The 72089-nt window shown below is 42.1% G+C and overlaps 1 protein-coding gene across 1 annotated transcript; it reads right to left on the bottom strand.

Annotated features, from left to right (window-relative positions):
* Positions 1 to 22781: 22781 nt before the first annotated feature.
* Positions 22782 to 30201, bottom strand: LOC101107436 (proton-coupled zinc antiporter SLC30A9, mitochondrial-like). The gene is given in 3 exon segments (XM_042248659.2): positions 22782 to 24705; positions 24708 to 25241; positions 30114 to 30201. Coding segments are annotated over 3 exon segments (1686 nt in total). The 3' UTR covers positions 22782 to 23641.
* Positions 30202 to 72089: the final 41888 nt, after the last annotated feature.

A 72089-nucleotide genomic window follows, 5' to 3' on the forward strand; every position in this document is an offset into this window, starting at 1 on the left:
TCGGTTGGGAAGATCCCATGGAGAAGGGAATGGCTACTCACTCCTGTATTCTTGCCTGGAGAGGTCCATGGACAGAGGTGCCTGGTGAGCTACAGTCCATGGGGTCGAAAAGAGTTAGTTGGACATGACTGAGCGCTTTTACACACACATGTATATCACTGAATCACTTTGCTGTCCACCTGAAACTAACACAATATTGTAAATCAATTATACTTCAGTTAAAAAAAAAAAGGCAAACAAAAAACTTTGGCATCAATCTGGACTCTTTCCTTTTGCTCACCTACCCCGCCCTACACCATCTAATCTGCTTGGAAAATCTGTGACTCCTTCTTCAAAAATCTATCCGCAATCCAACCATTTCTCCCACCTCCTCTGCTACCACTCGAGACTAGGTTACTTTTGTCTCTTAACTAGTTACTTCAGTTAGTGAAGATTCTGGGCCAAGTTCCAATGTGTGTGTGTCAGGGAGGGGGCGGTGTGTGGGAGGGGGCGGTGTGTGGGAGGGGTGATGAGTTTCTCCACAGATTCCACAGGAACTCTGCTTCATCAGTTATGTGTCCTACAATTCATTTCAATTCTGACACTATCTACCCAGAGATAGTATCAGATTCCACAGGTTAAGGGCTCAGTCCTGCAAGACGGTCCCCCTCCCCCTTCAGAGGCCAGCCTCAAGTCCTGGTTGTCACTCGTGCTTCTGATCAACCTAAAGATGGAACGTTCCAATGATGCTCTCCTTTGTTTGATTAACTTGTTAGAGCAGCCACATCACTCTCCAATATAATATATAGTTTCTTTATTCATTGTGGTCCTTGTTCATTGCCTGTTTCTCCCAATTAGGATCTAATCTCTGTCAGGACAGATATTTTTGATTATTTTGTTTAGTGATACATTTCAACTGCCTAGAAGTTTCTTTGTACAAATATTTGTACAAGGAAACACCTTCCTTCATCATATGTAAAAATGTACGAGGTACTATAGAAATAGGCAAAGGATTCGATTATTGAAAGGGAACGAGTATACAAATTAATGGTTTGGCTCAATTTCACTTTTTTCCTCTTCACCTATGATGTACAATAGAAGAGTCAAATCCATCAAATTTTAGGTTCATTAGGCTGGAAACTGCTTATGTAGGTAGGGATCAATCAACCCAGTTTGGCACTCTGTTCTAACCCTGACCCTGAGCTCTGTGCTTGGTAGGTACTCCACATTATGAGCTGAATGAACAACGAATGAATTTAGGGCTTGGACTTTCCATCCACACAAAGGTCTATGATGGACTGCTATTCTGGGTCATTGAAACAAACTATTTACCTATATTTTTAAACTAAGAAATAAATTCACTTAGGTGAGGTTTTTTTTTTTTTTTAATGAAGGATGGGGTAGGGTAGGGGGATGTTGTGGTGGAAGAAGTAGATTTGGGAGTTGGAAATCCTGGGTACAGTTTCTGGCCCCAACACACTGTGAACAATTTTACTTATTCAGGGTACTATATGACTTTGTACGTGGTATTTCATTTGTCCAAATATCTGTTTCCTTTTCTAAAAAGTGTGGGAAATGACTGCAAAATCTGGAGAGATTTTTCTAAACATTCTGAAAAAGAAGCAGCAGTAACTTTTGTTCAGTTTCCTTCCTTCTTTCATTCTTCCTATTCCCTTCCTCAGCAGCTAAAGAATGAGACTCTAAGGAAAAATAATTATTAATGCTAGCTCAGCTGGACCAGGTTTGAATCCAGGATCTGCTTCCTAACAGCTGTATGACTTGGGGGTAAATAATTTAACTCTGCTGAGCATCATTTCCTCATCTGAAAAATAGGATAAATACTTCCTGCCCTACAGGATTATATCATATGGATCATAGGAGATGATGTCCACTGCACTGGACACAATCTGGCACAAAGGAAGCATTAGGCAGATGGTAGCTATGGGAAAGGACCCATGGGAAGGAAAGCGGGCATGTGTGCCCTTTGAGAAGTGGAGTAACTCAGAGGTGGGGGCCTCCCCGTGAATAGTGTTTGAGGGATTTGCACACTGACCTGCACTGCAGGGTTTCTCAGACTCATTTTATGACATACATAGAAGATGGCAAAAGTGTTCTATAACCACATTTTTGTAAAAAACAAACCAAAAAAAAAAAAAAAAACACGAAAACATGCCACTGCTTTTCGGTTCTTAATAGTTATGGAGAAGAATGTGGTCTCTCTGTGATGGGTGGATATATTTGACAGAAGGCTCTCTTTCCTGCTCTAGAGAACAAAATGCCCATCTGTATTGGAAAGATTCTGACTTGGGCTCAGTAATATGAGGATATAACTTCTTTTTTTAAAACATTAGTTTAAAATTTTAAAATTGTATTTATTTATTTATATTTGGCTATGCGGGGTGTTTGTTGCTGTGAGAGCTATTCTCTAGTTGCAAAGAGTGGGGGTTACTTTCTAGTTGCTCTGAAACATATGGGATCTTCTGGGATCAGGGATTGAATGCGTGTCTCCTGCATTGGCAGGTGGATTCTTTACCATTGAGCCACCAGGGAGGTCCTCTTTTTTTTTTAAGTTCATTTTTTTAAAAAAAGTATATTTATTTATTTATCTGGGCTTCCCTGATGGCTCAGTGGTAAAGACTCCACCTGCCAAGCAGGAGATGAGGTTCAATCCCTGGGTTGGGAAGATCTCCTGGAGAAGAAAATGGCAACTGACTCCAGTATTCTTGCCTGGGAAATCCCATGGACAGAGGAGTCTGGAGGGCTGCAAATCCATGGGGTCACAAAAGAATTGGATATGACTGGGTGACTAAACAATAACAACAATTTATTTAATTTATTTTTGATTGCACCGGTTCTTTACTGCTACACTCGAGCTTTCTCTACTTGTGGTGAGCTGGGGCTACTTCCTAGTTTCGGTGAATGGGCTTTTCACTGAAATGGCTTCTTATGGAGTACAGGCTCTAGGGTGTGTAGGCTTTATAGGTTGCAGCACACAGGCTTAGATGCATGAGACATACGGAATCCTCTGGGACCAGGGATCAACCCCATGTCCCCTGGGCTGGCAGGTGGATTCTTAGCCACTGTACCACCAGGGAAGTCCTGATTTTCTTTTTTTTTTTTTTTTTTTTTGAGTATTTTTCAAATATATATCTTAGTATCTTAATTTATTTTCATATATTTATTTCGCTGCACTAGTCTGAGTTGTCGCATGTGGGATCTAGTTTCCCAACCAGGAATCAAATAGGGCTCCCTGCACTGGGACCTCAGAGTCTTAGTCACTGGACCACCAGGGAAGTCCCAAAGCTATGGTTTTCTAAGCAAATTAGTTTTTAAAAAGAAAGAAAGATAAAAGGGGGAAAAAGCCCAACTGAGTGTTTTTTCTCCAAAGCAGAATTCACAAGCAAAACTGATGGCCTGAAGGCTATATCATTCATATCCTTTCTCTTTGTGTAGGCGTTCATTAGCCTCTATTGGATCCAAATCCTGATGTGTTTAATTAGATTTAATTTTTGGAAATGGAGAAGAAATAATTAAATTATCTGGGCTCCAGAAAAACAAAAGATCCTTATTTTAGCCATCTATCAGGACTTGACATCTAGTATATTACAAGCTATAATTCAAATGAAAATATTTCACCTAAAAGTATAGTGCCCCTGTCCATGATATCATTAAAGGAAATCATTAAGCATTTATGCAGCACTTTGTGCCGGAAAAGTGCTTTACAGTTATTTTTATTGCTCACCAAAACCCTCTGAGGAAGGTCCTTCTCTACTTAAACCAAAGCAGAGAGAAGAGATTAAATTACTTAGGGTTTGAGAGAGAAAAAATGACTAAATGGCTGTATCAGAATGAGACCTCTGAGTGCCAAAGTCAGCTGTTTTATTGAATCCACTGAACCATTCCCTTAGAGGTTTATTCATGTATAAAGCATTATCTGATTTGGGGTTGACTGTTTTTTCTTTGATACCTAGATCATTGAGGCTGTAGCCCTAGTGCAAGAATTACTCCATGTACAATCACTTCCTTTCATCAGGAGCATCTCTGAAGAGCACTAATGCTATGTTCCTAAAGAAATTTAATTAAAAAGAAAAAAAAACCAGTGTATTTTAAAAGATAGGCTTTATTATGCTCTGGCATTAAGTGAACCCTGGACTGTCTGTGACTTAGCCCTCATACTAACATTTGCCTTCCAGGTTGGAAGGTATACCTCCATCGAGTGACTCAGGGATCCAGGCTCCTTCCATCTTAGTGCCTGGTTTCCAGGGTTACTGAAGCAGGAAGAAGGCAAATGTGCAGGACTCTTGAGTACTTTTGACTGTTCCTAAGTACTCTGGACCAAAGCAATACACAGTCCAGCAGCCCTCATAGTCTTTTGGTCAGAGATAGTCACATGGCCCCTGGACTAACAGCAGCAGAGGCTGGAAATGTCAGGGACCACAGGGACCGTTTGCGCACTAGTGCTTCTTTGGCAGACTGGTTTTGGTTGGATTTTAATTCTTTCTTTTGAACCTGCATTCAAAATGTTTGTGATACAATTAATTCAATGTTTGCCCAAAATCAGTGACATGACACTCCTTGTGATACTTCTTTTATGGCATCACATTGTCTAATGCTTTATCCTTTTCAAAGTCCTTTTCCATGTTTCATTTCATTTCATTGCAGTAGAATTTCTGACAGTTAAGGGAACTGCTGGACTTCCTTTTCATTTTCTTGGGTTCAATAGCTTTGGTACCCAGGAAGCAAGATCTATAAACGGAAGGAGGATATAATCTGTCAGCTCACCTTCTGGAACTGGTCTAGCACACAGGATTATCAGCAAAAGCAGTCTTACATAACTGGAACTAAATCTTGGTAGACTGTTACTGTGTCTTTTGTTTCCTGTTAGAGATGTGAGTGACATCTGGCCTGTGTTTGTGGAAGCTGTTTGGAGGAATGGGAGGTGGGATGGGATGGAGTGACTGAGCCTGGGAGCCAGAGTAAAGCTATACTGTTCCCCAGGCAGACCAAGCCAGGGGTTGGAAGTTATTCACAGTCTTACCTAATATCTTCGTTTCAGTAGTTATGAAAAAAAACTTCTGAGGTGATTCTGAATTTAAAAGATCATGAAAATGAAAATGAAGTGTGAAATGGCATGAACACAGTTACACAAGTAATTGAAAGTTCTGAATTGTGGAATATTTCCTTTGGTAGTGGTGAGGGCAAATACGGAGAAGGAAATGGTAACCCAGTGTGCTTGCCTGGAGAATTCCGTGGACAGAGGAGCTTGGCGAGCTACAGTCCATGGGGTCGTGGGCAAACTTAGATTTCAACTTTTGCTCCTAATATATTTTCTTAAAACATTATTGCCAGTAGAGTGGATAGAGTCCATGGACTAGTTTATGAAGAAAGCCAATAATGAATATGTTTATAGACTGACTGGTCTGACTTTAACATCTAGGTCCTTCAACTAACGCTGACAACTTTGACCTGATTTGAGGAGTCAATTATATTTGGCTGGGTTGCTGAGCTCTTTCTCAGAACCTCTTCTCCAGGCAGTTGCCAACTGCTCTTTTTGTAACTGTGTTGTAAAATCTGAGGAAAGTTGTCTTGGGTCATTGCCCAGGACCTAATGCCCCAATTGTAGACGTACATGGTTGCAAATCTTTATATTCCATTAGAGCTGAAACCAGACATCACCCACATCCTCCCAAAGCTCTCAATAACTAGAAAGATTATTTGATGTCCTCGTTACCTAATGGAATGCAAGGAATCTTATCTCTCTGTTAAGGTAACAATTCCCAAGTCCAGCATAGTCCTTCTGGATGCTTTTAAAACCAGTATTGTCTTTTATAACTTACACAAGATTTCAAGCTTGATGTGCTGAAAAGATTAGTATTGCTCCCTTACCTCTGTTCTGTCCACTGACTTGAATAATTTGGGTAGCTTTCTATTTCGTACAATCACACGTTGCTTAACTAAGCCTCTGAAAACTGAAACGGTGTCTAGAAGTGTCACTAAAACATCATCAAGTTTCACCTCTCCAAAATGTGAGCAGGTTATTATTGTCCTCAGAACATTAATATTTCTTTGGGACTCATAATGATTATACCAAAAGGTAGCCTCTTCTTTAGATTTATTTAGAAGAAAACAGTAATGTTTAATCAGAAAAGAGATATATATTTAGAAGGAGTGTGGGGTCGGGGTGACTCTGGAAGAGTCCAGTGAGGAAAAAAATGAAGAAAGAGCAAAATTGTCTACATAGCCTTTGCTGCTGGGCTTTGAGCTATTCTCATCCTGTCAGCACAATTAATGAAGGAAAAATAGTCCCCAGAAGAAATGTGGCTGGAGGCACTGACCTGCCCTCCATTCCCCTCATGCCAAGAGGGAAAAAGTCTACAGAAAGTTTCCCCAGTTGAGTTACTGGGGAAGAGACTCCTTGGCCCTGGGTAAAACCTCCTTTCTTTATCAACCTCAGGGACAAGTAAATTCAGGGCTGAGAATATATACAGAGCTGCCAGTGCAGAGGAAGAATCTCTTTTCTCAAATAGTTTCCGGCATATCTGGGGAGGAAATATTTACACCCTAGAAATGATGAATGGACCTCACAAAGCAGGGGGTATCCCAGAGCTGGCTTTTGGGGTTTGCAGGTAAGAATAAGGGTAAGGTAAGGGTAAGCTTTCCCTCTGGGGCACCTGGGAAAGCCTTCAGGAGAAAGGTGATCCTGGGTAAACCTAAAAGGAAATACAGCTACAGCTGGATGGGGAGATGGAAAGAATATAGATGAAGGGTTGTGTGTTGGATTAATGGAAACAGCCTGATCAGAGGGAAGGCTTTCAACTGGGTTGCTGCAGTTAACACTGAAAAATTTCTTGAGTTTCTGCCACTTCCCTCTAAATGCCAATTACACCTGAATCCACTTTCCATAAAAGTGTTGACTGTTGGTTTAGTCTGCATAATCCAAGTCAGTCTTCAACTTTATTTCATGCATTTTACAGTAGGCTCATCTGAGATTTCAGACATCTCATAATTTTTGTGTGTATATGTGACTTCAGAAAGAGATGTGAGAAATTATGCTAACAAGAAAGTCATCTCTTATTTTCTTAAATGTCTTTTTAAAAAAAATATTGTTTTGATGCGGACCATTTTTAAAGTCTTTGTGGAATTTGTTACAGTATTGCTTCTGTTTCATGTTTCCATTTTTAGGCTGCCAGGCATGTGGCAGACCAGGGATCAGACCAGCACCCTCTACACTGGAAGGAGAGTCTTTACCACTGGACTCCTAAGGAGTTCCCACCTTCTCTTATTTTGAAAAAGGAAAACTTAAATCAATATTTCGTCTTTTGTTCATAATGTACATACTCAAATCCTAATTTTTCTTAGGTACTAGTAGCAATGGGTAGGGCTTTTCTGGTGGTTTAGGTGGTAAACAGTATGCCTACAATGCAGGATACCAGGGTTTGATCCCTGGGTTGGGAAGACCCCCTAGGAGAAGGAAATGACAGCCCACTCCAGTATTCTTGCCTGAAGAATCCCATGGACAGAGGAGCCTCGCGGGCTACAGTCCATGGAGTTGAAAAGAGCTGGACATGACTAAGCGACTTTCGCTCACTCACTCGGCAATGGGTAAGCACCTGGCAGTAATAGGAAAACCTTGTGTCTGAGCATGCTAAGTTGCTTCAGTCGTGTCTGACTCTGAGTGACCGTATGGACTTAACCTGCCAGGCTTCTCTGTCCATGGGATTCTTCAGGCAAGAATATGGAGTGGGTTGCCATTTCCTCCTTTAGAAGGTCTTCCTAACCCAGGGATTGAACCCTTGTTCTTTATGTCTCCTGCATTGGTGGGCAAGTTCTTTAGCGGCAAAGAGAAACCCTTACATTTTACATTTACAAAACATTTTCATATTTATTATCTCATGTGGGCAGTCATTACTGTTTCAATTTTTCATTCTTCCTGCTGAGGGTTTTCCACAGAGTTGCAGAGCTGACTAATGGAAGAGCCTACATTCAAGCCCAGGCCTCCTGATTCCCAGATTACAGCCCTGCCTATCCCTGGGCCACACCACCTGTTTCGACAGCAGAGGTATCTCTTGTATTGACCAGGGTAGGAAAACAGCAGTTTTCCACGTGGATGAAAACACAGCTAACTAGAGCATCTCAGTCACTGCTGGTGGAAGCATAAATGGACAAGCATTGGAAAAAAGAGTTTGGTGAAATGTATTAACACTGCTCCTCTACATGTTTACCCAGTAATTTTACTTCTAGGAATCTATCCTAAGGAATTAATACTAAGGATATGTGACTAAAGATTTACATAGGAATGTGTTTACTGGAATGTTACTTATAATATCCACCAATAGGAGGTTAGTTAAGAGTATTATGATACATTCCAATGATGAAATGTTAGCAAAGTCATTAAAAACCTCATTTTAAAGATTATTGGCAGTAAATAAACATTGAGAAGATATTCATAATATAAGATGTAATGAAAAAAGTCAGCATCAAGATAGTGCAGCTACCAGAGGAAAAAAAAAGAATTTATGGAAATGTTAACAATGCTTAACTGTGGGTAATGAAATTATAAATAATATTTTTAAATTTTTAGTCATTTCTCATGTTCCATATAGAGCATGTAGCAATTTTATAGTGAGGAAAAATTCTATTTAACTTTTTAAATATAGTAAAAACAGAGTAAACACTGACAACAAATAATGGTTAGTATTTAAAACCATCATTTTACCTATGCTAGTCTGTAAACTAGCTCATATAAAGAGAAAACCAAACAAATGGAGGACTAATTTGTTACGTTACCAAGGAGAAGATGATACAAGATTTATGATATAAGATTTGCAATAGAGTGTGTGGTAAATACTTAAAGCTAGAAAGTTTTGGCTCCAAACAATTGACTCTCTTGCATGAGCTGAGCCAGTTCCACTAAATGTGCAGGAGCTGGGCTCTAGGAAGCCTTGCTACGAGAACTTCTTGAAAGTTCCTCTACCGAGTAGTCACGTGGTTTCTGCCTTCACTGTCTTTGGCCCTGGCTTGTCCTGTGGGATCAGGAGAAGCAGACTCAGCCCTGAACAACATCCCCAGCAAGCAAAAGCCCAGAGATAATTTGGGACTTTCTAGAGGGAAGAAAGAGAAGTACAGACCCAGAGGGAAAGCAGCCGAAGGACTCGGGGTTAACATTCCACTCTGGGAGGAGACTTTAGTCCTTGGAGGGCTTCCAGTCTGAACTTGGAGAATTCATCAACAGGAAAACAAATAGCTGGCGTGCTCTGTATTTACTTTGCCTTTCTCAAGGTTGCAACATAAATTTCCCAACTTTGCTAGCTGTTAAGGCTGAGGAGACATTTTGTGAGTTCAGGGACTTTCTTCCAGCCTGTGTGACCCACGTGTGGAGCCCGGTTTGGGGACGATCTAGACCCCCTCAGGGTGCAGGGGAAGATGGTGTAGACACTGTTGGACTCTCGCAGCACACACAGTGTTGGGGGTGTCAAGGAGCTGGAGAGCTTGAACTCTTCAAATGAGAACTCCAGGTGGGCTGCTTGGGGAAAAAAATCCACTTATGCCACAGGAGTGAAAGCCCTGAGACTTTCTCACTGGGTGAATTTATGGCAGACCGGCCACGCAAACTACTCAGTGGTGTTTTAGTGGAGTGGTGTCTGAGGTGTGGTACAGCTGGATCAATTCCTGAAGCAGCCTTCTTCCACACCACAGGCATATTTGTGCTCTCACTCCCAGAATTTCCAATTAGCAGAGCAGCTGATGTTGAAAACCACCACATATAATCCAGAAAAAAACTGTCAACGTAACATTATAAAAATTGAATATGTGTCAGAAGTGGATTTAGATTCTTTAGGTTAATATTATTTTTGCTATTAGGTAATGAAGTGACATTAATTTACTTGTGCTATGTGATTAGGTTAATTTACTCCAGAATAATCTTGCATTTTAAAAATTAAAAATGGTGGCTCTATCTTCTCATTATCAATCAAAGCAGCAGTAGCTCTATAGAAAGCTTCACCATTTTGAACTCAGTTGTGCGCTTATACGCAGTCAGATGAGCAGTAAAAATGACAAATGACTGCACTTGGATAGATCTTCATGTTTAAGTACCTACAAATAACTGTCCATTTATGAACAGTTAAACTTAATCAATTATTTTTCCTATAGGCAAGATAACCTCTTTCATAAGTAAAAATCTACTATTTACTAGAAATAATATCAGAGCAGCTTAAATCTTAAGTATAATAATGCCGCAGTGTGTGAAAACCAAAATAGGCTCGCACACAACACAAGAAAGCTGAAGAGTGCATCCTTTTTTTGACCTTCGAAAATATAAGTGCTCTCTCCATGGCTCTATAAATTGTTTAAATCCTTTAATGATTCAAACGTGCTGATAATGTTCCTGCACTCGCTGGAACTGTGGTGCTGTTAATATTTTGAAAATTACTTTAATTAACCTTATTTCATCTTGTAGTAGTTATAGAACACGTTTATATATTTTAAGTATGCATTAATTTGTTTCATCATTAACCTTGGATTTTACCCTTGGTAATTATGGTAATTCATAATTTGGGTTGCATCAGGTGCTAATGCATTAGAACAATACATATTATGGGTCCTGTCAATAGCTTGAATGGTCAGGATTCTTTCGTTTACAGCCTGGAAGAGTGGAAGCAGGGACAGGGGTCATGGTTCAGCAGATAATCCCAGGGATGGATTTATATGGCCAGTGATTTTGGCGGAGAAGGAGGGATTCTGAATGGCCAAGTCTGGGACAGACATCCCCCTGCTGTCCACGCCACCTCCTCCTGAGATCAGTGAAAGTGTAATAGACCAAGGGAAAGGAGGAAAATCAGGGGCCCGCCCCCAAACAGTGTTCATCATAATAGTTCATCAGATTTAGGTTAAAATGTAATGGTGTACTATTAAGTGACACTATTAAGGGACACTATTAATGGTGTCCCTGCTCAGCTGACAGGTTTCCCTCCTCTGTTCCTGTCTTTTCTGACACATCCAGAAATCTAGTACCACCGGCATAGGAGTCCTGGATTTTTATATCTGCCCCCTAATTTGTCACAACTTTCAAAAACCCAGGTTTCATCCCTCACCGGTTCTTTTAGATATCCCAGCAGTATCCGATTCAAAACACCCTGCTGTGGGCCCCGTGGGCACCATGAGCCACAGGGACGACAGGCTCCCTGCCCCCAGGTGCAGAGCTCAGGAAGCAGGTAGGCAGCAGCAGGAGCGATTTGCAGTGTTCACATCTCATTTCTGAAAGTGCCAAGCAAGGCCAGAAGAGGGCGAGATTCATCCCAGCATAGGGCCCCCAGCTGGAATCACAAATGCAGCAAACACCACACTCCTTCCTGACTGCTCTGGTAGTCTGTGTGATTAAAACCCTCCCTCTGCAGACTTTCTCCGTATTAACATTATCTTCATGTTGCACACATCGTATTCAGGGACAGAAAATGATGTCACAGGAACTATTGAAGATATTCTTACTATCTTAAGTATAATCTTTTATAGATGTCAAAGTGACACTATGTGACGAACCATTTCTTTCAAAGAGCAGAATTCCTTTCCATTTATTCTGATGCTTGACCACTTTTGAGGTCTTGGTCTATGGTCAACTCTACTCCTGTGGAAGGTATTTTGATTCCCATGCAGATCACAGAGGAGGCAGGAGTGGGACAGGGGAGGTTGTGACATCCAGGGGTGAGCTATTTGGAGACACTCCTTCCCTTGATGGCACATCTTACATCTCATGTTGTGGTTGAGAGGGGTACCCGGCAGGTGGAGGAAAGGTGTCGCGTGGGAAGGAAACTTGGGCAGATCAGAGTTTGAACTGAGTCTTTCCTGGTCCAGGCAGCTGTGATCCTGCATATAAGGATGGGTAGTGGGGGTGGGGGTGGGGGGTGGCAGGGACTGCAGTGGGTGAGGGAGGGCACCACAGAATTATAGGACTTTTTCTTCCCTGGGTTGGGAAGATCCTCTGGAGAAGGAAATGGCAACCTACTCGAGTATTCTTGCCTGGAAAATCTCATGGATGGAGGAGCCTGGCAGGCTACTGTCCATGAGGTGGCGAAGAGGTGGACATGACTGAGCAACTTCACTTCATCTCTCAGACCACAGAAAGACCCTAAAGATCATTTGGTTCAATGCTTATCTTTTAATGATGCCCAGGACGGTTGTGACAAGTTTATGATCTGAGAACTAGAATAAGGGCCTAAGGCCCCTGGGTGGGTGAATGGAAGCCTTCAAGATGCCATCGTCTTTCCTTGTCTTATTATTATGTATTGAAAGCAAACTAACCCACAACCCCAAATTATAGTGGTTTAACACAGCAGAAGTTACATCTTGCTTGTTGAACCATTTAAAGTCTGTCTGGTGGGTACCTTTCATGCAGTGATTCAGCAATGCAAACATCTTTTGTTCTGTGGCTTCCTTCATCCCCAGGGCATTGAAATTAGTTGTTAGATTGAGACAGGTAGAAAGAGGGAGTGAAGGATTGCATGTGAGATGGGCAGGCCTGGAAGTGGGGTATCTCACTTCTTTCTATTCATATTCTACTGGCTGGAAGCCTCTTACAAGGCTGCCTTTCTGCAAAGGAGGTTGGGAAATGTAGTCCACCTGCGTGCCCAGGAAGGAGATGGGGTGGGTCTCCTTCCGCAGCACTGTCATTTTCAGGCTTTGGGAGGTTTTTGTTGAGTGGCAGAGGGTGTGTGATCTTTATAGTTGGATGGACTTGGGTTTGGATATTGGTTGGATGACCTTGGGCAAAGAATCAATCTCTTTCAGCCTCAGTTTGTTTAGCTGGGAAATGGGGCCGGCTTGTGGGGTCACCATGAGAATTAAATGGTTGTAAAATGTCTATGTCACAGTATACTTTCACCTTGATTTTAAATACCACTGGGATGAGAAGGAGGGGAAAGGAGGAGAAAACAGACTGAGTTCCTGTGTCTTATTTCCATCAGCCCTGTGTGCCTGAACTGCCAAGCAGGGCCCAGCTGAGTCCAGAAAGCATGCTCCATCAGATGCCTAGAGTGGTGGCATGTTCTTCAGTCTCGTATTAAATTTCAACACAATTCATCCTAATCGACATAGGGTTTTGAAAGGAAAACAAAAACAATAACTCAGGAGCATCTATTTTATTTGATTAATAACAATTCAGTCATTTAGCATCTAGTTCCTGCTTGAGATTTTAAGCCCTCATGCTCAGGCTGAAACCGACACAGCTAGAGAGCAATGATTTAACTATTTTCTTTTGAAAAAAATAAATTTCTGGCTAGCAGTGGAAAGAGAAATGATCTAAACAGCAGTTGTCACCTTTCACTTAGGGATTTTGATGCTCTAAGACGAAATCTGGCTCTCAGTAGGAAACAGAACTGCTTTCTCACCTTGGATAAGACCCTGAGGGAAGGGACATGGCTCAAGTCTGACATACCCAGGGCCTGGCACATTAAGGGCTTAATAAATATTTGCTGATATTGAATTAATAAATGAATGAAGACAGAAGACAGGTACACAAGTGATAACAATGAAAACAACCCATTTGCCTGACACACCAAGATTGGGGGGGGGCGGGGCAGGGAACTCCCTCCATTGTAGTTTTGAACTCTGTGAATGGTTGCTTTAATTGTAAAGCTAATAATAAAATGTACAGACACACACCCACCCCACCCCCGCCACCATCACCCCCTACCCCACCCCCTCCCGCCGCCCCCAACACACACCCAGGGCAACATTCAACAGGGAAATAAAGCCAAGAAGCCTGACTGTGTTACTTTTCATGGCACTGTCCTTTAAAATAACCTTCCAAGCCCGGGTTAGTTAAGATGAGTGGCAATGGCATATTGAAAGTAATAAATAAAACGACGTCCGGGGCTTAGAAGGTTAACTTTTTTTTCAAGAAATTATTTTCCCAAGCCCAAGGGTAAAATGGCGCCTGGAATTACCAAATGTGGTCCTGTAGTGCCCCCTGGTGCCCGTTCTATGGAATTGCCAGAGCCTGTAAGTGTGCCCCGCTTTAGTCATTAGCATGATTCTTGATTTATTTATAAGCTTGGGGCTTACTTAGAGGCAGAGTGGAAGACGCAGGAGGAGGCTGGGAAAATCCTTTCTTTCAGTCCTTTTTCAAATGGGTTACCACCACAATGTCAAAATAATTAATACATTAACACTGGTATAATATTTAAAACTGAAGCCATGTGCTATCTTGAAAAAAAGCTCTTTCACCTCCAAAAAATTATTGGTTTTTAAATTTTATTTGTCAGAAGGCAGATTATTAAGCAGTTTCTTTTGCCCATTAAGAGGTTCTTTGTAAATCAGTTGGACAGAGGACAGTTTTTAATTTCAGAGATTAATTATCACATATAATAATTGAGCCATTTTTTATGTTTTTCTTGAGACCTATTCATTTAAATAAAAGACATACAGAGCTAGTCTATGAAACAAGAATGAAGATTTTGGATGAAATGTACAAGTACTTTGTCATTAAAAAGTGTGTTGAAATTTATTTCAATAAGGATATTCATATTCCCAGGAAAGGGAGACTAAATTATATGTATTTAGTAAGCAAAAATGGTGACAAGTAATTGTCAAGGATTTGAGGTTATTGGATATCTACGGGTGAATTTGGCTTAGCTCTAAATGTTGCAGCCAAGATTATGAAATATGATGAAAGAAGGGCCTTTTCTTCTTCTATCCCCTCCATGATGACAAAAGTCAGCTTAATTCAGTTTGCAGATATTTAACTCTCAGTTCTAGGTGCCAGGTGCTTTACTGCACTTGACTGAGGCATAGTGGGGTCCCTGCCCTTCAGGAGCTCCAGGCCCAAGAGGGAGACATGCCAGGAATTCCCACCATTTCCAATCCATAGGATGGATGCTGGGCTAGAGAGGAAGCAAGCAGGCTGAGCCTCGAAGGATTGAGCAATCAGGGGACACTTCCCTGGTGGACATGACCTTGGGAGACAGGAATTAACCGGGGGGCAAAAGAGGGTCAAGGGTGTTATAAGAAAGAGGCCCTGGCCCAGGCCAAGAAGCCAGAATTGCATTTCTGTCTAGTGAGGGTGTGTGAAGGGAAGAGGACCACGCCTTGAGAGCATCCCCAACTTGTGCACTAAACAGAGGCCTGGGCTGCTCCGGAGGGTTTGGCAGGAGAGGGACATGAGGGTGAGTTGGAGGGGGCTGGAGATGGATCAATGGAGGGAGACAAAAGATTTTCAGTGCAACGATGGGTGTTGCGTCTCCAACTCTCTCCTGGCTTTCTTACTGGGGCTTACAGGGATCATTGCAATATGAGGAGGGAGCTGGGGGTAAAGAAAAAACCAAGAGCCTTGGAACTTGGTCCTCATTCAAACCCTGGCTTGGCCCCTGCCAACCTCTGGCGGGTTTCCTAACCTCTCTCAGCTTCAGTTTTTCTCACCAGTGATTGGGCATAATCATGCCTACTTTACAGAACTGGGGTGTAAATAGGAGAGGGGCTGACACATTGCAGGTGTCCTTTGTAAATGGTACTTAACTTTGATTAAAGTGAAAATGATTCATGAGTAAATGTTCCAAAGGAGCCTGGCCCCTGTGTGCTCTCACAGCATCCTGAAACCATCCACAGTGCCTGGCTATGTAATTATACAATGATACCATTAATGCCTGCTCCTTCTAGCATGTAAGCCCCATGAGGTCAAGGGCTATATATATTTTGTCACCACGATTCAAGTGCACCGCAGGTGCTAAAAATTGCCATCAGCTGAAATCCAGAACACTGACAACACCAAAAGCTGGCGGGATGTGGAGCTGCAGAAATGCTCATTCATTGCTGGTGGGAATGCCACATGGTACAGACACTCTGGAAGACAGTTTGGTGACTTTTTATAAAGCCAAACATACTCTTACTACACAATCCAGCAATGCACTCCTTAGTGTTTACCCAAAGAAGCTGAAACTTACATCCACACAAAAACCCACACACAGATGTTTATAGCAGCTTTATTCAAAATTGCCCAAGCTTGGAAACAACAAAGATTCCGTTCAGTTAAGTGAATGGATAAATAAATCATCCAGACAATGGAATATTACTCAGTGCTGAAAGGAAATGAGATATCAGGCCATGAAAAGACATGGATAACCTTAAATGAGTATCACTGGGTGAAAGAAGCCAATCTGAAAAGAATACATACTGTATGATTCCACTTATATGATGCTCTGGAAAAGGCAAGACTGTGGCCGCGGTGAAAAGAACACTGGTTGCCGGGGGTTGGAGACTGGGGGATGTGAATATGTGGAGCACAGAGGAGTTTTAGGCAGTGAAACTTTTCTGTCTGATACTGCTATGGTGGAGACACGTCATTAGACATGTGTCCAAACCCACAGAACGTGCAATGCCAAGGGTGAGCCCTAACGTAAACTAAGGAGTTAGAGTGATAGTGATATGTCAGTGTTGGTTCATCAGTTGTAACTAAGGGACCATTCTGGTGCAGGATGTTGATAGTGGAGGAGGCTCTCTGGGGACAGGGATATATGTGAAATCTCTGTACCTCCTCTTTATTTTGCTGTGAACCTAAAACTACTCTAGAACAATGAAGGAAGGACGGAAGACAATACCCGAGGACGGCTCTGCCAACATCTCATCTTGCTAGGGTGACGACAGAAGTGAAAACAGTAAAGGAACCCTCCACTGGGGGCAATATTCCCCACAACCCTCTGATTCTGGGACTGAGAACTTGTTTTGGAAGGAGCAGTTGAATTAGAGGTATTAGCATCCTCATTGTAGCCAGGTGTGAGGATGGAGCAGTGGCAGAAAGGTCTGGCTTCCAAGGCAAGACCTAGCTTTGAGTTCCAATCTCATCACCAACTTCTCCCAGCCTCCATCTGCTCATTTGTAGAGTAGGAGTAAGATGCTTTACTAGCAGAACCCTTCTGAAGATTAAACAAGATAATCCATTACAGACCCTTAGCACACACTCACACCTGTTATTATTAATTATTGAATTTACTGACAAAAAATCTGTGGTTTTGGTTCACTCTCGTGTCATAGCAGTACCCACATTTATTCTCTGCAGTAGGGACAAGTTACGCTATATTCAGCTTTACATTTCAAAGAAATCTTAAAAACAATTAACTCCTCTTTCATCACTAAATTCACATCAAAATTTGTCACTCTACAGATGAAAGTTGTATATAGTTGCATTGACCAATATTTATCATGTGCCCTTTTCAAGTTTCACATACATTTTTTGAATATATGTGTGTTTATATCTATTTTCATGAAATAAAGAAATTGATGTGTTTTTCTGTCTATATAAAATATAAGTTCATTTCTATACAAACATGAAAACGACGAGAGACTGGATGAGTTGGACTCACCCTGGGAGCCTGGTGGGCTGTCTTCCCTGGGGTCGCGTGGAGTTGGACACGACTGAAGCAACTTAGCAGCAGCAGTCACGCCATGCACTAAGTGCTTGATAAATATACCATCGCTATTATTATACTACTTATATTTTTTTGCATGGGTCTCACCCTGCTCACACATTCTTCCCACAAGTAAGGGCCAAGTGCCCTATGCAGGACTCTTGGCTAGACTGGGAAGATCCAGAAAAGAACAATGTCGCTGACTTCATAAACTGAAGGCTCTAGAAGATGAGACAAAGGAGCAAGCAGCAGCCATCTAGGGTGTGAAGTCCTGCAGGAATGTGCCCAGCAGGTTGTGGAAACTCTGAGAACAGTTTTACAAGCTCCAAGCGCTTATGTCGGGGTGAGCCCTGGTGGGGGTGCAGATGACCAAAAGGAGCTGTTAGAGAGGGCTTCCTGGAATGTTCAGGGTTTTGTCTGGAGGACAAAGTGGAGCTGGCCAGGCAGAGATGATCCACCTGGTTCTCTGCCATGTAACTGGGGATAAGCTTCTTCCATATCTGCCATTGAGGCAGTCACAATGGGGATAGATTTTAAAAACTCATGCCTGCCTTAAAGATGGCATCCAATGCATCAGGAATGAAAAAACACGTCCTGTTTTGCTCAAAGGATACCAAACTCCCATCACTGAAAAGTGCCACCATCTCTTCCCTAAAGCCAGGGAGTATTCATATGGGGCCCATGGGGCATGCCCCCTGTGTGAGGTGCCAGCCAGGGAGGTGTGATGTGTCCGCTGCTTGCTCATCCCCCTGGGCCTGGCTCTCACCATCCAGAATCTAATTAGGATGGCATTTCCATCTACTTACAATTTGCTAACCAAACAGCCGAGACAAGCTCCCTCCCACCCGCCACCTACCCGGACATGAGATGAGATGGGAAGTGATGGGCCTTCCTCTTGCTGCCCACATGAACACTTGAGTTAATCTGTATCTGGACCTTATGACTCAACAAATTATTTTGTGCATTTGCTTTATTGCAGACTAGTGGTTGTAATAAAATTAGTTCTATTCCACATTATTGGTTCATAATTACAATTACATGAACAAAACAGATACAATCTCACCAAGTCTTCTATGGCTGAGCAATTGAACTGACTGCACAAATTCTTTTTCCTTACCTCCCTTGTTCCAGTTTCATTTCAGGTTGATTTCAGAGCCATTAAAATTTAAAAAAAAAAAGAGACTTAGACTTATTTCAGCTGGATTTCCCTACAGCTTTTAGGTAGATTGACTATATAATTTAGCGTCCAAACTGGGACAACTGTGAAAGTGAAAGAGAAGGTATTAATAGTTGAGTCGAGACAACAGCATCAGCCAGAACCGCCCCAGGCAGCTACCCAGTGTGGTTACCCTACTTTTGGGGGTGGACCACCCTCTCCAGCAGTCAGGGATTAGTCTTGTTGGTTGGCCTTGCTGCTTTTTCTGATTGTCTTTTTAAAAACGTTAATTTGGGGCAATTCTCTGTAGATTAAACAGTTCCCCTTGCTACGTGGATAGTTACAGTGCAACTTCAGAACAAATCTGAGAAATTAAGACGACAAGAAACAAAGTGATATTTGCATCCAGACAGGTGGATGCTGGGGACTTGCTTTGACATGACCACTTCAAAGGGTAAAGGGAAATCTGCGCTTGCTGTTATTTAAATTTTAAGTGTGTGACCTGGACCACAATATGAAAATACACTTACCTTCCCCTAAGGCATAGGGACCTTTGCACAAAGTAGCTTTATGATCTCTCTCCATCCCACAGAAATCAGACTGCATAAATGAAAAGCTCACCTTTTGGCTTGAAAATGGAATATGCATCAGTAAATATGAGAATGTGTTTTTCTGGGAAATAACCCACACTTAGTCATATCTAGGTGGCATCCAGTGATGCTGACCTTGACTCTGGGTTGATTCAAGTGAAACTGGCTGTTTAGCATCCTTGTCATTAAAGTTGCCATCAGCCACCCATTTTCCACTCTTGGGCAGCCAAGGAATCGTTTTGCTTATTGAAATATCAGACTTTCTACTTTTGGTTTCTCCAGTGATACTGAAACATGTGAACCCGAGGCAGAAAAATAAAGTACCTTTGGTCCTTGAAGCAGCAGTGATTTGTCTAAGCACAAGGACTGCATGGCAGATATGCCCTGCTCACCACCCTACCTGTCACTAAGGTCTGTGAGAAGACCAACCGTGGTAATAATACCTAGTATAAGTGAGTGAAGTCGCTCAGTCGTGTCCGACTCTTTGCGACCCCATGGACTGTAGCCTACCAGGCTTCTCCGTCCATGGGATTCTCCAGGCAAGAATACTGGAGTGGGTTGCCATTCCCTTCTCCAGGGGATCTTCCCGACCCAGGGACTGAACCTGGGTCTCCTGCATTGGAGGCAGATGCTTTAACCTCTGAGCCACCAGGGAAGCCCAAGTATAGGGACACATTTATTTTACTAATTAGCACACACACTGGTTATTTCCAGGCAATTCCTGAATGTCTCAGTGGTAAAGAATCCTCCTGGGAGCGTTGGATTCAATCCCTAGGTTGGAAAGATCCCCCGGAGAAGGAAATGGCAATGCACTGTAGTATTCTAGCCTGGAAAATCCCATGAACAGAGGAGGCTGGCAGGCTGTAGTTCATGGGGTCACAAAGAGTCAGACGCAACTTAGGGACTAAAGAGTAATGAACTGTAAAGTACCAGTACAACATGAGTATTATTCTCACTTCATTGTATTCTGGATGGAGTTGAACCATTTTGGATTTGTATCCAAATCTGTAAATGGTAAATTGTATTTTCACAAGTTCATCCTTCACTAAAATGTAGCGTACATGTTTCCCTAACTGTCAGAAGCAACCTACACTTAGCAAGGTGGGCAGTAGCCTCAAGTTAAAATGTATATAGAGTCATAAGGAGCTCTAGAGAATAGATGGCTGCCACAAGGAAAGAAAGGAAGGCGAAAAAAGAGAGAGAGAAAGGAAGACAGGCAGGCAGGAAGAAGGAATTCATGATGGTTTCAAAATAACAATTTGCAATTCATCCTAAGTAACCAGGGGCAACCACGCATATGACCATCCAAAGGAAAATCTTGTTAGAATGAAGTCATCTTTTCCCTCAAAACAAGACAATCGAAAGCAGCAGGTGAATTTGCATAGCACTATCACCTTGTCATATGTGGAAATCTGATTTCTCTGTATGGTGTGATGGTCACAGGCACCCATGTGGACAGGGGCAGGGCAGCACCGCAGAGGGACAGTGGGAGCCCACAAACTAGATGCCTCCTGCAAAGAATCGTTGACAAGACAAATCTTCATCAATATACAAACGGTTATCTTTATCAAGAATGTTTGGTCTCTTATCTCATAATAAACCTGTCTGTGTTTGTGTGTGTGGAGGGCAGATGCTGTTGAGTGAGTACATATTTGTGCGTGTGATGGTTTGAGAGCTCGTCTGGTGTGATGAAGGGAAGAAACAGGGTGTGGGGACCTGTTCTTTGTTTATTTTGCAGATAAATCTCGTCTCTAATCTGGACGCAGAGCAATGTCTTGTGCAAAGGAAAGGAAACCCTTCCACCATCCTGATGACACCCGTATAAATCACAGCCTTTATTTCTCTGCTGTGAGGGGCATTGCAGATCGGAGCAACGTCGCAGACTCTCATTGGGTGATGCTTCATTACTTGGTGGAAAATCCCCAGAGCCAAAACATTATTTAAATGTGATATGAAAATAAACATGATTTATATGTGTGTTGTCTGCCGAGACGTTCTTGCCCGTTACTGCCCATGCTGTTATGCATCAGGAATAGGGCCTCGATTTATCGCCAGTTCAAGCTACACACATGCTCCATGACAAGATGTTGTCTCCATTCTCAAGTTCCAGGAAGGAGACGGTGTTTGCTGAGTGGTGGGTTTCAGATATTCAGAGGTGTCATTGACTTTTATGGGCCAAGGATGTGTGTGCACATGTGTGTGCATGTGAACTTGTGTTGGGCCGAGTATGTGTGTGCACGTGTGAGTGCATGTGTGCTGGTGTTAGGCTGAGGATGTGTGTGCATATGTGTGTGTGTGGGCTTGTGTTAGGCTGAGGATGTGTGTGCATATGAACTTGTGTTACGCTGAGGATGTGTGTGTATATGTGTGTGTGTGGACTTGTGTTAGGCTGAGGATGAGTGTGCATGTGTGCGTGTGGACTTGTGTTAGGCTGAGGATGAGTGTGCATGTGTGTGTGTGTGGGCTTGTGTTAGGCTGAGGATGTGTGTGCATGTGTGTGCGTGTGGACTTGTGTTAGGCTGAGGATGAGTGTGCACATGGGTGCGTGTGGACTTGTGTTAGGCTGAGGTGTGTGCACGTGTGTGCATGCGGGCTTGTGTTGGGCTGAGGAGGTGTGCACATCTGAACTTGTGTTAGGCTGAGGATGTGTGTGCACGTGTGTGCATGCGGGCTTGTGTTAGGCTGAGGATGTGTGTGCATCTGAACTTGTGTTAGGCTGAGGATGTGTGCGCATCTGAACTTGTGTTAGGCTGAGGATGTGTGTGCACGTGTGTGCGTGTGGGCTTGTGTTGGGCCCTGGGCCACACTCATGAGAAGGACGCAGGGAACAGATACTTTGTACTCAGGTGCTTCAGTTTCTGACGGCAGCTGAATGGTGTTTCTGGTGAAAAACAGAAAGAAGAAAACACCATTTCCATTTCGGCCCAGGGCTGGGGCCCACATGTTTAGCTCAAAGTCAGCAGAAGTCTCTGAAAAGCAGATTTGAATTAATAAATGTCGGCAGGTCTTCAGCCCAAATGGAATTTGATTCACAGGAAGATGCGCAGTTGGGATGTTTCCATTACAAAGAGCTACAGGGAAAGGCTTGTCTTTGAGGGTGAGGACGATCCCCCAGGTGCCGACGTGGAGCTTTGATGATCACTGTCTTTCCCACTGGGCTATCATCAACACTCAGAAACTGTGGGGCCCTTTGTGAGCCCTACCACATGCCATGGGTGCCATTTCACTGCTCCAGAAGGGCAGGAGAGGTGTCCAAGCTGAGAGTAGACACCCCTGAATGAGCAGGTGACGGGCTCTGTACAAGACAAGACATCCCAAGCTGATCCTCACAACAGCCCTACCTTCATGTCCATTTTGAAGATGAGGAAACTAAGGGCCGCAGATGGAAAAAGTCCCGGAGCTTGGAATTCTATAGGCCTAGAGAATCCAGGTCTTCTCCTTCCAGGGCCTCTTTCTCAGGACAGACTCTTAACTGGTAGTTTTACCAATCTTGTCTCCAGCTCCCCATCCTCTGTTTTGCAAGATTAAGGGTTCTAAGTGATATCTAAAATGGTGAGAACCTACACCAAATCATTTCTATTTATTTATTTATTTATTTATTTATTTTTATTTTTTTACATAAGTAGTGCCTCTTTTAAAATAAATTAAAAATAAAACGCTGTGGTGTCTGTAAAATTATAAATATTTCTAGTCCACTTTACAGAATGTCAAAATGCTTATAAATGCATTATCTCCTAGTAAATGCACACGGCAGCACTGGAGCCAGTCAAAAACAAACGCTAAAAACCAGTCATCACACTGGCCCATGGAAACATCTAGAGTTATACTTCCTACCATTAGAAAAATTGAACTAAATAAGGAAAAAAAACAAAGGAGAGAAAAGAAATTTTACAAAATGGCAACTAGCATGACCTACAAGAGTGTACTGAAGTTATCTTCCTTCAATTTAGTAACAAAGTCCTACTGGAATGAACATTTATGGATAACTAAGTTATTAGGACAGTGTTCCTCTTAGTGCTCAGGGCAAAAATACAAGCTATGTCAAAATAATTTCTACATTCTATAAGGAAAGACAGACTTTGAAAACGGAGTGACTGTTTTAAAAACCAGAATATAAGATTTAGCCAGAATGTTCAAGACTGACAGGTTCTGATGGAGTGAAATCTTCACTGGCAACAAAATAAAAAATCTGAATCTTATGGATGCTGCTTATTTTTACCCATGTGAAGGAAGGAAACATGATTGCAGGTACCACACACACTGACAGGCTAAAATAAGAAATTATGAACAATTTAAGTAACTAAAACGTTTCCCATTGAAACATAAAAACATGACTTCCAAATTGATTCAACTTGTAATATGTCTCTTAGAAGAAGCTGTTTTAGTTCTATGGACTGTTGAATTGCCCTTTTCATATAAATACTTCCTCCATCTTCAAATAAACGGCTTCTGAATGGCGACTCCCTCAGGGTGGGAAAGTAGTCTTCGCAAACTTGGTTCCAAGGCGATTCATCCCATCAAGTCTATAGTATCTCTAAATCTACATGTCTAACTTCAGGATTTAGTTTTTTCAGTTCCTTCTCAAGTCTATCTACTTCAGCTCCTAAAGTATCAATAATATTTTCTCCATGTTTAGGCATAAAGGTCTCTAGTTCTTCAGGAGTCTTCACTTCTTGAATTTCTTGTAGCATTTGGTCAAAATCTTGTTTTTCCAAATACGATCTCGTAACAACTCGTCCATCGAAATCCACTTCTGCCTTAAATCTCACTTTCCCTAATACCAGGTCTGTGGCTTTAACATCATGAATTGCCCTTACTGATGGATCGTTCTCCAGGAGTTCAGTAAGCCGTTGTACTTGTTCTGGCTGGATGGATCGCCCTAAGAGTGCTTCTGTGTTAGTGTAGATGAGGAATGCTGAGACCACGCCTAATAGGGTGCCCACACCCAAAGAACCCAGGCTGTCATACAGTGGGTTCCCTGTTATGGAGGTTAGGCCCATACAAGTGGCTGCTATTGTCACTCCCAACACTGCTGCAGTATTCTCCAGTAATATAACATTTGTACTAGGATCACGACTTTCCATTACATACTTGTAAAATGACATTCCTTTGGCCCGAGCACTCCTACGAAGCTCATTTACAGCAACAAGAAGTGTTGCTCCTTCAGATACTAATGATCCCGCTAAAATACAGTATGCCCATAGAAGAGATTCTATTGGTTGAGGATTGAGCAATCCCATGATTCCATGGTACCAAGATAATCTTGCGCCCATCATGAATATACCAACACCACTAATTAGTGAAGCAATATAGCGCATATTTGAAAATCCATACGGATGAGTAGGATCTGGTGTCTGAACAGACTTACTGATGCCCAATGCTAATAAGGCCTGGTTGCAAGTATCAGATAAAGAGTGTATCGCTTCTGAAAACATGCTTGCTGAACCCGTATAAATCCAAGCAAGAAATTTGAAGAAGCAGTTTAATCCATTGATGCAAATGGCAACCATCACCACTTTCCCTGGCCCCTTAAAAAAAATTGATGCCGTTCAAGAGCGTGGCTTGGTATTTCCCAGAAAGTCTCTATTTTTTGGTTTCTAAATAGTCTTTCTCTATATTCTATTTCTGCTTCCTTACGAAGTTTTTTCTCTCTGGCAAGAGCTTCAGGGCTTCCCCAAACTTCCAAAGATTTTGCCTCCACATCTGATCTCAAGTATACAGTAAAGGACTCAGTATCTTCATGAGGACTTCGTCGTCTGATTTTTCGAAGCTGTTCCAGATCACTGGATTTGAGGCAGAATTCATTCATTGCTCTGACTCCAGTGATGAAATTATTCTGAGTATACTTTGGTCCATATTCCCTCTTTTTAAGAACTGCTTTGACTCTTACTTGGAGAGGTTCTTGCTTAATAATTGGAGCTTTCAGTTCTGCACCCATATTTTCTGCTGCTTCATCAAATGAAGGTACTTTTTCCATTTTCTGAGTTTGTGATCCCTGTCCTTCTTTCTGAACACTTGTGGAATACAACTTTACTTGATTCAGTGTACAGCATGGAACACTGTTTGAAAAGCTTCCAAATGTCACTAAACTCTGCCATTCCTGGCGGTCGCTGGAGCCCCGGGCTGCAAATCATTTTTAGACTGATATGGGGAAGCAAATAAAGAAACTTACAAATATACTCAATTAGGATTTTATTTTCCCTTTACACTTATTTGACTGAGTTGTAGTCTTGTTTCTTTTAAATCATGTCTTTCAAACTATGTTTATAGGCTTTTATTTTAAATAAGAGAGTGGGGAGTGGGCTAAATGGGTGAAGGGGGTCAAAAGTATAAACCAGTTATAAAATACAAGTCCTGGGGATGTAACATATAGTGTGTTGACTATAGTTAACAATAATGTATTGCATACTTGAAAGTTACTAAGAGTAAATCTTAAAAGTTTTCATCACAAGGCAAAAAACATTTCATAACTCTGTGATTGATGTTAACTAGACTTACTGCTGATCATTTCACAATGTGTGCCAAGATAAGATCGTTATGCTGCACACCTGAAGCTAATATGATGTTATGTCATTATACCTCGATTAAAAATAAATGAATGAGTATTTTAAAAATAAAATTGAAAAAGAAAAAGACAGTAACTCTGGAGGGTCTAAATAGGGAGACTTTTTATTTTTAAGAAAAGAAAAAACTTTTACTTTTGAAATAACCTCGGATCTACATTAAAGGTGCAAAAAATAGTAACAAGAATTATTGTAAATTCAGATTCTTCAAATGTTAATATGTTACCATGTTTCCTTTCTCTCTCCATGTGTGTGTGTTTGTGTGCGTGTTAACACTTTTCTGAATGGTCTGGAAATTGTAGACATGCTGCCTTTTACTCCTAAATGTATTTCCTAGATTCATTTATACAACCACAGTGCAGATATTAAATCCAGGAAAGCGACATCGCTAACTTGCAGATCTTTTTCGAATTTCAGTACTTGTCCTACTAATGTCCTTTCTAGAAAAATGTCTTCACATACTTTGGGTTTGTGTTAGACCTGTGTTCCACTTGTGGGGACTTGTGTGAGTCTGCATAATTTTAGGCTATTTATCTAAAAACTCAATATTACCACACATACACACACATATATACATATTTTTATATACAATTCTGTTTTTATGGTTGTAATGAAATATCCATACTAACAAATTAAAAATCCTTATATTCTAACTAAAAAAATCAAACCAAACTCTAGATTTCTCCATGCATTTCTGTTTCGTGTGAGTCTCTTTACACATCGATTTGGACCCTCTCTGATGCTGCACCTCTGCCTGTTCACAAGGTTTCCGAAAGTCTCAGCCATGACTTTGCCTCTGAATACAGAGTGGGTGAAACAAAGGTTTGAAGGGTGTTTGTTCGGTAAAGTGTGATGAGAAAGGGTAATGTGGTCTGTAAGTGGGTTTCTATGAAATAATTCCTGGTGAAGCTGTGACACTGGGGATGTCACTCCATACATCTGCTGAGAGCAGGGCATCTGGCTCCCAAGATCAAATGGTGAGTCCCGAGACCCAGGGACACGCAAGTGTCAGAACGAAAAGACAGCATGAACCCAGGATTTAGGGCTGCCCACGAGGAGGATTAGTGAGCCGCCTTTACGATGCCGGCGTTGACAGACAGGACTAGCCTCTATTTTATGGGCTATCCACTGAGCTGCATCAGGGTTCTCCTGTGGGCAGCAGTTATGTTTCAGCCGACTCGATTCGTCCCGTAGTTTATCCAAATCAGTGTAATAATAAGCTAGGTTATAAGGCGTTTACTTTTCCATATATGCTCGAGTGAAGTCAACCTGTTATAAAACCAAGCAAATCAAGGCTTCTGTTTCTCCTGCTGGTACCCGGTGCGGGTGTGAGAGTAATCAACCTGTCCCCTCCGAGACGTATCCCTCCAGAAAGTTTGTAAAAGCTCTTTATTCCTCGTAGGGAAATGATTTTAGTCTTAGGAAGGAAACACATGGCTTTCTTCTTACAGCTTCAAACTCAGTCTTGCCAGCTGCGTTTATTTCCCTCGGCGTGGCGCTAATGAAAGGAGACTTTGATGAGCTGTGTGAACCGCCATTCCAGAGGAAGGGCTGCAGAAAGACTTGCTAGAAGGTGCTCATTTGAGAGTATTTCTGCCTTATCTCTAACACACATCCCCGAGAAACATCACTGGCGTTGGGTGGAAAGCTCAGGGGGCCTGATTTACCTGCCAGAATGGCTTTCTATGAGTTGGAGTCTGCGGAGAAGTGATAAAGGGAAGTCAAACCAACTTTCACGTTCTGAAGGCTTGTGTCTCTCCTGTTCCCTGCTGGGCCTGGAATACTTTAAAGCGAATTCCTGCTTTGGGGGGTTCAGTGTTGTTTTTTTTTTTTAAAGGTGTTAGCAATCTGTCTTACGTTCTCCCACCCCTGCTGGGATTTATGATCCAGTTTGTATTTTACTACATGGTCTTGGCAGGCTCCCCCTCGTTGAAATTCAAACCGAAGCAACCTGATGGGGGAACAGACATAAAAATATTAATTTGGTGGATATTAAAAAAAATCACGCTGGTTATAAATCAGGGGCTGTCCACTGGTTCCTTTCATCATCTAAATGGTCCTTCTAACCAGACCACAAATCTTACTGGGGAGGAGGTGGGGGCTTAGAAGGTGGGGGTTCCCTTCCTGAGGTTTTGGAGACAGCTTCCATCCAACACTTCCTCAAACCTGGCTTTGTTTTATTAAAGGTAATAAAAAGTGAGTACTTCTGGTACAGGCAGGCTAATTAGCTGGCCTCACAGAACAGACTGGGCTTAAAAGAAAGTTGGCTTGGTCTAAAAGAAATCAGTTGTGCAAATGCCTAAATTTTGATTAAAAATAAGGTTTGGGAGACTCAGGAGGCATGTTTTGCTTCTCCAAGGCTGTGGTGGTGGAAGGTGGGTGAAGCGGGACTGGGGAGACGAGAATGGGAGGAAGCTGACCTGGGTGTGCGTTTCCATGACCCAGGCTGAGATGAGAATGGTGTACGTGTGTCTCCACTGACCTCTGCATCCCAGTCCTTGGATTCTAACCTCAGGCTATATAGATACGGGGGTGGGGGGGGGGGTAGAGGGGGAGGGAGGGCAGTTACATTCCCATGAGGTAGAATTAAGAAAAAGTGGCAGGGAATTTCTTTCCATAATGAGATTTTAATGGACTCTTCCATTTCCATCTTATGGCTGATCTTTATAGTTAAAAGACTCTTGATAGATACTTTAAAATTTTATGAAAACTCCAGGAATTGGTTTTTAAAAACTGTGGCTGATTAGAAGGCTAAATACTTCTATAAGAAGGTGCTAATACCAACTGAATGTATAATACAAGTCTTAATGCTGGTGCTGAGATCTCTTCAGAATACTTATCATGATATCAGAGTTTGTTTCAAAATTTGCAAGCATCAGGTGTCAATCAAAACTGAAACCCTAATGAATGTTGAATTCTTGTCTATTGGTATACTTCCTTTTTAGATTTTTTGGTTCTTTGTTGTTTTTACCGTACTGTTTCATTCAAATTTCCTACATGCTAAATTTTTTGTGAAATTTAAGTAAAATTGCAGTATATACAAAAGAACTATTGAGTGTAAATCTCATAGTAAATTTTTTTAACACTATGAAATAAAAATAAATACATTTAAACAACAACAAAAAAGGGAAGTGCTAATAAGAACAGAAAGCTGGCACTAGTACAAATATTCACATGTACAAATGGAGGTGTAGCTATGATGGGAAATTCAACAGCATTCTAGAAGTTCAAGGTTTTATTTAATGGCACAAAATCTAATAAAGCAAACAAACCAGAAATTCACCCCAGCCAGGCTCACAGCTAAAGTGTATGCTATAATGAAGTTCCAAGCACATCGGGATCTTGGGGTTAAAGGGAAAGAAAATTCAGTAGCTGGAAAGAGGGAAAACAGTTTTCTTTAAAAATCAAAGCAAGTTCTTTGCTTCAAAATACTACCATGAAAGCAGGAAGGAAAAAGATTATGAACCAATTTTTCTAAGGGAAATTATTTCTAACCAACAATTGGTTCTTATTACTTCTCTGCCATCTCTATAGGCAGCATTAAAGAAGGGGCCTCATTTTTGCCTGATGATTGTAATGATTATCATCTCATCTTAAACAGAGATTTTTCTATTTGGTCACCATGCAACCTAATACTGACAGTGCCTTGGACTTGAAAAATGGTGTTCTCCTGTCTAAGAAATGGGAGGCCAGAGAAGGCACAGTGGTTCTGAGCTTCACTCTAAAGCAATTATGAGCCCTTCGCAACCTTCAGACAAGAGTTGATTTTTATTTTTAGATTATTAAGCTGTGGGTATAAGAAAGTCAGGATATGTGACCCAGCTTTGACCTTGTCCACTGAAATCTTGAACTGATTCAATATTGAAAAGGAAAACTTTTAAAGAAGCATTTCTGCCTTATAATCTCCCCAAATTTACTTTGCTTCTTTCCCACCTTTACAAAAATCTTCATGTTCATAAGGATAGATGAATAAACAGGTCTTAAGTACAGGATATTGGAATATCAGGATTAATTGCAATGTCCTAAAAAAAAAACTAGAAAAAGGGAGAACCTCCAAAAGGTAGTAATATGTTAGATCTGTTTCATGCGTGCTAAGTCACTTCAATTGTGTCCGACTCTTTGTGACACTTTGGATGGTAGCCCACCCAGCTTCTCTGTCCATGGGATTCTCCAGGCAAGAATACTGGAGTGGGTTGCTATCGCCTCCTCTAGGGGATCTTCCAGACCCAGGGATTGAACCTGCATCTCTTATGTTCCTGCATTGGCAGGCAGGTTCTTTACCACTGGCACTACCTGGCAACCTCTGTTTCATGCCTTCATCAAATATATTTCCACTCATGCACCCAGGACACCAAGGTGTTCAGCTTTTATACTCATATTGTGGGCACTTATTTTACTAGTCGTTTCTAGAAGTAGTGGTGTTTACATATACCTTTATATGCTGAATTTAATTGCTTTAGTAAGCCAAGAAGGGTCCTCCAGCCAGATTCAGGGCCCCGCCCAAGAGGCAGAAGGACCATGGTGACTCTGTGACCATTCGGGTCACCTTGCTTCCTTCTTTAACTCCTTGGAACAGCTCAGAATGTGTCCAGATTGAGCCACTTCCAACGTCTAGAGTGTGGACTCTAGAGCCCACCAGCTTCCTCCCACCCCAACCTGAGCCTTAAGAAGGCCAATACCCTCACGGCTCCCTGAGAACATGCTCTGTTCATTTCTCACTTAGGTTCTCTCCTGGAAAGTTCTCTATGCCTGCAGCTATCCAGCTCTTACCAAAGTCTTTTGTGTGCTTCTCCAAACCATCTACCCCAGCTTTTGCTCCTCTTTCTCTCTTCCTAGCCTCTGTGGCATTTCTGGCAGGGATGGCCTGGCCTGGCACTTGATAGTTACATGCTCTTTTCAATTGTGTTGCTTCTCCCCTAGAGAAAATCTAACTTCTTTGAGTCTCAGATTCACTGTCTATAAAATGATAACATTTGCAAAGTTGTTACGAAGATGACAGAGCACAGGCCTGGCTCATAATAAGTGTTTATGAGGTCCCCCACGTCTTCCTAAGGACTATGTCCCATTTCTGCTGGGTCTTTTCTACCTCACAGAGTAAAATAAAATGTTTTGGGGTGTTGTTATTATTGAATGGTTCTACAAAAATCAAGCCATTATGCTGTACCTTACTCTGTTGTAGGCAGACTATTATTTTCTTTGATTTTTCTGGAAGGGAAGGGTACAGTCAAATGTTTGAATGGGAATGACCTGGTCTGATGTTAGGTGAGCCTAGAGAAATGATAGAAGCCAACGCTAGTCATGACAAAACACTCTAATTCTAAATCTCAGAGTCAGAGGTGTCTGTTAGATTAGCCAATGCAAACTTCTCATATTCCTGAGAACAACAATCTCTGGGATAAACCGTGACGGGTAGTCCCCAAAAATCACAAACATAATATTTTCTATTTAGAGAAAGGAGATCATGACAACAAAGGGGTCCCGAGGAGGTGTTGATACCTCCTTCTGATCAATGTTCGAGAGACCTGGAACGGGTTAACTTTCTGAAGAGCTGTGCCCTTGTTATCCTGACTGTTGACTCGACAGTTACCCCTGACTTGGGACACAGCATGCTCCCTTCATGACCCTGCTCCTGTAGGGCCCTCCCAGCAAAATGGAACTTCGGAGGCCATATTCCCGCCAACCGCGAGGTGAGTACACCCTCCCAATGACTGCACAAGGTAGAACCGTCTCAGCTCAGCAGGCCTCTTGCTAGAAATGGAAATCAGAGATTTGAATTCATATTTCATGTTCATTGTGTTTGGTTTAGTCTACGAAACAGACTAAAGTACAACGCATGTGCATACATAAATGCTATAAAATTAGTGCAGACAGCTGGCAAATCATTAATTAACAGTAGTAATGGTCTTCAAATAGCACTCTAGGGAGGCCTCAGAAAGAGGAAGTTCCCTGGACCTGGTTTCAGTTTTGCCCATGACCCAAATTCATCCCCATAAAATAGAGGGGAGGTGGGGTGGAACAGGGAGAAAAGCCACATAGATACTACTATACCATTTTTTAGCCCCTCCTCCTTCAGCAGCTTCCCAAAAGACAAACAGCAAATAAGCCATACCACCCCTCTGCCTGCAGGGCATCCCCCCAAACCAGACAGATGCCAAATGAGCAGCCGGCACATGAGGATGTGCCCAGCACAGGATAATTGTGTCATAAATATAATTAAAGTCAGCAGGAAGACCATTATGGAGAAAACCAAACTTAGAAAAAAATTAGTACTAGTGAAGAAAATATCATACATTCTTTTTATTTCAGTCTAATTTTGTTTACATGATTCATACAGTTTCCAAGAGGACCCCTGGAGGATATTAGGCTGGGACCACATGCATAAACATTCATATATAACATGTAAATTAGAAACAATCTCAGGATTTATATAGAAATTACAGCCACTTCTAGCAAATTAATTCAATGACAGAAAAAGGGTTACTGTCTCTCTTCAAATCAAGAGGGGGAAATATTAGGCAAAGCAGATTTATTTATTCAAGAAGCTTGTTCCTTGCCAGGAGCTGATGTCCCCTTGGCCTGAAGATTTCCATTTTTTTTTATTGGATATGCATTGGTGATTAAATTTGCTTTGAATGCAGGAGCAGTCCATGAGGACCATGGTGGGTGGTTTTAAGTTATAGCATTGCTAATATAGTCATAAAGTCCATTAGGCTGCCTGAGTTTGCTGAAGGGAAATGATGGAAGAAGGTAAGTAGCTCGAGTTAAAATATTCAATAATATCAGATCTTAGAACTGCAAGGTCCTGGAGTGCAGATTACCATTTTATAGATGAAGAAACTGAGCCCCAGAGAAGAAGGGTTCTGTCCAAGGAAACAAAGAAAATTTACAAAGCCGGCCTAGAGCACGGTCTTCTCTCCTTTAGCTGAAGGTCCTCAATGCTTCCTCAATCCATGCCTCTTCCTTACTTGAATACAATGGACAAGTGACATTTGAGTACTTCTTCTAGGCTATTGTACCCACGGGTTTCCCCCGTGGCTCCGCAGTAAACAATCCACCTGAAATGTAGGAGATGTGAGTTCAAGCCCTGGGCCAGGAAGCTCTCCTGGAGAAGGAAATGGCAGTCCATTCCAGTATTCTTGCCTGGAGAATCCCATGGACAGAGGAGCCTGCTGGGCTACAGCTCGTGGAGGTGCAAAAGAGTCTGACTCGACTTGGTGACTAAACACCACAATATTGTTCCTGTGCCTTTGGCTGGTGATTTTGCCATTGGGGACTGTAGTAGAGGATTTGTCAGAATAGCTCCAGTTTTCACCTTCTCTGCATCTATGTCTTTCTTGGGATGACTCTACAGCCCATGAATCTGGGCTGGGCTTGTGACTTGCTTTGGCCAATGGAACACAGTGACGCTTCAGTTCTGAGCCCAGAGTCTAAGGAGCTGTGTGTGCTTCGGCTGTTCCTTCCCCAGCTCGCAGCGGGAACATGCCACACTCACCTGCTGGAGGGACAAAAGAGACACATAGGTAGGGCTCCCAGACTCAGCAAATATTTGGGATGTACTTAAACTCAAAAATACACATATATTTTATCTGAAATTCTAGTTGAACTTGGTGTTCTGTATTTTATTGGTTAGTTCATGTGAAGAGATTCCAGATGGTTCTATTATGTAGTAGTCAGCCAATCCTTAGACATAGATGAGGGCCCAGCCAGGATCAGCACATATCTGCCCTCCCCATACTGACATAGGTGCATAAGTAAGCCCCATACAAATCAGAACTTCCCTTCAACTCATGAGCAGAAACAAATATTTAGTGGTGTGTGATACTGAGGCTTTGTGGTTGTTTATTACGTGATATTATTGTGGCAGAAGCTGACTACTTAGAACTATCTATAAAAAGTATTCCAGGAAAAGGAGTCTGATTTGGGCTTCAGGTGAAGATGCTCTAATTGTGATGAAGTCCTGTGAGCAAGCAGAAATGGCAAAAAAAAAAAAAAAAAACTATACCGACATACATTCCAAGGCTAGAGACTCAATCCGTAAAGATACATCAGTAGAATTTGTGTCTTATGCATATTTCTGCCTTTTGGGGATCTTGCCATTGTTCTGATGGTTTGTTTTAAATGACTCACTTTGTGGTTATGTCTTTGTCACAGAAGAACACACCAGAATGAGATCACATGGCTTTTCAGACTTAAGACCTATGATATATTTTCTCTGGACTTGTGCTTCTTTGTGCTATTGCTTTCCTGTCTTCACGTGTCTCCTGTCCCGTCCTCCAGGGAGGCAGGTGATTTAAGTGAAGGTTCGCTGCAGAGCCCAGTAATTGTACCTGATGTCTACTTACAGTAACATTTTTCAAATGTCAGCTTCACTTATCACAGGCCCTGCCATTGTGTAATATTTTGTACTTTCCAAGCCTTTTCACATTTCTTGCAATCAGAGCAGGGGTTGAAATCTCTCTTTTGCAGATTAGGCAACTGAGGCTCAGAGACTTCAAGTGACTTTCCCAAGGTCACACAGGCTAGTTAAATGCAACATTAAAACTCGAATCCAAGTTCTTGTCTCCTAACCCCGGACTCTTTCTGGTATGCTCTGCTGTCTCCTTCATCCTGGGGTTTTGGATAATTGATGCCAGAGGCCAGGTGTTCAATGGGGACCTGAATAATGCTTCTGTCTGGGACTGACTCAAGTGGAAACAGGACATTCTTAAGGAGGCCATTAGAAATCCCCAGACCTCCACTAAACCAAGGTATGGTGCAGGTGACTGATGATTGTATAAGTGCTTTCACCTTGTAATAACCAGTCTCAGCCTCCAGAACAGAGTTCTACATTGTGGATTAATCACTCCATATCTCTGTTTTAAAATCATGTTATGGTCATTTAAAGTATGTTTTAAGACGTAATGTTGTGTAAAGAGGCATGGTCCATTTAAAAGTTGGGCTGCTTGCAGGCTGCTGGTTGAGAACAATTGAATGCAGATGAAGGGGAAAATACAGGATATTATTACCCCAGGAAACATTTTTTTCTCCAGATTTATAAAGTATTAATAAATGCCTGAGCCACCCATACAAGGGTAGTATTTGCCTTGATTCTCTGCTTCACCTGGATTCTGGAAGATCAGTGATGTTATTACCAGTCTGAGGGTGAGCAACTATCTTGAGTTGCCCTGGACTAAGGTGCTTCTTAGGCTTCCCAGGTGATACAGGGGTTAAGAATCTGCCTGCCAACGCACAAGATGCAAGAGACACCACTTCCATCTCTGGATCAGAAAGATACCCTGGACTAGGAAATGGAAACCCACTCCATTCTTGCCTGGAAAATTCCATGGACAGAGGAGCCTGGAGGGTTACAGTCCATGGGGTTGCAAAGAGTCGGACTTGGCCGAGCACACACACCCAAGGTGCTTCTTGGGATGAGGGACTTTCAGTGCTTAGACTGGGTCAGTCCCAGGCTCCTGGGTTGCTCCATCACCCTATTGGATCCTGTGGAGAGCCCTTTGCTTTGCACTGATGGCACCTCCTCCTCCTCTGCCATCCTACAACTCCTTTGTGTGTTCACCCTACACACTAGAATCCTTGTGCAGAGGAAACACAAAATGCATCTCTGCTGAAAGAATGAAAGAACGAATGACTTTTTCTGGTTCTTGGAACAGGTCTGTCACTTAATCAGGAAGGGAACTAGGAGCCTGACTCAATTACTCACTGATTGTTTTAACTTTTACCAAGTCATTAATTCATTGCTCTACAGTTTTCTCAACTGTAAAGAGGGGCAGGGGCTAAGGTCCCTCTCTGTCACACATTCTAGGGTTTTATTGTGTAGGAATCAATGGAGTGAGTCCACTCTGTTCCAACTCCTTTCCTCCTGATGCCCCAGGAGTCTTCACCAGGCCTTCTTGGAGGCCTCTTTCAGCTCAGCCCAAAGGATGAAGCTCAGCTCACGGTCAGACAGGAGCCACGGTCTCTAGGCTCTTGCTCAGGGGTAAATCCTTTAAGTCAATGTTGTCTCATATGTCCAATATTATAGCCACTAACCACATGTGACTATGTAAAGTTAAAATAAAATGAAATTTAAAATTTAGTTCCTAAGTCCGATAACCACATTTCAAATTTCGAAACACATGTGACTTATGGCTGCCATATTGGACAGTATATAGGACTTTCCATCATTGTGAAAAGTTCTATGGTACACCACAGCCATAGTGGGTTATCTTGACTATCTTTGCAGTAACCCAGAAGGTTGCCAGGGTAGGAAAAGGAGCAGGAGGGTAGAAAATGGGAGGGATAATTGCCTTTCTTACCACTATACTTTACCTCTTGGTTTGGGATCATGGAAATGACGTAGTCAGCTTCCTGGAGACAGACCATTTTAAGTCTTAAATTGATGGTGATCTTATAAAAGTGGTCATGTATGGATGTGAGAGTTGGACCATAAAGAAAGCTGAGTGCCGAAGAACTGATGCTTTTGAGCTGTGGTGTTGGAGAAGAGTCTTGAGAGTCCCTTGGACTGCAAGGAAATTCAACCAGTCCATCCTAAAGGAGATAGTCCTGGGTGTTCATTGGAAGGACTGATGCTAAAGCTGAAACTCCAATACTTTGGCCACCTGATTTGAAGAGCTGACTCACTGGAAAAGACCCTGATGCTGGGAAAAATTGAGGGCAGGAGGAGAAGGGGACGACAGGGGATGAGATGGTTGGATGGCATCATCGACTCGATGGACATGGGTTTGGGTGGACTCCGGGAGTTGGTGATGGACAGGGAGGCCTGGCGTGTTGCAGTTCATGGGGTCGCAAAGAGTCGGACATGACTGTGCGACTGAACTGAACTGAACTTATAAAAGTTAATAAAAAGAATATGTCCTTTACTTCGTAATAAAAATATGCCTTCACTGACACCAAAACAAAAGGATATGGTAACTTTCTTTTCCCCACTACCCCCGAATGGGCTAATTCTTTAGTCAACTATAGAAAGCACCAGAAAATAAAATTTAAAAGCCAAATGTAAAAGGTGTGGAAAGTTCTCTTCTTTTGCAAGGATCATGATTGAAGATTTTTTCCAAGCATCTTATACATGGATACTATTTATCTTTGAGGTTAGGTAAAAATCAAAATGCATGGTTAATTGTTAAACTCTTGAAAGCACCATTACTGTCCTTGTTTAGATAGTAAATAGTGAATGCTTTGTGGAATTAGAACCTTAGTGACAATGTTGGTGATGAAGAAGTGAAACTGCAGGAGCAGATTCTTAGCTCCATCTATGCCACTAGAAGCTGTGTGACCTTCGGCAAGTGAGTTACCCTCTCTGGGCCTACCCTCTCTGGGCCTTAGTTTTCATCTTTAGTTGGAGAAAGATGGCACTGAACTGGATCCGTGATATCTTTATCTTTCTGGGATCACTTTTGTGACTGTTTTTGACTTCTGCTACAGACATTAGAGCTTATATCTGTTATCATAGCCATGAACATTGTTTCTTATTAACATTTATAGATCATCAGTGTTGTCAGTTGCCCCCACTTACAGTTCCCATAATCAAACCTCCAAGTGTGCAAGGCCTGGCAAACCTCTAGATTTTTGGAATCCTCACATATGAGGATGATCATCATTTAGCTATTCTTTCAGAGTCAGAAGCAAACACATTTCCCAGAATAGAGGCTCCAGCAATCTGTATTTACACAGGTAAGAACAGAGACTCCACCCTACTTCCAAGTACAGCTGTGGTGTCACACAAACGAGGATGACTGGGAGCTGGTTCCTGCTCGGCCATTCATGAGCCTCACACCCCAGGATGTGTTCTGTCCCTGAACCTCAGTTCCCCATCTGTAGAGCAAAGATAATAACATGAGGGTAGGCAGGCTGCTATACCAGGCAGCTAATGAAGCTCGGATCTCAGGGCCCTCATCTGCACGGCACCCTTTCAAGACCCTGGGCTTCATTTTGACTTTTTTGCTATAGCTTCCTGATCTTTCCTCAAAGTGAAAGTGAAGTTACTCAGTCGTGTCCGACTCTTTGTGACCCCATGGACTGTAGCCCACCAGGCTCCTCCATCCATGGGATTCTCCAGGCAAGAATACTGGAGTGGGGTGCCATTTCCTTCTCCAGAGGATCTTCCCGACCCAGGGATCAAACCCAGGTCTCCCACATGGCAGGCAGATGCTTTAATCTCTGAACCCCCATTGCCTGCCTTTCCTCAAAGAGGGGCCCTCAAATTTTTGAGCTTCAGGCCCTGCAAAACCTGGTTGGCAGTATTTAAAAATGAGATGGCACCAGGTAGGCCGCTCTCCCTAAAAAGAGATCACCCATCAAACAAGATCTTGCCAAACTGGCAGGTCTGCAGCTCTTGTATTTCTTCCAGATGCCAGCCTCTTTCACGTCCCAGCGCACCCGTGGGCCATGCTGGCTTGCTCCTCTGGATGCCACCGGTGAAGTGACACTGCCCTGATGCCCTGGGCATCATGGTGCATGTTCTTAGCAGCTGCATAATTATGGAATCTGAGAGCCAAAAAGCATTGCTGGGGACACTTTACACTCCCCCTCCCCACAGATGTTCCTCCCTCTCCTTCCTTCACGTTCCTCTCATATAGAGATCCCACAGTCTCCTTTCAAAATCTGGTCTGGTATGATGTCATAGGTCAGGAAGATTCCCTGGAGGAGGGCATGGCAACTCCCTCCAGTATTCTTGTCTTGAGAATCCCCATGGACAGAAGAGCCTGGTGGGCTGCAGCTCATGGGGCCACAGAGTCGGACACAACTGAGCGACTGAGCACACACCTGATGTCATAGATTCTTAAGAACATCTTCCTTAGGGTTAACCCTAATTTCTCTTCTAATTCAGTTGAGTATGCCTTTAACTTTTTTATTCAGTTTTATGTAGATTACACATCAATTTCACAGATATAGTCACTTGCTGCTAGCTTAGCATCCTCCTTTTAGAAAAAAGTAACTGAGGTTCAGGTGGTACAAGACTTGCCCAACAGAGTAGATGGTGGACGCTGGGACCCCAAAAGGACAGTTCTACTCTCTTATCCCCATTGTCATCAGAGGGAGTACTAGGCTTCCCAGATGTTACACAGTTTGTGAGGGAGTCAAAGCTTGGAAACAGCTTGCCTGACTCTCGGGTCAACTGTCTCTGCTTCTGTCAGCTGCGCTGGCTCTGTTATTAGAAACTAACTTCATGGTCACTGGACTCAGAGTTCTCAGTTTCTGTCTTTGGCAATGATCCCAACTTCCTGCAGGTGCTAAGGAAGGGACTTATTTATGCCTCAACTCTTCATATATATGACCCCTTTCCATCCCCTCCATTATTAAAACATGAAGTCATGGTCCATTCTTTCTGCATTTATTCACAATAAAATTATTTATTGGGTACTTGTTATGGGCATGGCACTCATCCTATGCAAAAAAAGAAAAAAAAAGAAAAAGAAACAAAGAGAAAAGAAAGCATGTAAAGAGCCCTAAGTATAAAGAGTGACATCAGCAAGATGGTAGCATATGAAGCCCTTGTTTTCCCCATGGGACACTAGCTTAACCACAATATATGGACCAAATTTCCTTTGTGAGAATTCCTGAAAAGGCCTAAATATCCTGTTTTCTAGGCAAAGGGAATTTCTAGTTTTTCAGTTGAATAGGCCACCTAACACTTGTAGTCTTTGGAGAAAATAATCTTTTGATTGCCTGCTATGTGTCAGGCACAAAGAGTTTTACAGATATTAACGTAATTTTCACCCCAATTCCATGAGGTTGTGGATGCTCTCTTATTCTCTTTGTGCCAATGAAGGAGAGAGAGACATAAAAAGCTATAAAACTGGCCCAGGGTCACACAGGTGGCCAGTGGCTGACTCAGTAGAGAATCAGTCTGGCCCCAGGGTCTACACTCCAGATTGTGTTTGAAACTAAGAGTTGGCACAAGCTGGGCACATTTCTGTACTGTTCAGATGAACAGATGCTTGAGTTATGCTGCTTTTAGGGATCTGCGTTTCAAAACAAAGATGTGGTCTTCAAAGGAATAATTGAATTCACCCGGTCTTAACTCTTGATTTAATAAACAAAAGATGGAAGGAAGGAGCTGGTTTAAGTTTGGGGGTCTCCATCTTTGATCCTAACTCTTGATGGATTTTTCCAGAAAAAAGAACCGAACGATTGATTAAAAAGGCTAATAATGACAGGGAGAGGTCTTTAAGAATAAATATTTCTCACAAATACAATCTCCTCGGTCTAGAATTTCACTATATTTGCACATAGAAGTAGAAACTACTTTATTACTCCAGGCACTTGAATGTTAGCAATCCATACACTCACACACTTGTAGATATTTAAATAGATAGACACAGTGGAGACATACTCATAGTTCCTAGATTTTTCTATAATTCAGAAAGAAATAAAAGTTCAGAAAATATTTAGTTAATGAATAAAATTGAAAAAGATTAGAGAAATCTGGGTGGCTTAAATTCAGAGACTACTTTTGTTCATATTAATTAGAGAGAAAATAAATATCTCCATTCTGTGCTCTGAAGGTAAACCTCAAGAAGGATGAATGTGCAAAGATTTAGTTTGCTTGTGGACAATATGGCATCAGCTCTGATGCCAGAACCTAGGAGGTCTATGAGATTTTTTTTCTTCCTGAAAGACTTGATGCCTTTGTAAGAGAGACTACATAAAGAAAACCCAGACATTTCTGAAAGATCAAATGTTTGTCAGCACCTCTAATGGAGCAATAATAATTAATTTCCCAGTGCAGTAAAACCATATAATTAGAATGGGTTGGGGTTTTTCAAAACTTTCCAATATGGGATGAGCAAATGGAAAAAGTTTCTTTTTCTTTTTTTTTGTTTTCAGTCTCTTCTGAACTATTTTGGAGTTGGTGTGAAATACCGAGAGGAAGTGAGCCCATCTGTTTCTGATACTTTCAGACTGGATGTATCAGAATGTTTTGTAGCAGTTATTTGATGTCTTGTATGCCTCTAAAGTATTTTCCATAAGTTTGAAGCCTGTGTCTTTACTGACAGGAAGTTTGTTTTCATGGCGTTTTAGCATCAGTTTGATGCTCAGAAACGGAGAAAGGAGTTAATTGGTCAATTTCTAAATTCGATCGGGTTTAACTCAATTCAGTTTTGTTGATTTGCATACTGGGAGAAATTTCGAGGAGAAACAAAAGTGAATGGAGTTATAGATTATTCTTATTCTTATTATTTACATAGCTCTTCCTCTCCCTTCTGTTATCTTCTGGGCAGCCCTCTGTCTCCGCTACACTTCTCCTTTATGGTAGGAAAGGGTGATCCCACTGGGGAGACAGATAATGGGAAAATCTCAAATGGAAGAAAGGAAGTTGGAGACTCATCTTTGCGTAAGGGTCAGGAAGAAGGGCCCCGCGACGACACAGCTGTACCCTTTACTACCTTCATACTCTTCTGCCTCCCGGGGCTGCGCGTCGGGAATGTGCAGGTCGGTGGGGGAAGGAGCGCCGGGAAGGAGACCTTGCTCTGGGGATCACTTTATACCTGCAGGAAGCACTTCAGTGTGCTAAGCCCTCTCCCTGAGCCCTTCCACAGCAGCATCCGCTTCACCAAGAAGGTAACAAAGCCCCCGCCCCCATCCCCCTAGAAGCCACACGCTCACGGTCTCCCTCAACCTTCCCCGAAACTGGTTAAAAGGGGCGTGGAAGATTCATAATTCAGTTCTGTCGCTCCTACTCTGAGCACTGTTGGTACTTATGGCGGGAATTCAGTTCTACCTAGTTCTAAAATTGGTTATAAAGACAGAAAACGTCCAGGCTTGGTGTTCATTGTCAACAAATCTACTGGGCATTTCCTAAGGTAATATTGCTTGGTGCCAACCAGGATACACGACTGTACGCTAGGGCTGATAGGATTAGACTCTGTACTAGGAATGACTCTGCTTGGCAGTCCAGGGGGCTTCTCATCACCTCTATGGATTGAATAAACTGTGGGCTGACTTGGCACTAGGTAAAGAAAGGATCACTTTTTTTTAAGCTGCCTTTTCCAGTAGTGGAAAGGAAATAAGGAAATCATTACCTTCTTTAACTTAGGTTTTATTTTTATTTTACCTGATTACAGTGCTTTTAATTTCTCTTCCTTTTCTCTCAAGTGATGTATGATCATCACTGAGAATAAGTGCAACTTGAATTATTGTAATCGTATTTAAGACTATACAGAGTATGATATATTTTCTATATGTACATATATGTTATCTGTAAATGCATACAAAAAGAAATAAAAAGCTCCACGCCAAACTGAGGAGGAGAAAGCTGGTCTATGGGAACTTTAGCCCTTTTAAGCTTTTAATGTTTTGATTTTTCAAAGCAAGAAGAGGGTATTTATCGGTCATTTAAAAAATAAAATAAATCCAAACCAAGCAAAAAATCTGAAGACCAAAACACATTCACAACATACCCACCACCTGCAAAAAAAAAAAAAAAGGAAGAAAAAGAAAAAAGAAAGAAAAATGCAAAAGAAACAAAGAGTTTTGAAAGTATGCCATGTCTCTCATAGGAATTTACCCTACAAAAATAGCTACAGCTGCTGACAAAGATATAATGTCATGTGTGCTGCAGCTCTCTTCATGATGCCAGAAAATCTGACACAACTTAAATGGCTCATGATGTGGAATGTGTTAAATAAACCCAGTTATGATCATTGAAAGTAGAGCTGTCAGCTAATCCAAATAATGTTGTAGAAGAATCCTAGACCAGGGGAAGATTTCCATTATCTATTAAGTGTCATAAAACACTCAACAGTTTACAAAATAGCATGTGCAATGTTTAATTTTTTGAATGAAAATATATACACAGAAAAGATTTCAAGGAAACTTGTCACAATCTGAGCGGTGATTTTCTACAGTTTGGGGTAAACTTTCTTGCCTCTTTGTGCTTTTAAAATTTTCTACAATGTACATATGTTATATATATATAGTTTTGAAAGTTCATAAGCCCGTACATGGCCATTTTCAATGCTTGATGACTCTTTCTAGAATCAAGGCAAACAGACCCCAGAGATATTGTCAGTTGCCAACCTCATACTTTAATTTGGTCAGCAAGATACATTCATATGCCTTGAATATCCCTTCAAATAATCTTATGAATAATAGTGACATTTTGTATATGTTGCTGAAGATAACTAAAATGGGAGGGAGAAAACTGTAGTGATGAAATACATTACTTTTTTCCAGTTTTCCTCTCAGAAATATGTAGTATTACCACCTCTGGAAGTTACAGTACTATTTTACAATTTTAAGAAGTATAATTTTGCCTGACATTCTGTTGTTCATGATCATGAGAATGTGCAAATAACACTGTAATGAAAAGTTGATTCAACATGGATCCTGGAGTTTTTTTTTCTATACAAAATTCATATTACAATCAAATTTAAATAAATAAGATTGGTTAGTTTGGGGAGGCTGGATATTACTTTGAAACCTCACTTGAACTATCTATGATGTGAAGGGAGAAAACAGGCACTTTTCAACCTAACCCAAGCTTAAAAGGAAGCAGCAAAAATGTTCATTTTACATTTTGGAAATAGACTCTGTTTCTTTCTCCAGATAAATTTTGTCTTTGCATGGAAAGCTGGTATTCTGGCACTATGTGTTTTTGTTCCATATATTGCATTTTTATAGCAAATGAATATTAAATTACTTTATAACTTCACCACTTTTTAGAAAAGGGCATAGAATACAGGATCCTTAAATAGGGTAGCTATTTGTAAAGCTACTCATTTTTTAAAGAGTCTGTTTTCATTACTTAATTATGGGACTCTGGACACAAAACACTTCTTGTTTCCACGAAATAAAAATTTTCACACACAAATACACACACATCCGTTTTCTATGCTGAATTCATGCTGTTCAAATATTTTAAAAAACATTCATGATGAAAGAAACCTGAAACAAACACCTCCACTATGTTCTTAATTTTCTTTCTTATGGATGGTGTATAGCCACAAGGGCAAATACAGTTTTTTCAAATGTATATGAAGCAAGCACCTTCCCAGCTGTGAGCAAGTAACTGGTCAGTCAGTTCTTACATAGAGATTTTAAAATGTATGTTCTTATTCAGTTCTTAGATTGTTGGATCCATAAAAAAGTGGCCTTAACTGTTGCTCTTTCATGAAGCATACCCATTTCCATGTCTTTTTCCTATTAAACCTTCCTGGAAAATCGGTGAAATCATCCACTTCATGCACGTTGTGCATTTAAATAAAACAAAAGAGCAAAGAACACAGATTTAGACATCCTCGTGGTTGGCAACTTAGTTTAGAAAAAGATTCAAAGGTTCAAATTTGCCACTGGAATTCTTGCTTGAATTTCTAAGTACCGTTAAGGGAGCCAAGATGTAAAAACGTGTTTTTCTTTGCAACTGTCTGCTGTCACTATGAAATAACTTGGCTTAGAAATTTACCGGATATGTGATATATTTAAAGACTGCATTGTTACGAATTCATGATTTAATGGTTAACAGGGTTATTTGCTTTGTTACTGGAATCATAACATCAAGATGGGTAAGAGATAAATAGCATTAGACTGTAACATGAAATGGTGAGATAGGTACTTTGGCTTAATTTAGAGGCCACAAACATAGCCAACCATGTATTTGGTTAAGTACTTGCTTGATGATATTCTTAATTACATGTCCTTTGTGGCTTGCTGGTATTTTCAGGTGCTATTAATAAAAATCAGTATTTCTAAAAGTGCAGATAGATTGGAAGCAGATGCTGTTAGTAAAACATAATTGGACTAAAGGAAAATTTTTGCAATTTGAAAACAGACCACTATCTTTAATATGTTGGTTTGCTGTGATTATGTCTGCTCATAGAATTTGAAAGAGGAATAATCAACAGATACATCTTAAGAGGAGTAGAAAGTGTAGGGAAGAAGGCTATTTGTAAAACTCGGAGAAAATGTGTATATGAACAATATTGGAATTGGTGGTTATGTTGTAGAAGATAAGTGGAACATAAAGAAAACTCTCGTTGGTCTTTGCTAAATTAGAGTATGAAAATGCAACTTTTAAGAAATAATTTTTAAAGTATACAAAATGGTAAACTAATTTGGGGCATACTCTTTTGCTTTTAACCCAGCGGTCCCATTAGTTATGTTTTAAAATTATAATTATATAATTATACTGTGTTTTTTAAAAAAATGCAAACAAGTGACAGTGGGATTATTTATGAACAGATCATCATAGTTTATTTCTATTTTTTTGGTAGATTCAAATGGTTATTTTATTAACATGTTTCTTTATAATAGAACAAAGTTTAAAAATATGAATGTAATAAAAATGTAAATTCTTACAAAGTTAAATTACAGTTCTAGCAGAAACTAAGAGCTGTGTAAATCTGAGCTTTGGACAGTGAATTCTTACTATACAGCCCAAATTGTATTTTGTAACAAGAGGAAGGAACAATACTTATATATAGGAAAAGTTAGAAAGGAAATATAGGAAAATGTTTAACATTTAATTCTTGACAGTGAGAATATGTGTACATTTTGAGGGTTTTTTTTTCCCCCCTTATGCCTTTCAGTATTTCTCAGATTCTTTTCAGGAACATATATTACTTAGAACTAGAAAAGCCATATTCATTTAAAAAAAAAGGGCAAAGAAAAAATTTGATAGCTTGCATTAAAGAAATTTTCATTTAGATTTGTTAAACTGGTATTTTATTTATCATCCCAAGGCTAATTAAAACAGAACCAACAGTCATAGAGAGCTAACTCCTAATACTGATAAACCTGAACATATAACTTTTTGCCATTATATTGTAAAATTAGCCATTTATAATTACTAAGAATTGAGTGTATACAACTGCTAATGTTTAACTGGTCTGTCTTACCTGGAGTTCAATTTCAAGTAACAATTTTAACAAATTATCAACTGACATAATGTTTCTTGGCTTAAAGATGGATTTGCATTATTTTATTGCTTGGAATATCATATTAACATGCATTTTAACTTTAAATCACTTGTTAGAAATGGAATATTTCTGAATATCATTTGTTATTATTATTATAATTATTTCATTATTGAAATGTTTCAAGCCATTTAAGACTACAAAATTAAACATGCATTGAGTTAAATGTAATCAACACACTGATAAAACTCAACGAAAGTAGTAAGTAAGCAAAGTTTTCTACCTTTACTGCATGTCAAAAAAATGTTTCAGAGAAAAAAATTAGACCACACTGACTTATCAAGAAAAACTTTCATTTCCCCTTGATCTTAATTTTCCTGGAACCGGTATTCTCCATTGAGAGATCCCTCAGTATTTTACTAATGTAGTACTTGGAAACTTATTTTTGCGCCGGAGGGACAAAGGAACTGAAGAAAGGAAAGATATTATTTGTCTTCTAGTATGGGATCCACACAAAATTTAAGTATGGGACGCTATATATTTGTTACTGCTATAGATTTTAACTTCTGTTTAAATAAAGCCCTGCAAGCCCGCTGCTTCTTCCACGGTTCTTTTATCAAATGGGCCTGAGAATAAGGAATCAACAGTCCCAAATTTTAGTTTGGAGCAAACTACAGTAATTAGTTTTCTGAAAGCTATCAAAATGTTATCAATATAAACGCACAGAAGGTATTTAAAAACTCAGGTTCCCGGAATGCATGTTCATCCTTTGCTTTTCCAAATTATTTGTCACCTGACATCTTATTTCAAGAGTCCTGAAAAGTCCATGTTCAGCTGGACATAAAACAGAAATTTTCGTAAAAAAACCCAACCAAACCCAAACAAATAAATCACAAGAATAATTCTCTTATTTAAAGAATGTCAACTGAGTATCCCTTGGGCATATTACTGTTGGAAACAATTTAACACTTGCATCATTCATGAGCAATTCACGACGCTTAGCCTGCAAGAATTTTCCACCCTTTCTTGGCTTTTTACACCCTTCAACTTGGCTTTCCCTAGTTCCGCTGGTGGAAAATTAGGGAGACAGGAAATTCATAGTAAAACATAAATGAATTCTCGTGAAAGCTTAATTTATTACAAAAGTTTTATTCCTCCTCACAAAAGGCCAGGAAGGAGCCGCGGACCTTACGTAGATTGAAAGGAAATTAATTTTCTTTTTGGATGTATTGGTAATGTCTACTTATTTCATGGCACACCCCTGAAAGACTTGTAAAAATAAACGAAAAGACCCATTTAGAAATATGTAATTCCCTTTAAAGAGTGAAATTAAACGAATCTTTTCAGAAAACCGTTTCCTTAGACTCTACGGAAAGCTGGGCGCGGCTGGTCGGGATCCACCCCCTCCCGCCCACACCCCCCGGGAAGAGGGGCGAGACTAGTTCTCCAGTTACAGCTAGAACCCGGGCCGCCCGCCTACTCTTTATACAAAATAAGCCCGCCCCCGCTTTCATTAACCCAGCCAATGACCAAACGGCATCTCTCCCGGCGGGAGGTGGAGCCGCGGGGGAGGAAGCTAGGAGGTAAACGCAATCCCACGTGTTACGGCTCTCTCCGCCTCTTCCTTATCTCCACCCTCCGCCCCGCCTTCATTCGGCTCCTCCCATCCACGCCCCGGGAAGAGGCGGGGATGCAGGCGGAGCCAGGAACGCTGGCGTTCTTTTATTTACATGCAGCCATTCTATTGGCTAAGACTGGCCACGAGCGGAGGCTGGAGGGGCGGAGGAGCTTGTCAAAGTGAGCTTCACGGATTGGCTAACAGTACGATGACGTAAAAGAGGGCCGTCTGAGCAAACGAGAACGCCGAACAAACGCGTCTCCTCCCTCTTGCCCCACCTCGTTGGGTGCAGTCCAATGAAAGAAGAGCCTGTGAGGCACAGGGTCTTGAATATTTAAATAAGAAATCTAGAACTCTAGCTATTTAAATATTCATGAAGAGGCGGGATAGTGTAGCGTGTCCCCCGGAAACTCTTTGGATTGGCTTGTTTTCTCAAGCTAGTCTTAGCGTCAGGAAACAGACTTGCACCTCACAGATCAATTAAATGATTGCTGCGTTTTTTCTTCCTCGAAAGCGCAACACTATATACACTTATTTTTTTTCCTCGGTAATTGATTTCATGTGTGGTCCTACTGGCTCAGCTTTGTCACTCTTTCGATGTCAATATATTTTCTTTTTTGTAACTCAAGTCCCATTTTCATCAGTTTTTAAAATGCAAAGATGTAGTACAGATGGAAACAATTAGAACCTCCGCTCTGCTGATGTGTATAATCTTATTAGTTTAATGGGTCACAGGGCGCAGGACCTATTTCCTATGGATCAAAGTGAAAACAAACACGGTTAATATCCCATTTTGTTTTAGAACCACATCGGATCGGATTCCCTCTGTTGGCCGTGGTAATGACAATATTGAGATCTTGGATTGCCTTGAAGTTTATAGGGAAAAAGAAGTCAGTGAAATATTCTGGCTTAAAAACGCATTAATATTAACACCAGGTAGCCGTTTGCCAGTTCCACAAGTTCTCTTTGAGTTTATCACAATAGCATGGCTATTAAAGGATTTCAGAATTGCTTGTTTTGATCTATTGCGTTAAATCTAGCGAAAAATCGTGCTTAGTTCGCTGCTAATTATACCAGCTTCTCAGATTTCTTCTGTCCAGGCCAGACATAAGGCTTCGGAGCTCTTAGTGTAAATTTCAATTTATGGCTTCTTGATGATTTTTTTTTTTTCTTCATCTGTGAGTGGTGGTCACAAACTCTTTTTTCAAAGTTTGATTTTCAAAAAGTTAAAGAACCGCATAACTGCTACTCAAATTTTAACTTTCCATTTGAGGGTGTTCCAAGGCCAGTTCACAGACCCCATAAGCATCCGTGGATCCTAGTTAACAATTCATGTCTTAAGGAAATATTTTTCATATTTTGGGTTGTGTTTGTGTGCGCTTTTCCGAGGCAAAAATGCAATCTTCAAGCACCTACGGGGTTGGGCCGCGGCTTCTCTCTTCGTGCAAAGGCCCCCTTTGGAAATCCCCAGCAGTAACTTCTCACCCCAATAAATTAAATGCAGCCACAGTGTGGTCCATTACCCGGGAGTGTGAGGTGACGGCGCCTGTCAAAGGTGGCCGGCTGAATACAGACCCTTAAATATTCCTACAGATAATAAATATCTGTGCAAGGAACGGATGTAAATAATAGGTTCCTATTCGATTAGAAAGCTCTGAAGTACAGCAATGAATAAACGCATTGCAGACTTGATGAATGCTCCCAAGTTCTTCACGAAGGTGGGGGGCAGGTATTGAAAGTATTTTGCCCTGTGCTTGGAGGCCGGGTGCGGGGCTCTAGGCGCTGAGGACCAAGCACCTCTGCGAGATCCTCAGCGGGGCCTCTAGGAATGTAAATACAACGAGTTTAGACAGGCTGGGGCCCCAGAAAGCGAGAGCAGTAGTTATTAGCCAATCATTTTAATTCCGAAGCTGTGCAGAACATCGGCTTTCCCTTGGCTACGCGGGGCTGGGGTTGCTAAGAGAGAAAGCTGTTCTTATCATCTTCTTATTAGGAAATAGTGTCATTGAATCCTGGGCTCGGCATTCGTAGGTTCTGGGATGAGTTCACAAACATGCGGAGAGCGAAGCCCGCATTTCTCGTTGGGATTGCAGGCTCTCCCTTCCCGGTTCCGAAACCAAAGTGTAACAGCGTGGAACACGTTGCAAGAAAGTCTGACATCTGGGACAGATGTGGCTACTCCACCCCTGGCAATGACGGCCCTTCATATAAACCCTCAAGGCCTTTTTGAAAATCTGCCTTTAAATTTTTTATTTTGGCGCGTGATCTTTAAACCTGTCTCAACATACCACAGTCTTCTTTTTGTTTTCCCCTCTCTTGAGGTTCTCTATACTCTTAACTTTATTTTGGGAAACTATTATTCCCCCCCGCCCCGCTCCCCACCACTGGGGAAAATGATCAAATCTCCAATCTGTTATTTCCTGAAATTTAATCTTGCTTTTACTCATGGATCATAAAATATTTAAACCGTCAAAAATGTATCCATCACTGAACAACTTCAGAGTTATTTCATGCTTTTTAAAATGGAAATATAATCCCGGTGTGTGTGGGTGTCTGTGTACCTTATTATAGACAGATCATGTTAATCTCCCTCCCACGGAAAAAAGAATATTTACATGTGTGAATTCAAGTAATTATTCATCTATGATCACGAATTCTACCAGCTTGATTTTTCGTTTTCGGATATACTTTTTGAGGGGGAGGATATCTAATATGCAGGGACACTAACAAAATTTAGTGTTAAAATTAAAAAAAAAAAAAAAGATTTCCCGGTGTACTGGAGAGACGTGGCTGAGGTCCAACAAAAGATGCCTTTTCTTTTCTTTTTCTTTGCCCCCCTCAACCCCCACCCTCTTGGTCAACAATCTCTTTCAGTTGTTTACTTTAACCTGGTGAGCCCAAGCTGTAAGCTCCACGTAAACTAGGGCGCTGTGGTTGGCTATGAGGCAGTCGCATCCCACTCGGGATGTGATGCGCAGTTCTGGGGTGTTCGGAGTACAGAATGTCATTTTGACAGAAAAGAAATACCGCGTCAGTGCCCGCCTGGAAAGAATCTGGGAGAGAAGAGAACTTCTATGAGCGTCAGCCCACTAAGCGCACCGGGCTTCAAGGATCGCTGTCGCTTAGTTGTTTTTTTTTTTTTGGAAACGTGGTGTTTGACTTTATCTTAAAATTGTGTTTACTTATGGTTACTGGTGGGAACGTGGGCCCTTGTGATGAAGATTTTCCTACCCTTGGGCAGGTCTGCTCCCTAGCCCCCACCGCGATGGCTTTCATTTAGGGAGGGTTAGCCTCTGGATTCAGGTAGCATTTCCCTTAATCTAAGAGTCAGCTGCAAGGTGCTTGGTCCATGCCTGGGGTTCTCCGCGCGGTAGAGCCAGCAGACCTTGACTTGATTTTTACCACCACCCCGGGATGGCCCCATTGGCACTGGAGGCGGACCCTTAGCGGCTTCCTGGGGGCGCCTGGCCCAGGGTACCACCAGCGCACTGTCGAGTGCCGCGTTACAGGCCCTGGACCAGCCAAGATCAGAGGCTCCAGGACTTGCTCTGCTTTCACCCGGGCTCTACTACCGGAAGTCATTTGATAAATCTCAAGCAGGCCTTTCTAGCCTTTACTGCTCGGCAGAGAACTGCAAATCTCTAAACACGCTGTAATCTTCTAACTGTGCTCTAGACACACTTGTGGGTTGGGTTTTATTTTAGGACCCGGCGGAATGGAAGTGGCCACTTTAGGGGCTTCTCTGTGGTCTAGCCTCCGCCCCCTTCCCCCCGACCCCCGCTTCCAACAGCGTCTTCCTGAGACCATCACCTCGCCCAGTAAACCGATTCCCGCCCATCCAGCCCCTGGAGCCCTTCTGCTCGGGGAGGCCACAGACAACCTGTGACTGGAGGATCACCGCGCGTCCCTGCGGCTGGCGGCGGAGAGAGAATCTCTCGGGAAACTTTTAGGACCGGCGGGGGTGGGGCGCATGATTTATGACCCCGATCAACTTTTTAGGAAGCAGAAATTAACCTGAGGGGGATTAGGCGAGCTTTGAAGTTCACGGTTTTGTTTTCCTTCAACTCAGCCCTTCGATCAAACAGTTCTTCTTTCCTTTTACCCACCTCCTCCTGCTCCTTGGGTCTCTCATCACCCCATTCCTATCCCCCAGCAACCCTCCTGTACAGATTTTCATAATTTCAGGTAGAAATATCTCCAGACCAGCGATTTAAATTCCTGACTGTGACCTATCAGACTTTCCAAACCCCTGCCTTCTTGGAATCGTGTCTCACGTTTGAAACTTGTATTTATATTTGGAGGTCAGAAGTAGCAAACTTGTATCCATTTTCCCCCTCTTGGCTTTTTCTCGCTTATTTCACCCTTGGATACTGGTATTATCCCGCAGAAGTGCAGCCATTGTAGCACGGTCAGCGGCTCTGTGGGTGACCGCTAACTTCTTAGCGAGTTCTCTAAGTCCTGTGGATTTGGGCCGAAAATTCAAATACAAACATGAAAGACCTGCCTTGCCACCCAGCACTCTTACCTTGGCCCCCTTTATTTCTATACACCCAGACTCCCCTCCCCTTCAACTGCAGGTCTCCAAGGGGAATCCGTCTCCTGCGGCTCTTTCCTGCAGGCGCCTGCTGAAAAGGCAATTTCCTTAGGGGTGTGGTGGGGGAGAGAGAAAAACAGAAACCAGGATTGTTTGGGGCCTGAAACCATCCAAGTTTTATTGCATCCGCTACAAAGTCAACTAACTCTTAATGAGCATCCAAGCGGAAAAAGGCCGAGGTTTACTCCATGTTAAGGCGGGGGAGGGAAGGGGGTACTTTATTTCTTTCTCTTGCAACCAAAGGTTGCAACACGTTCTCGAGAGGCTCTTCCCAACGCCAAGAATACAGCCACGAAAGTGGAAGGCATCAGGTTTCAGTTCCCTGAGTGATCGAAGATCATTCGGCCACGAGGACCTTCGAAGTTGGCCCTGTCTACAGCTTGTAATGAAAAGGATAATCTGTCTTGTAATAAAAAACAGGACCCACACAAACAAACCCGGCATCCAACCACCTTCCACTGCGCCTCACTCTTCCTTAATAAGGGCCAGTGACAAATATTGCCATCCAGTTCCACCCCAAAAAGAGGAAGCAGTAGATCTTCCTTTTAATAACTTCCCAAAGTGTTACAAATAATAAAAGAGACGCATAAATCATCGCGGGGGCGGCTGAACGTGGACCACGGAAGGATTTACTCTCCTCAATCCTTGACTTTCAACCGCGCTCTCATTGGCTGTTTTCTTGTAGCCCGGCCCCCAAGTCCGCCCTCTTATTGGTCCATCAGGCGGGGTGACGCACGGAAAGGGCGTGGGGTCGTTACGGGCCGGAGTCCGTCAACGCGCATGCTCTTTGTGGCGTGAGTGTGTGATTGACAGCAGGGGGTGTGCGCGCGTGCGCGTGCGTGGGTATGTGCGTGTGAGTGTGTGGTGGGAGGGTGATGGTGGTGGCGATGAGTGCTCGAATTGAAGCTGCTTCTTCTGGTTCGGTGGCTGTAGTTCGCTTTGCTGGCATTTTCCGCTGAGTCAGAAGGGCTGACAGAGACCCGGCACTCACTAGCTGGGGATACCGTCTGGAAGCGATTTACTGAGGGTCTCTTGCAGCAGGTTGATTGGGGAGGAAGTAAAGAGAAGTAGAAATGCATGCGTGCTTTCCTGGGTCTGAAGAAGATAGTAAAAAACTCTCAGGAAGAGATTTAATTCTACTACTTTGTCGTTTGTGCGTTTCTTGTAAAGCACACAGTAAGTCGCGATTCTTATCAAAGCTGAGCCCTCATAGGCACCTCACAACTCACTTCCTCTGAGATTGACACAACCGGCTCGGTCCCCCAGCACACAGGTACACACATATCTTAGCCTCCTGTAGTTATGCAAACCAGCAACTCAGGGCGAACTTTCAAGACTCGGAACACAGTGATAATCCTTAACTGCAAGGTAAAAGGAGTAAAAGGAATGAAGGAAGGAAGAAAGGAAAAGAAAACTTGTAGCAACCAATAAAGCAATAGTGTTAAAGATACCGAAAAAAAAAAAAAAAAACAACCCCACTGGCTATTGAATGTAAAATTTGAAATTAATTTCCCAATCAGGTCAATGGCGTAGGAGCAGTTCCAGTTTATTCCAGTGCTTGTTAACGCCTGGTACAAAATTCTTCAGAGACGAGAGCTGGCTTACTGGAGAGCAGAAACATTTCTCCGTTGCCCTGTTGCATCCAAATTCTCGTTTCGGAGAAGTTTCTTCGGAGTGCTGGAGCTGGCAGGAGGCTGGAGAGTTTTCTCCTATTAATAAGGTGTTAGGTCGTTGGTTTGTGTTTGCACGTATTTTAGGAAGATAATAAAAGGTCTTACAGCTGCGCACGTATTTTAAGTTACACTAGCCCTAGATGAATTTTGTAACTGGTAAATAAAAGCTTCGGTTTTACGAATTCTTAAATTCTTTGCGGGCCCTGAGAATTTTTTTTTCTTTCGTTCTTATTTTGAGCTGTTTCTGTGTGGGAAGAAATGCACAAATACAATCATTACAAAATCTCCATTCAAATACTAGCCTACGTGTGCACAGTATATAAGTAAAAAGAGCAGAGTGGTGGAAATATAGGACTGTTAAAATAACGTTCTTTTAAATCCCCGTGGTGCAGTTTTTCTTTTGAATAAGTGCTTTCAGCCTGCCTAAGTATTTAAAGTCATGTTTTTAAACCCTCACAGTAATTTTATTTAGAAACCCCCATGTTTACCTTTAATTTTAAAATTACTATTTATGATATGAATTATTAGCAACCATTCTCTATTTCGCAACCATTCTCTGCATTTCGATATGCTTTTTACTATATATATATATTTAAAGCAGCGAACATGAAATAAAATTAGTAAACCAGGTTTTGATAGCTGCTTATTTTTGTTTAATCGAATGTATTTTATTAGATAAACATACACTTAAATTTATTTAAAAATAAACAGCAAAATAATACTTTTCTTTCTCTTTGCTAGAACAAAGTGATTTTTCATTCTTCTCCGTCTGATTCTTTCTCTTCCGCAGCCACAGGCGACTGACGAGCTCCGAGGGACCAGCGGACTGGTATGCAAATTTCAGATGATTGACACATAGGGTAGAAACCAATCACGCTGTAGTAGGTTGCTGATTGGTTGACAAATGTTTGACGTAAAATAGACGTTTTAAACGCCTAACAGCCAATCAAGGCAATACATGCAAATGAAGGAAAGAATCAGATTACCAGCGGCTGGATAGACTTGAGTGCGCCCTCACGTGTTCAGTGGTGGATATTGCACAGACGCCTGCACAGAAAATAAATGCAGCAAAATGTTCAACCCCAGTTTGCCTTCACCGTTCCCAAACTTTTATGTCCCTGGACTATAATTATCCATCTTAAAAAACCCAAGAGTTAGGTCGTGCACATATATGATAGTTTAGCTTAGAAATCCATGTCATGTAACGATGGACTTCCATCGCACACGATTTTCCTCTCATTTTTACCAACACAGGGAATCTCTGTCTTCAAATTAATCCTTGGAGAGGGAAGCTGTTTCCCTCCTTGGTTTCAAAAGGACAAGATTTACAAAGCCTTTCCAGGCACAGATGGTCGATAAATTTAGCTTCTTCAGCGAAATTCCGCGTGGCACCGCCAGATGGCACAAGGATCGCCTTCTAATCTCCGTATCCCGCCTTTCCCTGTACCCCGCAAGTAATTTAGAAAAATTGAAAACCAAACACTTTTATATTTCATAGCTAAATGAAGTGAGAAGGTACTAGCACTCTTAAGGAGCTCCATATTACGAAAATAAGCTTTGTTGGTCGTTGCTTTGATGTGAAACTTCCTCTTGAGACTTTTGTCCAAGGAAAGTTTTTCTTCGATTAAAATACTCATCCAGTTAATTTTTTTGCAACAACATTTCCTTAAAGTGTGCACCATAAGCACAGCACCACGAGAGATGAAAAGGTTAAGAATAAAAGGGATAAAAAGAAGGTGAAGTGTTGTGTTCGGCTTCCTAGGGATTAAAATGAGATTGAGGGTGAACCTAAACTTCTCAATGAGTCTGGCTGGACCAGTGGAGACGAGGTCGGATCAAGCTGCTTTTAGAGCAGCGTGGCTTTTTGAAACAATTCTTTTTGGAGTCTCAATTACAGATAGAAAAGACTTTCCATCCACAAGTCTCTGTAATCAGAGGCAGCGCCTTTTCCAACCTGCGCAGTCGTTTTGGGGAGTGGACCCTGGAAAGTACTGACTTCCATTTCTCATGCCTTTGACTTTATGAGTATATATGTTTTTCTGTTTATCAGGAATAGAAATGTTCGGTTGCCCATACTTCAAGGCCAGACTTAGAACTAATGGTACTGACACAGGGGAGAAGGGCGGATAGAAGAAAATATCCAAGCAAAGTAACAAGTAAAGCCATTTACAAGTTGATTCTCTCTTCCTGGGAAACTGTTTTCTTTACTCCTTTATACAAGCAGGATAGTTGTACATTTACTTTCGACCATTTTACCCCATAATCTTGCATTTTAGAATTGCAATCAGCAGTTAAAAATATATTTTAAGTTGGCATATTTATTTTAGAAAAGCTTTCTGAAAATAGCCTTCACCTTACAAAAAGTGGGCTCCATTAAATTTGTCGCTTGGCTTTGTCGACTTTTGTTTGGGCAGAAAGTAATGGTTAGGGTGCTCAGGTGAACTCACGCCTCCCTCACAGTTGGGCATCCTAACTGTGAGTAGTTGTCTACCCTAATACCGTATTCCTTGTGCACGTTTTTACCAACTCCCATTTCTAGTGATAAAGCTGTAGGTAGGAAAACTCATCACAGCCAGCCAAGTATATGTACAAAATTTGAATAAAATTACGTTTTACTTTAGAACTACCACTTTAGTTCAAGTTGAAACCATACGTTTATTTTATTTCACTATTTGCACACGCCCCCACCCCCAAGTGATGTTTAGAGAGCATACAGAAACTAATGGAAAAGCCAACGTTTTAGGGAGGGCTTATTTCTTTTAGGTATTAAGAATGATGAGGAGAGGCAGAGAACTCAGCAACGAAAGTCTCGGGTCATTTAGAAGAAAATCTTAAGTTTCTAAGCACAGCCTCCCTGCTCTCTTAATGTTTATTTTCTGAGCTACAAAAAAAAAAAAAAAAGAAGAAGAAGAAGAAGCAAATTGTGTTTAAATAGAGGTGGGACCTAGGGGTTCCTAGGCTTCTCTGGGGACCTCTGGGAGCTAGCGTCTAAGTTCCTTTTGCTTCCAACCACGTAAAAGCAGGCCCAAAGGTGCAAATTTGGCGCCCCGCGTGCAGTGGAACAGCAGCGTTCTCTGGCTGGGCGGGTCCGCGTGGAAAAGGCCCGGAGCTTGCGCGGCGGGCGCGCAGGGCAGCGGTCCGCCGGGGCGAGGGATACCCAGCTCTCCCAGGAGCTCAATTCCTGGCACAAAGGTGGGCATGAGCGGGAAACTGCATGGCCGCTGTCTCCGGAGCCCAGCCCGCGCGGGTAGTGGAGGCTGGCCTCCTCCTGCCCCCATTCCTCTCTCCCCTTTCAGGGCCTCTTCCGGTCTGAGCTTTGGGAGTCGAAGTGATTTCGCTCGAGTCCGCCCGGCGCGGCTGTAAATCACCCCCCTTCCCCCACACCCCGCATCGCACCCCCAGCCGGCCTCTCTCTGGAGCCAGGGCGGGGGCGCGGGGACGCCGGGAGGCGCAGGGCTGGGCTCGCGGCCACCCGAGGCCCGCGGCCGCAGCTGGATCGGCCGCCTCCGGCGCGGCGGCTGGGGTTAAACGCCGTGAATCAATCAATCAGCCCACGCCGCCCTCCCTGAGACCCGGAGCGCCGCCCGCCGGGCCTGTTTTGTGTCTCGCCCGCCTGCCGGCCCAGGGCCTAGGAGGCCGGGCCAGGCCGCGGCGGGGCCCCAGGGGCGCAGCGCGTTCCTACCAGGGGCCGAGGTGGCCCGAGAGCCGCTCCACCCAGTCCCACCCGGTAACGGGGACAATTCAGGCCTATGACAACTCTGTCGCTCCGCTTGCCCCCTCATTTGATCACTCCCTCGTGGCTTCCAACAGAGTGAGGCCCACTCTCCTCAATCTTTCCTGGCAGCTTGAACCCCCAAGCCTGTCATCCCCAAAGACCAGAGTGGCCCGGGTTATGATCAATCCACAGCAACCGGACACCCCGAGCAAATCAGTCTTTCTCGGCCTCAATTTCTTTTCTGCAAAATGAAGCGACTGTTGGGATCTGCATTGTTTGCCCAGCTCTAATGAATTTTTGTTTGGGTGTGGAGAAGCCTTAATTCTTTTGACTGGGTGTATTTCCAGAAGGTCCTTCCCCTCACGTTTATTATTCCTCCTGTCCCCCTCCTTCTGGACACCCCAGCTGGCACCGGAGAGCTGCTCCAGGCGGAGGGCAGGACGGTTCAGCCTTTCAGCTGAACCTTTGACCATATATGTTTGGGAGACGCCACCAGGGGGCGATAGAGCCCAAGGATAGAGCAGCAAGGCTCCCTAAGGTCTTTCCGAAAGTTTTTCAAACTCAGAGTTGATTCCTTTTTCTACTTGTGTGACTTATAAATGGCGTAGACTTATTTAAGGTTACATTTGGTCATCAGCTCTGGATGCAGTCTGAGATTCATGAGAAATCAAGTACAAAAGCATTAGTGAGGAACAGGCTTGCACACCCCCCAACACCCAGTGGCCCACCAAAATAAAGTGAAACTTGCGAAGTGCTAACTTTAAAAACTTTCTTTGCATACTTAGTGGGCTCGAAGGCCCGGAGAAAGCATTGGAGACAAAGGCCAAAAGGCACTGAAACAGCGAGGACACACAGTAGTGGATGTTCCTCCCCCCCGCCCCCCTTTTACTTTTTTTTTGCAAACATCGAGTTCATTTTGGGATCATGAACAGGGGGTAGGCTGATGGAGTGGAAGAATGCAGAAGGAAGCATTTAAGAGAGAGACATTCTCGGGGTGGGGGAGGAGGTGGGGATGGTTTAGGTTAGAGAGCCCTAGTGAAGCGACGTTCGTAAATTCTGTAAAGTTTCTGTCTGCGTGAAAAAGAAAAGAGCGACATCTCTGCCCCTCCCTCTGACGGCGATGTCGGATAGTTCTTTCATTTGGTCCTGCGAATGTTTTACAATACGGATTACCGGGGCCTCAGAGGAAACAGACTTGTTCACTACAAACAGCCAAAGTATCTTCAAGAGAAAACGTGTTCGAAATAACATCTTTCCCCACACATGGAAGCCTCTTGGATTGTGTTTGCTTTCAAAGTCCATAAATGTTTTTTATTAAACTATATCTTTCTTGTGGCCCCTGCGCATATAAAGTACTCTTAGCGTATGCAAACGCTTCCATTTTGGTCCTCCTCTAGGGAAACTTTGTACCTCCGCAGTAAATATTTGCTCTAAGGTGAATCTTGGCAAGCAAGAGCTAAAGTCTAAAATCTGGTTTCAGTGTATGTTTGTGTGCACTCGTGTATGTTTGAACAGTGTATGTATATATATTGGAAAATTTGCGTGAGAGCTTGGTATTTTTACTTCTTTGCTGCACATGTGGAGGTATAATGACTGTAATTACTTGGATGACATTTAAAAATTAACAAATTCTCTTTCAAATTCGATTCTTCCTTGTGTGCTGCCAGCCCTCTTGCCTCTAATCACATCAATTAAATGTTCTTACAGTGTCACCCTCCATAACACCCTTTAATGTAGTGATTTGGGAAGTATATTTTAAAGCAATTAAATGTTGTTTTTGCTTCTTAAATTTTGCCCTAATAATTAGAATGTTAAAAAAATCAAATCATGATCTTTATTGTCCTTTTAATGTTTATAGTTTTACTTCTTATAACGTTTTAATTTGTAAGCTGTGCCTTAAAATGTCAGGGGGAAAAATGATGACAGCTCAGCAGTATGGCACAGATGGAGTTAGACTTTTGGGGTCTCATCCCTGGAGGAAAATTTGAACTGAAGCTCTTCCTCTGTAAAGAAAGGGGCTTTAGTTTTATGAAGGTGTTGAGTCTGCTGAGGTTGATTAAAGAGAATTCTACGGAAAATTATTTTAAAATACGCACACAGTAGATGAGCTCGGGCTGTGCATTAGTCATCTTGGAGGGAATAATCAGGAGTTACTAACTCAGTTCAGCCTCATGAACCTGGCTACAGTGATTGCAGTCTGTGGATTCTGGGGTCTACCTCTCCCCTCCACGCTGCTTCCCACCCCTCATTGCTGAAGTCTACTCCTATCTAAAAGCCGTTCTCTCTTTCTTCCTTTCGTTTTTCTTTTAAACAACAGAAGGCACAAGGAAAAAGCTATCACAAGTGGAAATTTCAGAGTTGTGTGTTCGTGTGCTTAGTGTGTGCTCTTTCCCCTCTGTCCTGGAGGGGACTGGGATCACAGACTTGCCATTTCTGAGAGCGCCCTGCTATGGAAGAATGTAACTTATTACTTCTGGCTGATGGGGCTGGGAACCGACAGACCTCGCAGTTTGTTTTCCTTTTTTCTTTTCTTCAGCCCCTTGCCCCCCAGCACTGAAAAGATAGTGTGTACTCTGTTCCTTATATTGACAGTCAGGGTTTTATTTATTCTAATGACTGCTTCAGTGAGAGCATACAGCTCTGAGCAGAGAGAACAAGGTCCTCTTGGTCCACATTGTGGTGAGGTGGGCTAGCCGTTAAAGTTAGCGTAGCCTCTGGCCAGAGAGCTGAATACACAGCTCCCCCTCCCGTGAAAACACTGTCCCTGGAAAACATCATGTGGGTCTGAGTCATTCTCTGGAGAACCTGTTCCTCAGAGTTTGGTTTGGCAGTTCAGGCAGATATAATCCTTCCTTTCATATTTTCCCTGCCCTTTTGAAGAGTAATCATTTTCAGTCTCCTTATATGAGGGGCACTTTGAGAGATGGCCTTGAACCCCATGGAGGAAGTCTCTTTGGCTTGGCTTTTGGGGACTTGGCGAGATTTGAGGCTGTCGCAGATGGGGACTGCACCCTTTGAATGAAGTGTTACACAGATGTGTAAGTGAATCCATGAGAACAGAGGCTGTCCACTGCAGATGTTAGGGAGTTAGAGAACTCTGAGATATGTGTCAGTTTGAAGACAGGCAAGATTTCCTTTAGGTGTAGCTGGTGTGTACGATTGCCCTGGAATTGGCCTCAACTCATCCGTGCTTGGAAATAATGGTAGTTATCTGACCACTGAAAGTGTAGTGCAACTTAAACCAGGGGCAGGGAATACATTTTATGGGGACTATAGATGGGGCTTGGGCAAGCAGTCTGTATGTACATCCTGTATCTCAGAAAGACGATGGATAATTGATCAGACTTCTTCAGAATTTTGTTTTTTTAGATCATGTAAGTCTAATAGAAATATGATGTGAGCTACACAGGTAATTTTTCATTTCCTAGAGGCCACATAAAAGTTAAACATGAAATGATTTCATATTTTTAATTTCACTCATTATCTCTAAAATATCTTTTTAATGTATATTTGGTATCAAGTTATTGATAACATATTTTACATACTCTCTTTTTTTCTCCTCACATCTTCAAATATCTGATGGGTGCTTTATATTCACAGAACATTTCAATTCACATTTCAAGAGGTCAGGAGCCACAAGTGGCTAGCATCTGCTTTATTGGACAGTGTGGTTCTAGAGGGGCTTGCCTGGTGGGGCTAGAGTTAAAGAACCCACCTGCCAATGCAAGAGACATAAGAGATGGAGGTTCGATCCCTGGATTGGGAAGATCGTCTGGAGGAGGGCATGCAACCGATTCTAGTATTCTTGCCTGGAGAATCCCATGGACAGAGGAGCCTGGTGGGTTACGGTTCGGGCCAGGGGTTGCAAAAAGTTGGACAAGACTGAAGCGACTTAGCATGCACGGATATGATTCTAGAGAATTCCAGTTCTATAAAGTAGACATGCATGTGTAAAGTCAATAGCAGATTTCCTCTCAAATCTCCATTAAGCTCGACAGAACTTTTAAATATCAGAGAAAAGACTGAAGGAAATAGTTTGTAAAGCAGAAATGTATTTTTAACATTGTTATTTTAAAAAGCTTTAGAAAGGAGAATCCTAGATCCCATGCCATGAATTAAGGAAAGTCTGGTGTTTGAAAGAAGCAGATGATGACTTTTAGGGATTTTATTCTATTAAATTAAAAAGAAATTATAAAATGAATCCCTACTTGTTATAGAGCACCTAGATGATACGAAGTATAGAAAATAATAAAGGCCATCTATAACATCAGTACGCAGAGATGGCCACCATTCAGAATCTGGGATATTGCAGTTCCCACAGGCAGATTGTTCCTATAATTGTGACTATATGGCAAATGCACTCGTCCATCTTGCTGCTATCCTTTTAATGTAATTTCAGAGCATTTTAATATGTATAAAGCTCTTTGTAAGAATAAGTTTTTGTGTTGGGATGGTATTCTATCACGTGGTGGCCATAGTTTACTGAAGTTGGTGACCTTTGGTAAGGTGAATGTTGCAGTATTCTTATTAAATGGTGACCAAGACAAATAGACTACTTAATGGAAAAGTTGCCCTCCAGTGTGGTCATCCTCACCCCTCATGTGGGGAACTTGCCTTCTGTGACTGTAGTCACAGCCAGCAACCACCTCTGCTTATTTTTTAGAGGATAGATGTAAATATCTTAGAAAAGAATTGCCCTTCCTCATGCCTAGTCATCCACTTGCTCAATCTAGGTGTGTAGATACTATTTTGCCACAAGTGGATTATGACTTAAGGGTGAAAAGTAAATTTTTCTAAAGAGATTTTGAATGGGAAACAAGAACATTATGGAGATACTCATGAAGCATTTTCTTTCTGTCTTGTTGAACCCATGCCCCTTAGGAGCTCACAGGACCCACTGGGTATAGGTATGGAGCCACCTATGGTTAAATCATAGTTGGATTTATTTTTACTTCCCCCTTTGGCCCTGTTTCCCACCATTTGTCATTTTTTCAGGCTTTCATGACATAAATCTTGTGGAATGTTGGCTATGCACATAGCATGAAGGATTCAAACTCTCCCATTTCAGGCGGGTTGGCCAATGAAAGCAACAGAGGGTGGTGGAGATCGAGGGTAGATATGGCTGGAAGAGGCCGGGATAGAGGAACATATAACGATGAAAACAACAGCTCTGAGAGGGCTCCACTTCTGGAAGTTTAGCCAGGGGTGATTGCAATTGACTGATGAGCACCAGGTAATGATACAGTCCATTGGAAGTCGCACAATTATGAGCTGTCATTATATATTTTTTTTCTATCTCTATGAAAAGGCCTGTGAACTGCTTCTCTTGACACAATGCTTTTTGGGTATGGTATCTGGCTATGGTAGATGCCTTCTCTGGGGATCCAAACACTTGCCTTGAAGGAAAGCTCAGGACTGTCTTCCTGGGGCTGGTCTTCTCTTCTGTTAAGCTTGGCTCCCCAAACTTCCAAGCACAGTTGGGCTGGAGGGGGGTGGGGGCTCTTTGACAACTTTCTCTTTGGTCTCACACTTTCTGTCACAAAAGAGCTTTTCCTGACTTGTTGAAGAACATGAAGGCACGCAAGTGCTGGTGGGGTTTTATTAAGTTGGCAAATATTAATACAAGTTTACTTAAAACCAGTGGCTCTTCTCTCTCAGTCTGGCCGAGTTTACACTTTTTTTCCCCTGGAGCTCTTTTTTGGCCCAAGCAATTCAGGGCAAGGAGTTTGAAGGGTATTTTGTTTCTGAAGTGGGCAGTCTGTAAAATAGTGGACCTTTTAACATCACACTGACAGACACTTTCAGGGCTAATATAATTGATGTATTCATAGGAGCTTAACTAAAATAGCTTTCCAAAAGGGAGAAAAACTTGTCTTTTCACCTAAGCACTGACCGATTTGTGGTTTGGATGCTTACACGAGATGTTAAACAGACTCGATGGAAAAGGTTTGTTCGCCTCAAGTTTGCCTTTCCCTCATCTTGTAATTTTTGGCTGTGAGTCAAGTTTTTGTCCATTTCCCCTGCACTCCTTGGGTGGAGGCCAGAGCCACGGGCTTGCTCTCTCCATGGTGTTGACAGAGTGTTTTTCAGCTGTACCAAAGGCCACAGATTTTATGTCAGACTGCGAGATGCACAGCTTGATAAACATGTCTGCCTCTGGCGATTGGCAGCATTCTTTCTGGAAAAGAAAACAGAAATTGTTTTACATAAATAAGGAAAGTGGTGTGAATAGCATAGAATAACACGACTTGGAAGGTGTGCCTGAGCCCTGAACTTTTTTGCAGCGTGTTTTGGTCTTTAGCTTGCTTTATTTTTGAATTCTTTTTTCAGCCCACCGCCATATGATGGCTTTCAGTGGGCAGATGTGTCTGGTTCTGTAATGAACAAACAAATCAACAACTGATTTGTTTGGAAAGTTGGAGGGTGGTAAATAACTCCCGGATGGTGTTTTAAAAAAGTATCTTGGCTTTAGATCGATATTTTCTTTTTCATGCTGGATGAAAGGGCACCAAAGCACTTTTCATTCACTGTAGTTTAAAGACACTCCAGAACGCTCCCTCTCTGATATTTCCTAATGGAGATTTTTTTTTTTTAACATTGACTTTTTTCTCTTGGCCAGGGGTCAGGCCACCAAATTTGGGTAGGGGATCAGCACATGGTTATGACACAGTTCAGTTCCATGCTAATTAGAAAACTCACCCTTCAGGGTAGCAGTCAACTCTTTCCTGATTCCCACAATAGGAGGACTGGATAACTTCTTTTGACAACTCCTGATGTTCGGAGAGGACTCTTGGCTTACCACCTAAACTTCAAAGTCTCTTGTTGGGAAGGAAGAGGGGAAAACACACCCCAATGGCCAGCACTCTCTTCCTAAAGCTACTCTGCGTTTGAGCAGATGTCCTGGAAGCCTGCAGGTAGTACTGACTTTCAGGCTGACCCTCCTTTTGGAAGACTGATGGGAGGCCAGAGGGCTGTTTGGCAAGCCTGTGTGGACGTGGGGTCCAGGCCCAGTCTTTGCTATAGGTTCTGCCTCACCTGGATACTGGCTGCCGAAAGATGCAGGCTGTCAGGTCACTTGGAGATGGCTCACTGGATTCCTCAGTGGCGCTTAACATTAACCACCCCTTCCCTGGAACCAGCGTCAGTCCCCTGATGTCATTGCACGCCTATGATTAAACGCCAGCTCCTAGAGGAGCCCAGTGACAGGGAGGGTCATCAGTAATGGGTCTGAGAGAGGCTTCAAGGCCCAGGGTAATATTTTATTCATTATCAATGTCAGTGGAGGAACTGTGAATCTGTCTGTTGGTTGGGAGCCCTTTATCTGACACCTCCCCAGGGTCAGTGCTGGAGCTTCTGGTAGCTGAAATGTAGTTTTTGTTTGATGAGTGTGTGTGTGTGTTGGGGGAGGGGTGTAAACACCTCATAATAGTATCTTATCAGGTAACAGAGCTGGATAGAGGTGAGACAGGTCATCAGTTTCAATCAACTTTGGAGAGCAGCATCCAAAATAATAATTGGTGAGTCCTAGACATGATAAGTCATACATACATATAGACATATATGTGTGCTTGTATGTAGGCACATCTATGGTGGTGTTTTTGATGTTTTGGAATGAGCTTTGATTTACGACATCCTCAGTCACATCTTGAAGAGTCCTTGTGCAACTGTTCTGTCTCTAGGGGGCAGGTTCTTAACCTGGGGTTCTGCTTGGTGGTGCACAGTTGGACTTTGGTAAGGTCTGGGAATCCCTACATTCCTAAGCAAATTTTTTCATGAGAGGCTAAGTAACTCAACCTCTCCAAGCTTCTAAAGTCACCCGTAAGATGGGGGAACTGATAACTATCTCACTGGGTTAATGTGAAGATTAAACAGCAAAATGCACTTAGCACCATGCCAGGCACTGAAGTATTCTCTCAATACTAGATGATACCATTATAATAATTGAGGTTATTAGGATGTGCCTCTGTGAATTTTAGAACTGGACCTGGAACAACAGACTGGTTCCAAACTGGGAAAGGAGTACTTTGAGGCTGTATATTGTCACCCATTTATTTAACTTATATGCAGAGTACATCATGCAAAATGCCGGGCTGGATGGAGCACAGGCTGAAATCAAGATTGCTGGGAGAATTATCAATAACCTCAGATAGGCAGATGACACCACCCTTATGGAAGAAAGTGAAGAGGAACTAAAGAGCCTCTTAATGAAAGTGAAAGAGGAGAGTGAAAAAGCTGGTTTAAAACTCGAAACATTCAAAAAACAAAAGATCATCAAATCTGGTCCCATCACTTCATGGCAAATATATGGGGAAACAATGGAAACAGCGACAGACTTTATTTTCTTGGGCTCCAAAATCACTACAGATGGTGATTGCAGCCATGAAATTAAAAGACGCTTGCTCCTTGGAAGAAAAGCTATGACAAACCTAGACAGCATATTGAAAAGCAGAGACATTACTTTGCTAACAAAGGTCCATATAGTCAAAGCTATGGTTTTTCCAGTAGTCATGTATGGATGTGAGAGTTAGACCATGAAGAAGGCTGAATGCTAAAGGACTGATGCTTTTGAACTGTGGTGTTGGAGAAGACTCTTGAGAGTCCCTTGGATTGCAAGGAGATCCAACCAGTCAATCCTTAAGGAAATCAATCTTGGATATTCATTGGAAGGATGGATGCTGAAGCTGTAATACTTTGGCCCCCTGATGTGAAGAGCTGACCCCTTAGAAAAGATCCTGCTGCTGGGAATGATTGAAGGCAGGAGAAGAGGGTGACAGAGAATGAGATGGCTGGATGGCATCATCGATTCAATGAACTAGAGTTTGAGCAAACTCAGGGAGATAATGAAGGACAGGGAAGCCTGGTGTGCAACAGACAATAGGATTGCAAAGAGATGGACACAACTGAGCAACCGAACAGCAACAAAAACGATGTGAATTTTAAAGGGATGTAAGTTTTTTATCAGATGTTCAGAGGGACCTTTGGATCAGACAGGTCAAGAACCACTGTCCCTGCTATAGCCATCGAGAATAAATCTTTACTAGAGTCCAGCTCATTTAGTCAGAAATAGAAGATGAAGATGTGTGACTTGTCATGTTGACCAATCTGAGGAAAGTCCTATGATCCTCCCAAAGCAGGAAGACTCAGCCAAAGTTTTATGTCACCACTGTTTTTCTTCCACCTTCTACTAGTTAAAATAATTTTGCTTAATCTCCCCATGTTTTTTCTCTGAATAAAGTCCATGGGGCATAGTCATCTGTTTTGTACATAAATAAAGCCTGTTTTCCCACATCTTGCGTTCTTTTGGCGTCTTACCTATAACAGCAGTAATACTTTTTTATCATTTAGTTTCATTTCATAATTATAAAATACACATTTCAACACTAAACGGCAGCTTTTCTTGTGGCGTAAGTAAATGTTGCTATTCTTACTTTACAGGTTTGCAAACGGAGCCAGAGATGGGCACATTTTCTTTGTATGTACTAAGTCAGAAATAGTTACTTTCAATTCAGGTTATGCCAAACCCATGTGCCAAGAAAAACATCACAAAGGGGACTTGCTACAGTCAAGTGGCTCAAGGAATCTATTGACCACAAACTCTTTTGGGGAAGAAGTATCTCCCTTCTGTCATAAATCTGCAAACCCTGTAGATATGGCTGAATGGTTGAAACTACACTCCTGATAATCTCTATGATTTTTCCCATAGAAACGAAGACCAATAGCTGCAAAAGTTACAGAATAAGAAATTTCACATAGTAAAGACAGATGGTTAAGCCCTTCATCTAAAAATTAACTTAACTGCTTGAGGAAAGATATGATTATAAAGTTAAATGGCGTAATTTCATGTATGGAAATGGCTGTCCTTTCTTATACTTAAGATTTACCTTAGGACATAATTACCTCTCCACAAAGCCAATTTTTAAATGGGAAACATTCCTCTGGCTGGATGTTCTTTCCATTGCTTGGGGCCCTGTGGAATAGTGCTACTCAGTGATCCGGGGAGATGGTGTCAGCGCTCAGAAGCGTACTTCCTCAGTGAGAGCCTCGCTGGAAAAGGGCCTCATTCATCACTATCTGTTCTCATCTGGAGGCAGCACACCAGCTTTCCATCCTGTGGAATTTGGCGGGAATTCTCTGAGATGGTTCTTCTGGGGGGTGAGAAACTACCCCATATGCAGAGGGGTTTCTGGTGCAGTTGCCAAGGAGAGAGGGATCCCTGTTTAGTCAACTCACTTTGCTTCCCCCACATCCTCTAGGCAACTTTAGAGCCCAGTGTTGTTCTGAAGGCAGGACTCTATGGTGAACCAGCGAGAATGTAATTCAGGATCATTTCACAAATGACATTGTGCTTTCCTTTCTGCAGTGACACCATTTCTCTCTGGAATTGGATTCATCAAGCCTTCCTTGTTCCCATAGCTCTTCAATTAGCCCTACAGAAAAGCCAGTTGATGTTGATTTTGCCTGAAATTTTCTTGTTATCAAGGAAGCAGAGGTCTTTTGTATTCTTTGAATCTTAATCAGAAGGGAAGTCCCATGCAATCACATCATGACTTATAAAGCCAAATACTCATGCTGATGTTGGTCCCTGGAGTTCCAGAGACAGAGGCAGTAGCTACTTTGCTCATTCATGACATATTTGTCCGGCCCTGACTTCATTTGAGGCACCGTTGGGTGCTACGGAGACTGCAAAGGTAGATGGGATTTGATTCCTGCTCCAGAGGAGACAGACGAGGTGGGGAGGATGGGCACGTTCACATCGAAGCATAAAGAGAGCCTGCACAGGGCGTATTGGGAAGATGCAGAAGAATTCCTACAGAAACTCAGAGGCAAGAGAGATTGCTTCCAGCTTTTAGAGGGGGCAAAGCTTCGTGAGGAGGTGGCATTGAACTAGGTGAATATTATGGGAAGATCCAGAAACAATAAATTAATGTGGAAATGAGATTTTTGACTGTTTGCTCCTGAAAAACATCATTCTAAGGACTTATGTTCTTTATGGTAATTAGGGTTGGATGATGATCACAGTGGACCTTCTCTTAACTTTCAACTTGACATACTTTTACACAAACCGTGTGACTAGAAAGCAAGAAAGTGGGAAAAAAAAATAAAAAAGACAAGAAAAAAGAGCAAGTCAACATGGGCATTATGGATCATAAAGGGTGTCTCTTCACATTGGAGTAATTTGTCAGGTCATCGTGCCAGTTAAATATAATCTCTGGAGTTAAAAAACATGACCAAAAAAAAAAAAAAAAACCATGACCAAGCTTTCAGTCCTTCATTACCAAGTGGCTATCACGTGGTCTTGCCTTGTTTACAGAAGAATCTCAGCAGAGTAAGTCTATCACCCTTTCCCGGAAGGCAAGAAGGATGCATTTCCTGGCCCTGTAAATAGAACCTCTGTGAGCCTGGCCACCCCCTCTTCTTGTAGACTGCAGAGGGTGGATGGTAACACTCCCCCTCTCCCAGTTATTTGGGCAGGAGTAATTAATGGCATAAGTGTAGGTCTGTGGCTTATGAGCAGCCAGGGTGAAACTGCTTGTCCATTTCAGCTTTTGCCTAAACCGCCAGGACACTTACTTCCTGAGTCGATGGAGATCCTGCGATGCTAACAAAAGACCCCCATTGATCACTGCCCTCTAGTAATTGCTGCCAGTGTGAGGCCGTCCCTCACAACTTGTTGACATCTCCTGACAATTTAAATACGGCCCCTGCTAAAGGCCTGAAGCCATCACAACACAGGGTGAGGAATGAAAAGGCAAATGTGAACTTTTCCAGCAAACTCAAGTTGGAAGGTTGAGTGCAAAAATGCGTCTCCAGTGATGACATTTTATCTGTGTACTAGGAGTGTTTTCAGTGGAACCTCCAGATCCTCTTTGTGCCAACACGTTGCTGGTTAGCTCATGTTCAGTGGTCCCCATAACATTTTGTAAACGAGAACTCAGAAGGCAGTGGTGTAGCCAATAGCACATAAACATTCCCTTGAAGATTAAACAAAGGAACCACTTTGAATCACTTTGCTGTACAATAGAAATCAACACAACATTGAAAATCAACTCTACAGTACTTCAATAAAATAAATTTTTAAATTACTAGGTTAGTAAGAAATAAGTAGATAAGACCATGGAAGCTCCAAGGGGCGTAAGATTCCACCAGTTGTCCCATGCTCCCTAAAATCACGGGAGGCTGGACTTGTTAGTTACATGTACTAGTATCTTAGGGCAGTAGAATCAGCATAATGTAAAAGAATTTTGAAGTTTTCATAGTAAGAAAAGACCAGACTGTAGCCCCTCTCTCTCAAGCCTGACTTTTCAGAAGGAAAAGTCTCATTCCAGGACTGGAGGTGGAATTGTGGCAGCCATTCATCTGGACTCAATGCTGAGCAAACAGTCATGAGGGTTCAGCAAAATGGCCTTGGACCAAATCTACCCCAATGCCAGTTGTTAATAAAGTTTTACTAGAACACAGTTACAACCATTTGTTTATTTAGGGCTGCTTCTGCTTTGTAGGGCAGAGGTGAGTAGTTGAGGTAGAGACTGCATGACCTACAAAGCTGAAAATATTTCCTATCCAGGCCTTTACAGAAAAACTTGCTTGACAATTTTCACACTAACTCATTGAACCGAGCTTTCAGTAGGAAGGTCTGTAATCTTAGAGAAGCTGTGCGATTCATTATGGGCTTTGAGGACTAGAAGACTGGGCTTGAGAGAGATGGGGCCCAGGCTGGTCTTTTCTTATTATGAAAACTTTAAAATTTGTTTGTGTTATTCTGATTCTATTGCCCTAAGATACTAGTGCTTGTAGCTAACAAGTCCAGCCTCCCATGATTTTAGGGAACGTGGGACAACTGGCGGAATCTTAAGTCCCTTGGAAACCCCATGGTCTTGGCTGCTTATTTCTTATATACAATTTTATTTTATCAAAGTACTGTATAGTTGATTTACAGTGTTATGTTAATTTCTGTTGTACAGCAAAGTGATTCAGTTATACACATATACATATTCTTTTATGTATTCTTTTCTGTTATGATTTATGATAGGATATTGAATATGGTTCCCTGTGCTCTACAGTAGGATCTTGTTGTTTGCATCTGCTTGTCCCAAACTCCCAATCTATCCCCTTCCCCACTGCCCCTCTCCCCTTTGGCAACCACAAGTCTGTTTTCTATGTGTGTGAGTCTTAAACTCCTGATTTCTTAAGTGGAGGTGAAGAAGCTCAACACGAGATTTTGACTGGCTTTCGGTTTAGATGACTATGAACATTCCCAGCACCACAGGCAGATTTAGTAAAAGTTTGGTGTGCTTTTTCTGACATTCCATAGTTAAGTCCATACTTTCTGGGCTGCTTAGAGAAATAATTCTTCTTTATAACTGGAAAGGAATTGACCTTTAAAGCACCAAACTGCTATAATGTTAAAATAGTTGTTTGGGTTGTAAACTCTTAAATGTACTTCTACTCAATATGTCCCTGATTTGGGTGTGTCACCAACATGGGTGCTGAATTGAGACCCAGCGCTCAGGCTCCTCTTCCTTTTTCTTCCCCTTTCTGCTACCAACTTTGTAAAGTTCTCACACACATAGTAAAGATGTCCTTTGCTTTGGATAAAAAGCCAGTGGGTAACTGTGTTGAGAAAGATTCTGAGGATGCATTCAGGAGCAGTAGGAAAAAGATCCATGACGGACGATTGATGTCTGTGATAATTCAAGAGGGGAAGTCACCTAGCTTATGCTCTGTAACTCTAACCTTGCTCTGCGGCTTCCAGGATTTCTCAGTTGATGAGTAGTCTTTAGTTTCTTTATCAGAACTCTTTCCCTTTTCTGTTGGCAGCAGGACTGAAACTCCACGCTCCTGTCACCAGGTCTTATCAGCACCTCATAGTCTGTAACCTTTGGTTACTTCACTTTTTCACCCCGTTTCCAGATTTATGAAGGCTCCTCTTGACTGTAATGACTTCCCTGGAGAAGTCTGTCTTTATCTTTTTTTTTTTTTTTTTTTTTTAGAAGTCTGTCTTTCTGACTCGTGTGGTCAATAAGGAGCTTCTTTCTGTTCCCTGGGGCCAGTGTCAAATTGTGATCAGACAAGGTTGCCTGGGTAAAGGGAGGGGGTGGAAGCTTAAATCCAGAGTGCACCCTACTCCTTTCACATTTCTATTTAGTGGAAGGACCTTCCTTTCCCTTCTCTCTCTCTTTTATCCATTATTCACAGATTCCTATTTTATTAAGCGGATTATCATCCATTTGTTTTGATGCTCAAACTGCCTCAGATTTGGCCAGTGGGAACACTTTCAAGGGGGCTCCTGTGTGCTTTTGACAGATCTCTGTAATTTTGGTGACAGCTTTCCTCCTTTCTGCACAATAAAATATTCCAGACTCATCTTTACCTTCTCTGCCCCAGTCCTGGAATCCGTCATTTCTCCAGAGATCCCTGGTTCCTTTTAGTTGTGAATGATACTTAGATACCAAGACTTTGGTGCCAGCTGTGCTCACAGCTAACTGGAGTGTAATTGACTTTACGTATTTTTCTTTTTTAAAAAAGTTATTTCTATGTATGTACTTATTTGGCTGCACTGGGTCTTCGTTGTGTTATGTGGGATCTTTAGTTGCAGCGCACAAACTCTGATTTGCAGGATCTAGTTTCCTGACCAAGGGTCAAACCCGGGCCCCCTGCATTGGGAATGCAGAGACTTAGCCACTGAGCCACCAGGGAAGTCCTCTGATTTTAGAATTTAAAACATTTAGGCAGCTATTAATGATATTATGAGTTGATATTGATACTGTCAATTCCAATCCAAACCCACAGATTCTTCCGTGTGTTCCCCATTCCATTTTTATACGTCTTTATAGTTAGAACCTTGACTGTCAGCATCACTAACCCATTTACTCATTTGTTCTGTTTTATAATGTGTTTAATTTGTATTTGAATCTATTCTCCCTTGGACATCATGTAGTTACTGAGATACTTTTG

The sequence above is a fragment of the Ovis aries genome, chromosome 4 (assembly GCF_016772045.2).
Source record: "Ovis aries strain OAR_USU_Benz2616 breed Rambouillet chromosome 4, ARS-UI_Ramb_v3.0, whole genome shotgun sequence".
Lineage (NCBI taxonomy): Eukaryota > Metazoa > Chordata > Mammalia > Artiodactyla > Bovidae > Ovis > Ovis aries.